Below are 72,089 nucleotides of genomic sequence, written 5' to 3' on the forward strand. Positions count from 1 at the left end.
ATTCCCTACTATGAGTAACGATCGCTATCAGGTGTACATGATAACAACCGGGACCGACGGCTTAACGTGCTCTCCAAAGCACGGTGGGGAGACCCACAAGGACTACATAAACACCCAGACCATGGCAAACACCTGTATGGCCAATACAAATGTATGTCATGTGCGGGGATCGAACCCGCAACCGCCAGCGCAACCGGCACTATCCATAGCTGTGACCGTTGCACCAACGCGGTCGTCTTTGTGTTTAAGGTCGAGGTACTTCCTAGTCGGACTGCTTCAGTTTTCGAGTACGATATTCCCCCCTGCGCCCTACCTCAGTTATTATAATTTCAATAACGCCATTCATGAATTTTGAATTAATAATATATCTATATTTATATCTTCATAGTAAATTTAAAATTTTAAACCCACTTATACGTTATTTAGAGAAATATACAATCATTTATTAAACATATTATCTATACATATAATAAAATGGTAGGAAAGTCAAAACTGTACATTGATTATTTTTTTAAAAAAATACTTGGGGTGTGACCTACAATCGATACCGAAGCCAAAAATAAGGTTTTTAGAATTTTAGTCTGTTTGTCTGTTATATGTATGTCCGGGATAAAATCAAAAAGTACCGCATGGATTTACTTCAAATTTGGCACGAATATTATTAAGAAGTCGGGTCAACATATAGGCTACATATTATCATGCTATCACCTACCGGGAACGAGCAGTGAACCTATATTTCTTCAACGCATTCTATAACAATGTGTAATCCAACGACGTATATTTGAATGTTGTTGTCATTATGATAATAACCATGCTATATAGGCTAGCTTCACACTATAAAAACGCAATATAAGTAACTAAGCCGATAAACATAATTAAATGAATAGAAGTAGACAAGACAATTTTAAAGCAGCGCCATCTATGAGATTTTTCTGTAGATATGAAATGTAAAGAAGAAACGGGTAAATGAATGTTATTTTAAAAGGTATAATCGTAGGTATTTTTGGTGCTGTATAGCGTTCACGCAAACGAGTTCGCGGGCAAGAGCTAGTCTGAATTAGTATTTTTGAATTATTATTTATTGAATATTTTTGAAAATGTTTTGCTATTTTCAATTATTTTGAAATAACTAAATGCAAACTTAAATATTTTGTAAAAATTGCTTCTGCCTTTTAAAAATTGTATCAGAAATACAAAAGATCACTGATAAAATAACAAAAAAAAAGCAAAAAATCTATAGTAAGGTCCAATTTCTATACCGAAAGAATTGTTCGAGAAACGTCTAAAGATACAATTTAAGAGTTCTTAAGAAAATCGTCTGTAGAGAAATTCTTTTTAAATAAAGAAAAGAACTAAAGGTTATTTTTTTGACAAGCAATCTTTGATATAACACACTCATTTTTGAAGCGAACTTATACGATACTACGAATTCGAACGTTTTTTTAATTTGTACGATTTTATTTTTGTGTTACCTACACATTAGGAAATTCTAATCATTTTTTAATGTCATATTAAAAATCGACCGTTCCAGTGGGGATCAAACCTACATCTCCGACTGACCGTGTCGGTGCTCTAGCCAATTAAGCTATGGAACGATGTACTCGCCAGATCGAAATTTTTGGTATGATGATTTTATATTCGGTCTAAGCGACCGTGACTCCGTCTATAATGAGTTCTTTACAAGTTTTTTTTTTCCTTCAGTGGTATGGTAGGTAACTTATTTAAGTTTTAATAACTAAAACTACATTGCACTATTGTACACGTATCATAACTATATTGCTAATTGTCACCACTACGTATATTACAGCTGCTGTGTGAATTTTCAGACTTCCAGGTACAACGTTTTTTTTCTAGATTATAACGTTATCGTTATTAACTGGCTTAATCTTTTTCACAATACGGCATCGTATGAATTTAGTTTAATAATTTATAAAAAAATCTTGTTTTTACCAAAGCATGATTTTTACATTCTACAGAGCTAATAAAAAATTAAAAAAGCTAATAAAATTTTTAAAAAAAAATGAGTTAGAATAAATGCCTTAACGATATACGAAATAATGTTATTTCGTATATCGTTAAGGCATTTATTCTTATGAATAAATATTTTTTGATTTTCCGAAAATTCCTCTGATTTTGTAAACATTTTGGAACGGACCCAATTTTTTTTAATCAATAATAATTCCTAATTATCAATACAAATGAATAAAATTGGATTATCCGTTTGTAATATTAAAATAACAGCTTTTACTAAGTGTATATACACTTATACACAGTAGATATACCAAAATTTACATTTTTTTACAATTTTTGTCTGTCTGTCTGTTTGTTTGTTCCAGCTAATATCTGGACCGATTTTGACGGGATTTTCACTGGCGGATAGCTGGTGGAATAAGAAGTAACTTAGGTTACTTTCCTTTTAGAAATCTGTCTATATTATAACACTACAAACTGAATAATATTTTTTTTTGTTACATTCCACGTGGACGAAGTCGCGGGCACAGCTAGTAATAATACAAATGTGAGGTCAGGTTTGTTTGTTACGCTTTAACGCGAAAACGATTTAACGGATCCTTATGAAATTTTGTACACATAATTTTGAAGGTATAGGAAGTAACATAGGATACTTTTTATTTAAAAAAATTCAATGCGAGCATAGGCGTGGGTTAAAGCTAGCGGTTATATATTTATTTTGACGGATATGCAATATCCTCTTTTTGTGTTTAAGAAAACACGTAACTTTTATGTGACGTGTTACCCGATTATGTTTTATATAATTTAACGTCGTTTTTAAATTGTTTTTTAATATGAGCACTTTTACTGCGCTTCAAACTAAAAACAAAACTGCTTCTAAAAGCTAACTTCACAAACGTTTGCCTGCGGTAATGTTGTCCATAGTGTGAGGGATCTTCGTGGCGAGTAGGTCAACGTAACTATACGTCACTTTGACCACTGGACTGTAAATTTATCTAATTTTATAATTGATAGCCATCGTTATTTGAGGTCTGACAGCAATTAAGTAAATCCTCCTACCCCTTAAAATAAAAGGCAGTGCACGATTAATCCGTTTCCACGTTTAACTAAATATCAGATTTGTCATTTAACTCTAAATTTATACTTTAAGCGCCCTATGAATAATTCGTATAACTTTAGTTGAATTTCAAGCTGCCATTTAACGATAAACTTACCATTGAATAGTATAAAACACAGTCGCTTCCCCCTGCCTGTATGCTTAGATCTTTAAAACTGCGCAACGGATTTTGATGCAGTTTTCTTTAGTAAATAGAGTGATTCCAGAGGAAGGTTTATATGTATAATACATGCATAATATAGTGGAGGAATACTGATAGTTTTAGAGGTTTCTAATGTGATGTTGTAATTAAACATTTTTTTTACGCTTACATTGCAAATATTTATTTTATATTTTAGATTTAGTATCAGCATTGCACCCATGCGAAGCCGGGGTGGGTCGCTAGTTTTATATAAAATGGCTGCTATAATTATCATATCTTGTTTTTCTTTTTCCACCGCCACACGCGCCACTTCGCAATTTCGCGCTAAAAATAGCGTAAACTCATGTATGTTGCCCATAGTCACAACGCAGGGCAACTCACGCTGGTGACCGTTTTTTTTTTTTTTGGTTGGTACTTTAAGTGAGTAACAGTAATAACACGTAATTTCTTTGCTCGAATAACTCCTTTAAAGATAAAATGTTACATTGTCCTCACCTCTTAAGTGATTTTAAGGACTTTCCGCCTTCTTTCGACCCAATACACGTCCTGTCCGTATATTTGAAGGACGAAGATTTAGTCAGAGAAAAATAATCAAATACTAATATAAAGAATTTTTTTTATTTCGCTAAAAATAATTGTTTGTTCGTAAATGAAAAAAAAATCGACTCCAATTTACCTCGTTAAGGACTACAATGTAGGCAAAAAATAGATAGGTCCAAAAATTTTTGACCGATCAACATCAAATTTAAATTTATATATACTACACGACAAGCATCAGCTTTTGATTAAAAAAAGACATAAATGACATTAAAATCGGTTCACCCAGTAAAATGAAAAGATATGAGGTAGCACACACGAAAAAAATACTGTCGAATTGAAAATCTCCTCCTTTTTTGAAGTCGGTTAAAATAACGCTTAGCCGAAGGATTGATGAAAATAGAACAAATTTATGAAAAAAGAATCGGAGAAAAATGTTAGTTTAAACTCTATTTACTTTTTATTCTCTGTTAGACATTGATAAATTGAATGTTACGTTAACTAAGTAATGTTTCAGACTGCTCTGGAGGTGATAGTTCGCTCTTAAAGAGAATATTATATGGGCCAGGATTCTTACTGAATCGTCAGCTAAAATCAATATGAACTTTACTGAAAACTACTTTTAATTGATTTGACTTGCAAGTACAGTCAGAATTTGTGAAAGCAATATGTTCTCAAAAGTGTTAAAACTATTCCTATACTATATAGTTAATTTTATTTTTATTATATTATTATTGAAAACGAGTTCGTGTGCTTGAAAGTAAATTTTGAAGAATTATTAGAACATACTTGATATCCCAATATAAGTTATAATTAATCGTATAATTATTATCAATCAATCTCACGAATAATAAAATTGAAATTGTAAGAAACGTAATGAGATGCCTACTTAAAAATCTCGAGAATATCCTTAAACATATAAAAATGGGCCCAAGATTTTTTAAATTTTAGAAGACAATTCTCAAGAGATAATCATAAGAGATTACCTTATGGTGTTCTTCTTCGATAATAGTTATTCAATTTTTTTGCTGTTTTAAATTTTTTGTACGTGTGTAAAGAAGTGGCAACACAAATATTAATTCTGGAAAGAATTCGTCCAAAATAAATATAAGTAGAAAGATATATTCAAATAATTCAATTATATTCATATTTACCTGCAGGTAATCGCATAAATATAACAAAGCTACAACTAGGCTTTTTAAATATATTTAATCTGAAATAGTTTTGGAGAAGTTAATTGAATTTTTGCTCCTCCCGAGCTTTATTTATACAATTTGAAAACTTTCTGCGATTCTCACCTACAGTGCAGACTGAACTTTCTGACTGCACCCAGTAAAGTGACGAACTCGACGTTCTAAAGTGTTTTCCATTTTGTTTAGCTCGTTTTCTGTTTGTTTCGCAAACGAGCGCTTTTGTGTCATGTGTCGATTGTGTTTGTGTGTGTGGAATTAACTCGTTTTTAAATTTGAATGCTTTAGTTAAAGTTAGTTTTATCACTGTTAGATGCTAGTTTTCATTATCTAAGGCGATAGTTTGACATGAGTTCAGTAATTTGTCTAGAGAGGTCAACGTTTTGTGTTTCTAAATTATTCGCTAGCGATTATTTTGCTAAATGTCATTTGTACCCTAATAGTCTCTGAATATTCTACTGTTTGGAAAAAAGCATTCTTCTTATGATAAAGAAAAGGTTCACGAATTAAATTGCCTCATTCTTTCTTATTGGTATTGTTTAATTGACAAACGTGAGATGAATTCTTAAACAAAACCTCGAAAACACAAGCAACAGCCATTGTTATTAATTAATATATGACTTTGCGGTTACGAGTCTTAATACGCTTCAGCCTGTAATATCCCACTACTGGGCATAGGCCTCTTTCCCCATGTAGGAGAAGGATCAGAGCTTAATCCACCACGCTGCTCTAATGCGGGTTGGCGGATATATTCCCTACTATGAGTAACGATCGCTATCAGGTGTACATGATAACAACCGGGACCGACGGCTTAACGTGCTCTCCGAGGCACGGTGGGGAGACCCACAAGGACTGCACAAATACCCAGACCACGGCAAACACCTGTATGGCCAATACAAATGTTTGTCATGTGCGGGGATCGAACCCGCAACCGCCAGCGCAACAGGCACAATCCATAGCTGTGACCGTTGCGCCAACGCGGCGTCACGAGTTAGTTAGTTACGTCGCGCGTTACGAGTCTTATAATACAATATTTTTAGCCTTCTTCATGTCATTATATACCACTACCGTAGGTTGGAAGAGATCTCTTCTAGAGATAAGTGCGCCAAAAATTATAATACTCTACTTTTATTATATACTAGCTGTGCCCGCGACTTCATCCGCATGAAATTTAACAAAAAAGTTTTTGTTGTTTGTTTTTTTTGTGGGTGTTAAATTTTCAGTCTAACTGAATAATAAATAAAATAATAAGTGAAACGTCAAGATAACAATTCAATTATTACTATCCTCTAAGGGCATAGGAGATAAGTAAAATAAATCCTCGTGAATTTTATACATCCAAAGTCTAATCTTCTGGGACTCGGTCACCTTGATTTAGGTGCTTAGGAAAATTTAATATATTTTTTTGGAAGAAGTCCCCTAAGGTTAAGACGTAATAAATTACCTGCAAAACTTTAAAATTTTCCTGGGTAAAATTATCTGGCATTTTTTACTGTTCAAAATCATATGGGTAAATTCATGTCAATATATTCTTCAATAGATTCGTCGTTATCGTTGTATCGGAAAATTATCTATCTATGATAATAATATTTTTTGCAAATAAAGATTATGATTTCTAATTTTTGTGGTGTAAAAGTATCCGCTATATATGTATATAAAAATAATTACAAAAGTAACGTAAGTAATAAGTATTTACATTTTTACATTTTATCGAACAACCGCTCTGGTGTAGTGGGACAAGTAGTCGCTCAAAACACCGATTCCCGTTCGGGATTGACATTTGTATTTGTACAAATTTTTCTTCCATGTTTGGAGGTCTGTCCTTGTGGGTCTTCACACCATGCCCTCGGAGAGCACGTTAAGCCGTCAGTTTTGGTTGTTATCATTAATACCTGATAGCGATCGTCACTCATAGTAGGGAACACATCCGCCAACCCGCAGTGGAGCAGCATGGTGAATTGAGCTCCAACACTTTTCCTACATGGAGATAGATGCCTATGGAATATTTTATCTATTGATCATATTAGTAATCCTAAACAATAATGTCCGATAAAATTCTAAACAATAAAGAAATCAAGTAAGCTATTCTTATCAGACTTATTTGTCTGAACAAGATTTTGAACATTATTAGGGACATCTTCGAAAGTGGCTTTATCATTCATTCAAATGTCAATAATTCTTGCGAAAAGAAAAGATAAAATGCGGTTATATCTTACAAATACTTCCCAAATCGATCTGCGAGGCCGGAACCGACTGGACAAGACAAATAACCTATCCAAACCATTAATCCTTCTAATCTTGACAGAAAACCTCCGGACCGCATGTGGGCGATGGAAACGTTTATCAAAACATACCAAATAGATCTCGAAATGTTGAGGTAGAAAATAATTCTGTCATACTTTGAAAAGAATTACTTTATCTGCGTTACGTTGGTAACCTTTTATTAGTTTCAAATTGTATATTATTTTCTTTGACGTTGAGAATTTGCTATGCAATGAAAGATAAATCAAAATAATGTGAATCATTTTTCTAAGGTTTTCTTTTTTGGTATCCAGTATTTTAGTCATAATCTGAAGGGCTACTGTTTTTTAAATTATTAGATTTTCAGATGAATTATACTATTTTAAAAAGTAACCTCTTTCAATAAAATTAATTTACTATTCGAGGAAAGCGATAAAATTATACTGGCTTTGAGATGCAATAGACAGTGATAAATCGTAATTTTATATATCTGTGCCCGCGACTGCGTCCGTGTGGGATTAAATAAGTTATTTTGGTATATGTATCGTGTATACATCCATATGCATTTACTAAAAAACAGTTATTTTAATATTACAAACAGACACTTTAATTTTATTTATTTGTATACATTTTATGATTGCAGCTAGTTAAAGAAATTGTGCTGTGTGGCTACGGCACTAAAGAATTTAGCCACCCCCTCTCTTCCCGTGGGTGTCGTAAGAGGCGACTAAGGGATAACAAGGTTCCACAACCATCTTGGAACTTAAGAAGCCGACCGATGGTGGGATAACCATTCAACTGCTGGCTTTGAAATACACAGGCCGAAGACGGGCAGCAGCGTCTTTGGTGCGACAAAGGCAGTACTGCGGTCACCAACCCGCCTGCCCAGCGTGGTGACTATGGGCAAAACACATGAGTTCACGTTATTTTTGACGTAAACTTGTGGAGGCCTATGTCCAGCAGTGGACTGTATAGGCTGTAATGATGAAAGAAATTGAATGAAAACTTTCTTTTAAAATAGAAACATCTTTTTATAATTCTATTAACCCAAATATAAAGTATTTAATCAAACTTGTGCAGTTGATGAATAGAGAACCATTTGTATCATTGTAAGCTCTTAAAGTTAAAATCATCTTCTTATTACAAATATTTTCTTTGACACAAAATTTTCAATTGTTACAGGCATACAGCCGACGTAAGCACAAAGGCGAAATGAGATGAGTATGCGCGTGTCGTGGGCCAGGTGGTATTGGATAGTTATCTTCACGACGTGTACCGCGAGGACCGCCAGTGACTGGCTCGATTGCGCTCACATCGCGACCTGTCGTTGCAAGTGGTCCTCCGGGAAGAAAACCGCCACGTGTGCCTCCGGTGACCTACGCCGCCCGCCATCTCTATCATCAGACATTCAAGTATTGGACCTCCACGATAACCCCTTAAGAAACCTCCCCCAAGAAGTGTTTCTCAACATTGGCCTTCTCAATTTACAACGGCTTAATTTACGAGCCACTAAACTTAGATCTATTCACGCAAATGCTTTTTTAGAATTAAGAATTTTAATTGAAGTCGATTTGGCAGACAACGATTTGGCTATACTACCGAGGGATATATTCCGGGGCAACGAAAGATTGCGACTTGTAGTGCTCAGTAATAATCCATTGACAACATTAGTCGCAGATCAGTTTCCATCATTACCACATTTGCGGATGCTTTTGTTAGACGGCTGTCGACTGAGGACAATACACACAAACGCGTTGCGAAATTTAAAATCACTAGAGACGATAGACTTACGAAGAAATCAACTCACATTCCTACGTTTGATTACTTTTTCTCTGCCAGCCTTAAAGACTATGTCACTGTCCGGTAATCCGTGGCGATGCGATTGTCGTTTGCGTGAATTTAAGGATTGGTTTTTAGAGAGTAAATTAGGTACTGAAGAATTAGTTTGCGTAGAACCTTCGACTCAGTCAGGAAACAAATGGCGTAATCTACCTAGCGAGAGTATGGTCTGTCCCCCCGAAGTAAAATCCAATACATTGGTTGTGAGAGCAGAAGTTGGTTTAGCTGCTACATTTGGTTGTTGGGTCCATGGAATCCCAAAACCTTCAGTAACGTGGCTCCTAGATGGTGTTGAAATACATAACAGTTCAATTGATTGTGAAATGGAAGAAACCGATACTATTATAGAAGAAGATACATTAGATGACAAAGTTCCAGGCAGTGTCAGATGGGTGAATATAACGTTATTAAATGTAACTTCGAATGCAGCTGGTGAGTGGACATGCGTTGCTAAAAGCATAGCAGGGGAGTCTAGAGCTGTTATAAGTCTGGTTTTGCCTAGATCTCAAACAGCCACTGCACGGACAGCTCCAGGAATACCCCAATTAATAGGTGTCGTTTTCGGAGCTTTGGGTGCATTAGCGTGCCTCGGATTTGTTGCCGCTGTCGCATGTTGGCAGTTAAGAAGAAGAACAGTACCAGCTAGTCGAAGTTTTACTGACCAAGAGAAACGTTTAATAGATGCTTCTGTAGTGGTGAGTTGCGATCGTTCGATTGCAGATATGGCATCACCGTGTGATTTTGAATTAACAGAGAGATCCTTGTCTGTTGATGACCAACCAAGAGGGTGTGGCTTTGATCCAGTTCACATAACAATAGAAGGTACACCAGGTGCGTTTCCACCTCCACCTGCTGAATTTGCTGTACCGGTTCCTTATGGGAATATTTTTATATCTGTCCAAGTATCAGGTAGAGGAGAACCGGGAAAATATCCAGATTTACTAAGCGGTGGCGCAACATTACCTCGTAGAAATAGAACATGTTGTAATGCACCAGCGTATGATAACATGGGGCCTCGAGTTACAGCAACTGGTAGCTCCACGTGGTCACTTCCAGGAGCAAGCACAGATAATAAGGAAATATCAGAGACTCCAGTCCTCACTCTACCGCCGCCACCACCGGAGTTCGTCTCACTTTAGCCAAGGCCAATGGTACTAGACGCCTCAAATTTGAGGTGACCTGGTACCTAAAACTTTTTGAGTCAATTAGACTATTTCTCAATTTTATTGTATTTATAATACGATAATTTTAACGTGATTAATTAAAAATATTGTAAATAGTGTGTGCGAACGATGTGTGACATCTTGTGAGATTTAAAAAAAAAACCTAAGGTTGTTTGTTATCAATATTGATGAAACTGTAAGATAAAAATTTTATGTGGATCGATTGTTCGTATGTAATGTTGATATGTGGAAAGCGTTTAGTCCTTGTATTTATTTAATAGATGTTCTTTTTATGACTTCGTGTAAGTGTCTTCCCAACTTTTGTAAATATTGTTTAATCATATTTACAAACTTCCCAAATATAAGACTGACCTCTTTGTCTTATTTTCATCTCTATTTGTAACTTACTACTGTATAAAGCGATATGCTTTAAATAGGCCAATGATAGCTTCGAGACATTTTATTTAAACGCAAATAATGTAAAAATAAATAAATCAATATTATAATATTTAGTTTCATTATATCCTTAAGATGTTTCTTTAGGGAATCTCAGAGTGTAAATGGAGCACTGTGTCCAATAGAGCTGACACTTAGTGTCGTGTGATGAAAACAAGACGAGATACGAGAGTTCTACACAAAGCAACAATGCAGATAGGAAATGTCTTCACACTAGACATTTCATGTCATTTAATAAAGCAATTTTTAAAATACAGTCCCAAGCAAAAGGGTAAGTATGAATGAGAGCTGTCAACTTTTATTTAAAAATAGCTGGGCTCGCGACTTCGTTCGCGTGGAATTTAACAAAAAAAGTAATATTTCAGTTCGTTTACAGTTCGTTATATAATAAAAAAAATCTAAAATAAAAGTAGTCTAAGTACATCAGCTATCTGCCAGCAAAACTCACGTCAAAATCTGTCCAGCCATTTCAGATTAACCGGTACAAGCAGACAGGCAGACAGACAGACCGATTAAAATTGTAAAAAATGTTATTTTGGTATATGTACCGTGTATCCATATGCATTTAGTTAAAAAACGGCTCCAATTTTATTTATTTGTATACCATAGATGATGTTTTTTAAATCTCTAAAAAAGCAAACCTGAAATTTTTTATACTTCATTGGTTAAAGGTGTAAAAAATTAGTTTGAAACGTAAATTGCTTATTGTAAAAAAATTGAAATAAAATTTGAAAATAAAATAAATAAAAATTAAATTAACGTAAGTAAAACTGCAAGGCATAGCTTGTAGCATAATATATGGAATATCATCAAAATTTCCACCCGAAGATAGCGGTTAACAATTTAGTGTTATAATAAATGGAATATACCCAAATGCTATGTAGTGTATTTATTATTTCCCTAAAAAAATAAAAATTTATTAGTAACAAAACACTGATTTGCACAAAGTACTATTCTTAAAATTAGGTGTTAAATTTAATGAAAAACACGAACGAACCTTCACACTATGAAATAAGAAAGAAGTACTTATGTAGAAAGGTTATATCACCCGTTTTAAAGTAACTTTTTAAATCGAAGCGTAATTTGGAAGTAATTCTGTTAACTGCCAGAACAATTTGATCGGAATTTCCATGTAATTTTAAGCCGGATATACTCAAATTTTAGCCAGAGGAATTTAACGTCGATTTATTTCAGCGATTTATCCAATATTAGCTTACACTTAATCATCTTTGATGAAAGTTTTAGTCGTGTATAAATATAATATTCATTTACTTTTGAAATGTAAGGCCTTTTTTGTAAAACAATATTTACTTTAAAATAGTGTAAATTTCGAAATTCTCACATGTTCACTCACTTAAAAAATATTTGTATCTCTACATTCGGCTATTCCTCAAAGCACATGCATTAGCCAACCTTAGGAAACCTTTTAAAGGCCGGCAACGCGCCTGCTTACTTCTGATCTAGCGGGTGTCTGTGGATTTTGTTTTCACTTACCATCAGGTGAGCCAACTGTTCGTTTGCCTCCTCTTCCATAAAAAGGAGCAAACGCCCATGTAAGTAATTTTTAATATATACATTCAAAAACTCGTACGTAACATTTAAACAATATTCAGATTTAATATCATTTTAGGATATCTATATACATACAAATAAATAAAATTGAAGTATCTGTTTGTAATATTAAAATAACCGCTTTTTACTACATGCATATAGATGTATATACGGTAGATATACCACAATAACATTTTTTACAATTTTTGTCTTTCTGTCTGTTTGTTCTGGCTAATTTCTAAAACGGCTGGACCGATTTTGACGGGACTTTCACTGGCGGATAGCTGATGTAGTAAGGAGTAACTAAGGCTACTTTTATTTTAGAAATTTATTTATTTTATAGCTCTGAAAACTGAACAAAAACTTTTTTTTATTCCACGCAGACGAAGTCGCGGGCACAGCTAGTAATATATAAAATACTAACATCAGAGCATTTTATCAATGTTATTCCTCACCTAACACTGTATTACTAATGATCTGATTAGCAATATACTGGCTTAAAATCAAAATGTATCCAAGTGTATACAGTGAATGAATATAACGTGCTAATTTTTCAATATTTATGCTTTGTTATTTTGACTTGCAGGATATAGATGTCACCTTGATATCTTAAGGATTTTTAATTGTATAATTTGTTCAGGAATACGACAAAAGGCAACTATTATTTTTAATTTTCTGACACTCAACTATGTTGCAGATACCATGTTAATGCGACGACCCTCGTTATTAATTTCGTGATAATCGCAAAAAGAAAGAGTTAATAATTAATTGCCTTGAAAACTTTTGCACGCATGAGATCGCTTACACTATTTTAAATAATTGACTTATAAAAATTACAAAATGACCAGAATTATTCATTATGAATTAGAATATTTTAAACACTTTCGAACTCCATTGCAATGTAATGCCAATTTATCTAAAAGGTATAAAAAACTGTTAACGTTACACAGCGACAGACAGAGGACATATACCTCTTGATGATTGAAACGTTTGATGCTAATCCACTGCACAGACACTAAGGCAGACAAGCAGATCTAAGACTTCCTTCCAATATGTACAAATTTCCTTGTAATGATTCGAATTCTACCGGCGAACACCAGATGAAATATAAAGGCAAACAACATTTAAATAATAATACTCTCATGTAGTTTTCGTAAGGTCGGCAACGCGCTTGGCGTTGGCAGGCGTGGTAATCGATTACCATTTATTTTTTGACATCTATATATATATATATATATATATATATATATATATATATAAAGAATGTTCGTCTCCGTGTCCTTTATAGAATCGTAAACTATGCATTTGATCATGTCATGATCTTCAGAAAAGTGTTGTGCATGAGCCCATAAAAGTTTCTGAGTTGGTACGACAAAAAAAAGCACGCAGGGTACAGCTTGTAGTTGTATAAAAAAAAGATCCTGGAAAATTTAACGGCAACTAGATCAACAAACTAACCCACTACCCTGTTGTATTTGTTTACCTAACCTATCCACTTGGCAGTCTTAATTATAATGATAGAAAAAAATCCATGCGAGTAAAATTGCGAGGATTTTTAGTATAAGATTATTATGAGCCGTAAAAACCGATTTTTATATCGTCTTCAATGAAGGACTTCACCCTGAATGAGATCTGACCTAATTTCTTTTTTATGACTTTCCTGACTATTATAGTTAAGTTTTTGAGTTGCTGTAAAAATAAACCTTGGACTACTTGTATAAAAATACTTCCATTAAAATAAAATAAGACTGCAAAAGTGGTATAAGAAAAAATATTGAAAGTAATAAAAATGTCGGTGACACGTCGTCGTAATATCATAATGACACTACTGAGACGCTATTATTACGTGACTGGATTAGTAGAATACGAAAACTGACATTATCGAATTAGAGATAGCGACCTTGAATAAAATCGAATGGCGTACTTAATTCGTTGATTTATTTTGTTTCTTTATATCACAAATACAGCATATATGAAAAATTAAAGATCAAACAATATGTCATTATGCTTATCAGAGATTTTGTTTTTATAAACAATTCTGAAAAAAAAATTCTTGTAATTATCAATTCAGTCTTAAAAAAATGGTCAGATAATTAAAACATTTATTTTTCATGGAAAAATAATAAAATCCTACGCCATGAAACCAAATAAGCTCCTTTAACAATAAATGCGATGATTTTCTAGAAAATTCGAGAATACTGAAGCGTGTTTTGTTATTAATTTATTTTCCGGGAAATAAGTTAAGGACTGGATCCTTTTAAGTTTAATTCTACAGATATTACGAAGCTAAAGAGTATGAAAAATCTGATTCCAGGAATTGGAAATTTATTACTACTACTTAATATTTTAAAAGAAGGGTAAAAAAAAAATAGGATTGATATGCTGTAGTAGCGGTATGGATTAAGCTCTGACTCTCTTTTAACTAATTTAAAGGCAAGGGTTTAGGCTCTGCGGTTGTTACGGCTACTGATAAAGTGCTCACGTGGTCTGTCTTTACACAAGCTAGGTGTTTGTCTAGATACGCATGTTTACGGTTTTCTGATAAAGGCCTTCATTCTTGTCATATGACGTGTCATCCTCCAGCCGTTTCTCAAGTGAGTGTCTACGATTTAATACCGGGAAGACTGAACCACAGTGTTAAAGATTTAGAAATAATAAATCTTATTATTTTATTCGCTATTAAGTGCGATGTTTTCGTTTATTATTTATTCATTATTGACAAAAGAGGTAAAAATAGTACATTTACGATAAAATGCTTATACTTTATATTATATTTTTTTTAAGGTCTGGTATCCGCAATTCACCATTTAGACTTAGATTCAACTTATCAGCTTTTGTACAAACTGCTTAAAATAGAAGACGAAGTAGAATTCGTAACAACACAAATTAATTATTATCCAACTATATATCTGCATGCTGTGACTTATGCTGCATGGTGTGAGCTTGTGACGTTTACAAATGAATCATTACTTTTTTTTTATATTAAAAACCTGCAAAAAGGAAGGAGTAAAAAAATCCAATACATTCATTCAGAACATCGCTCGTGTTATAACAGCTGTGCGCTTTATGACTTTTTAACTAACGCCATTAAATTGTTTACTATTCAGATGCTGTTTTTATAAGACTTTATTGATTCCATAATAAAACTCTTCCGATACCCATTGGTTTTAATTATTCTGCCACAGATGCTTATTAACACTGCGGGAGGCGTGCCCCATATTGTAACACGGACTGTTACTGCCGGGTAAATAATACCACATTGGATTTATTGTAAAAAAATGTGAATTCTTATAGGTATTTGATATAACGATTTTTTTTAATTAATTAATGTGTGTATAAATATTTATTTGCTAATTAATATATTATTTCATTTCATTTAATGAAATGTCAACGAAACATTAAGTACATTTTGCATATCTCTACTAATATTATAAAGGGGTAAAGTTTTTGACTTTGTTTGTATGTAGGGGGTAATCTTCGCAAACACTGATCCGATCATAAAAATTCTTTCACTAACAGAAAACTGCACTATTCAGGAGTGATATAGGCTATGTTTTATTGTTATTGAATCAAAAAATTTGTGAAAAATAATAGTATATGTAAATCAAGTCGGAGAAATGCGAGCGAGATGAAACTTTACTATATATTTGCATCACAAATATAATAATTAACGCCTAACGAAGTGTGTACAGGTCGGCTAGTGTCTTGTAAAGAAACATAAATTTGACTCTAAATATATGAAAATATCGAAAAAACGAGTTTAATATCAAAATGACATAACATATTCTTACTTATAATAATTTTCATAACATTATAATGCTGTAGCATTTTTTTGAAAAATAAAATTTTAGAAAAACAACATAAAACAAAAATCAGTTAAATATGACATGTTGATATTATTTTACACGACCTTACTTATTGAGTACATTCTTCAAAAATGGGAATGGTATGTTATCTAAATATTATATGTTTATCGCGCTAATAGCAACTAATGTTAGTTCATCGATCCTTTTTTCAAGGACATAATGCATATCTTAATGGAGACATTTGTGAACGTGGATGCAGGCTTCTTTCTTGCTGTGAGCGACTTTAACTAATTACTAATATCATCATTATCATCATTACAGCCTATACAGTCCACTGCTGGACATAGGCCTCCACAAGTTTACGCCAAAAATAATGTGAACTTATGTGTTTTGCCCATAGTCACCACGCTGGGCAGACGGGTTGGTGACCGCAGTACTGGCTTTGTCGCACCGAAGACGCTGCTGCCCGTCTTCGGCCTGTGTATTTCAAAGCCAGCAGTTGGATGGTTATCCCGCCATCGGTCGGCTTCTTAAGTTCCAAGGTGGTTGTGGAACCTTGTTATCCCTTAGCCGCCTCTTACGACACCCACGAGAAGAGAGGGGGTGGCTAAATTCTTTAGTGCCGTAGCCACACAGCATTTACCACACAGCATTACTAATATATGAAAATATATTTAATTCTATATTCAAACATGCCATCTATCATCTAGAAATAAAAATACAGCGCCATCTACCGGATATCTGTGCTACTTAAATGCCAAACCGCCATCTATAAAGATTTTATAGAACTAACCGATAAATACACACTAAAGTCGTATGATAAACATTTGAATTGCAATAACAGAGCCTATTGAGCAAGCTTTCAGCTTACGGAATACCCCCGAGCTTGTGTGACTGGATATCAGATTTCCTGAGTGGACGATCATTTCGGGTGGTCTTAGATGGCTCCTCGTCTGAGTTGATGGCGGTTAATGCCGGTGTCCCTCAGGGATCAGTTCTCTCTGCAACCCTCTTCTTGATTCACATAAATGACCTCCTCAGGCCCGGTATCTTTGGATACGCGGATGACAGCACTGTTACGGAGAGATACGTGTCCGGTCCCCGAGCTGGTGGGGCTGAAACTCATGAGCATAGAGAGGCCCTGGTTGAACGCATGAATTTGGCTTTGAAAGAGGTATCCGATTGGGGTGACGCCAACCTAGTCAAATTTAATGCTTCCAAAACACAAGCGTGTCTTTTCACTGCTAAACGGAGTCCATTCCCATTAGCCCCAACTTTCCGGGGTGTATCTGTTCCGATCACCGATAGTATTGATCTTCTAGGCATAAATATTTCGTCTAATATGAACTTCGGACAATGCATAGAATCAGAGGCAAAAATTGCTGGTAAGAAACTTGGTATCCTCAATAAAGTCAGGCAGTACTTCACACCGGAACAGCTTCTTACTCTCTACCAAGCACAAGTTCGATCGTGTATGGAGTACTGCAGCCACTTATGGGATGGCTCTGCCAAGTACCAGCTCGCTGCTTTGGATTCTGTGGATCGACGCGCCAGAAGACTCATCGGTGACAAATCGCTGGTTCGCTCTAGACTTCAAAGTCTCGAACATCGGCGCAAGGTTGCCTGTTTGTCGGTATTTTACAGGTTATATTTCGGAGAGTGTGCTCTAGAACTATACAATTTGGTTCCACCATCACCTTTCTACCACCGAACCGCAAGGCATCGCATGAATCTGCACCGCTATGTGGTTGAAATCCCACGATCTCGCACTAAACGATTTGCTTCCTCGTTCCTAATTCGCACCGCTAAAATTTGGAATGCCCTTCCGGCTTCCGTTTTTCCAAAGAACTATAACTTAGGTATCTTTAAATCAAGAGTGAATAGGCATCTTCTAGGCAAGCGCGCACCACCTTAGGCTGCATCTTCACTTGACTTCAGGTGAGATCGCAGTCAAGCGCTAGTCTATATATTTAAAAAAAAAAAAAAAAAAAAATAACAAATATTGAGATCAATAATTGAGATAAAAATAACCCTTCAAACTTTGGACCAAATTACAGATGTTTACAAAATTTGATAAAAATTTGTTCAGTAGTTTCGGAGTTTATCGCTAACATACATCGTGAAACGAAATTTTTGTATATAGGTATACCGGTATACCGGACCGACTTTAATGAAACAGTGTTAAGATAGTTGGAGATCTTGAACAAATACATATACTGTGTATCCCGACACTCCCTTGTGTGAATCAACGTGGTGCTAGTCTTTTGTAAAACGCTGTTTTCATTTTCTTGGCTGTCAATTTATTTTAGTCAAAATTCTTATTAATTACCTTAGTCCTGCTCATCTCATTATATTAGGGTTAGCTATTTTTACCGAGCTTTTCCAATTCCAATTAATTTATTTTAGGTCCTATAACTAAGCACACATCAATTTATTTCAGAACAACAATATATCTGAGCTGCGTCCAGTTTTGCTGCGTTGTCAGAAATACCGCAATCTCGCTGACTAATCAGTTCACCATGGACATCCTAAGTCCGAAAAAAATATTTAAAACTATTTCGAAATCCCGTTCAAGAACTTTGTCGTCCAATCATGACTCACTAAAAATTTCATGTGTGCTCGTCCTAAACACACACACAAAAAGCCCTCATTATACATATAAAGTAAAGAGCCACTGACAAGTTTCGTTGTACCAACATCGCTTCACCCACTTTAGGTATCTCAAAAGGGTAAGCGTACCATAACATAATTTTGCTCTTAAATACGATGTTATTCAATTTTCAACCTTCTACATTTTACTATAAGAATTGAATTAGATTACAGACGATGCATAAATGAATTTAGCAGCATATTGTGTCACTGTTATGTAATGGATTGTGCTTGAATAAGTTAATTTATTAATACAATAGATACGTAGTGTTAATGATTTCATAAATTATTAAATAAGAGATGATTTATTAAGTGATTATACTTGTACTATTAATTATTACTATCGTTACATATAAATATTCCTTGTGAAAATATGATCGGAGAATTTGATACGACGATGGATTTATTAATAGGACAGAACCAGAGCTATTATTTAGACGTGTATTAAATTAATAAATTTTATCCTTAGACCGTACATTTTATGATACAAATAACATGTTATCATGCGCCCTTCTTCCTCTGAAAGAATAAATACTAACCTAAAACTCTGCTTCACTGCCAGGGTATCTCTTCAGTATTTCTTCTGAGTTTTCTTCTGAAATATGCTGATTTTCCCGTGACATTTTTCTTCAAAGTCACGTACAAAATAAAAAAAATAAAGGTTAAATTACAGACATCCTATAGCATACTAATTTTATTAATTTTGAACGACGTTTACTGAAAGGAACATCCATACTAATATTATGTGTATGTAAGTTTGTTTGTTACGCTTTTACGCGAAAACTACTTAACCGATAATCATGAATCTTTATATACATATTCTTTGCAGTATTAGAAGTAACATGGGGTACTTATTATTAAAAAAAAATCTATGCGAGCTAAGCCGCGGGTAAAAGCTAGTTAGTTATAATAATCGCTGAACTGACTCAAAAGGATCTGAATATCCCACTACTGGGTGCAATATTCATCTTCTCTATCTCTGTAGAGGAAAATTTAAAATAAATTGAAGTTTAAAAATTATTTTGAAAATTGCTGTGCGCTCGACTTCGTCTGCGTGGAATTAAAAAAATTTTGTTCAGTTCGCAGAGTTACAGAATAAAAAAAATTCTAAAATAAAAGTAGCTTAAGTTACTTAAAAATAAGTCGTTATCACATCAGCTGTGAAAGTCCCGTCAAAATCGGTCCAGCCGTTTTAGACATTAGTCGGATCAAACAGATAGACAAACAGACAGACAAAAATTGTAGAAAAATGTAATTTTGGTATATGTATCGTGTATATCCATATACATTTAGAAAAAACTCCAATTTTATTTATTTGTATAGATTTACAAATTTCTGATACTTTAATGACTCACAACGAAATAATGACGATACATTTACAATTAAATTCAACATAAAAATATCAAAAAGTTCTACAAATTCTTGACTCCAAACAAAATAATAACAATATAAAATACATTCATGAATAATTAAAGCATCATCGTATGACATTCTTAACACACACAAGTTCATATAAAATGATGCACAAACAAATATAGAATAAGTGTGCTTAAAATCACTTACAATCTGCGAGGCACCTATTATAAGTTACACGATAGGCGTGATTCTCCGTCAAGCATGTCAAGAGTCACTCCATCCTCGTTGACATCGTCTTGCATTTTGTTTGAAAATAGAACATCGCATACTGAGCATTAAATGTGTCATTTAAATACACAGACTGTGCGATTATCTTGAGAGTAGTTCCTGTTTTATATCTTTTAGAATATTTTAGATTTGTCGACGAAATTTTACTTTGATTTAGTTGTGATGGGTTTTATGAAAAATTTTATAAATTATATTATCTTTAAATTTTGTATTTTTTATTTTATTTTTACATTTAATTTTGCAATGTGGTCTCGGTATTTTTTTAATAGGACTGTTGGGTAATCTAGGGTACATTATTATGATATTATTTAATTTTTTTATTTAGAGATTTTATGCACACGTGATATTTCTTTCTGTGTATGTTTGTAAATTATATGTTAATTAAATTTAAAAATAATTCATTAAATCTCATAAATGCAGCAGAGCTCAAAAATCATTTCAAAATCCTGGATGTTACAGGCTCACAATCGCGTCACGTGTGATGAAGTTACCTATACATACCTATATATATTTAAATAACATGGGTACCCAAAGCTACAGGGATACCCTGTGTTGCAGGCGCCCATAGGCCAAGAAGACAAAAGTTTACCAAGAGCATTCGTTGCACAGGTGTGTTAATGAATATATAATTTTCTTTTATTAAAATTAGTTAAAAATAATAAATTCTGTATTATTACTTCCGTCACTTGACTATTAAAATTAATATAATTAACAGGCACCAAATTTATTTAACAAGCATTAATCCAGCCGCAAAATATCATTCAATATTTTAATAACAAGAATAATTAAGTGTTGTCTAAAATAAACTTCAAAAAAATTTATATAGCTATAAAAAATTATTAAATTTATTTTCTCTGTCAGATGAATAATTTTATTGCTTAATTTTATTGAACTTAATTTTTGTTGTACGTTTAATATACAATAATCAAATAATAACGATGGTTGATGAAGCGCATCTGTTGCCGGATATAATCGGGTCGCTACATTATAAAAAATTTAACTCAAACAGTTGGAAAAATATAGTACATACAGTTACATTAATATTCTTTAATAATTATATTGTATAGTGAAAGAGTTGGCGGTCGAAGAACTTATTTGAATCAATGAATCACATTCAAAATTTACTTCGACATTATATCATAGAAAGAGAACAAAATCAAAATCGAAATCAATAACAACATTATTAAATTAGGCTTTAAAAGAATGTTCGAATCGGAATTTTACAAATTACATTTTTAATTATCGTTAAAAATAGACAGAGAAGAATAGAGAAGAAACCGCGCAGTAAATCTTTAAAAAAAAACTTTGTTTTAAAATTAAATTGGTAATATGTATGAAAAATTAAATTGGTACTTGTATGAAATACAGCGTCACTAAGTCATTCATTTTTATTTCACTAAGTCATTCATCACTATTCATTTATTTTTAATACAAACCTTAAATTTATTTTCTGACAATTGCAAAATGAACAACCTCTATAAGTGTAAGCGTTATTGTATAAGCGTATAATTATACTTCACTTAAATTCAAAATATTTTATCTAACCCGTAATTTTTTCATTAAAAATACAAACATTTTCATATTTATTTCATAAATTTAAATATCAAAGATATAAGGAAATAACATCCTATTTATATTTATTTCAAAGATAGCGATCTGTGTAAAGGCTAACAAAAGATAGATAAAAAAGATTATTTCCTATCCTACATAGAATATCGAATACCGCGGCTTAGTACTCCCATTATATTAAACGATATTTCAACATCACGAACATGAAATTGATCAGTGGCTTTTAAAGTATTATAATATTTTAAATGGCATTTTAAAATATAAAATATTACGGAAATATCTCTGATAATAAATCAAACAATATTCTCCTGTTTTAAAACAGTAGAAGGTAGAAGGAGAGAGAACGGTAAGAAGTATTATAGGAGTTAAACTGAGTGACAGGATAAGAAATAGTGAGATAAGAAAACGTTGTGGTCTGGTTTGGCCATGTCGAGAGAATGAGTGAAGAACGATTGACGAAAAAAGTGTTTAAGGCGAGTGTGAACCTGAAGACCTAGGCGGACGTTTCGAAACCAAATAAGGGACTTCTTGAAAAAAGGCCAGGTCAAGAGTACCCTAAACCGAAGAGCATGTATGAAGGAAATGATAAAAGTGGACGAAGCCAAACACGTATGTAAGGATGGTTGCAAATGGAAAGAAGTGGTCTCTGCCTACCCTACTCTGAAAGAGGCGTGATTATATGTATGTAAGTATGTATAAAACATTCAGTTTTGAAATGTTATATTTTATGGAAAGCATGTAAATAAAATATATATGAGACTAAATAACTAATAAAGAAATAACGAAATTAATATGAAAATGACAATGTTGGAAAAAGCCAGAAGTAATTAAAATAATTGTGTTTGCTCGCAAACGAAAAAAAAACCGACTTCAATTACATCGATGAGTAATACAACGTAGATCGTCGAAAAAATAGTCAAGTAACTACGCGTTATCAAAGATTAATCAAAAATTAGTTATAAGATCTCGATAAAATTTAAATGTGACCACATGATAAACATCAGCTTTTGATTAAATTAAAAATTATCAAAATCGGGACACCCAGTAAAAAGTTATTGCGGATTTTCGAGAGTTTCCCTCGATTTCTCTAGGATTCCATCATCAGATCCTGGTTTCCTTATCATGGTACCAAACTAGAGATATCCCCTTTCCAAAAAAAGAAGAATTATCAAAATCGGTACATCCAGTAAAAAGTTATGCGGTATAATACAACGTAGGTCGACGAAAAAAGCGTCAAGTAAAAACGCATTATTAGATATAACTCGAAAAGTAGTTGTTAGATCTCAAATAAATTTAAATGGGACCAATTGACACACACCACCTTTCGATTAAAAGAAAATTTGTCGAAATCGCTCCACCCAGTCAAAAGTTCTGAAGTAACATACACAAAAATAATTGTGTTTGCTCGCAAACGAAAAAAAACCGACTTCAATTACATCGACAAGTAATACAAAGTAGATCGACGAAAAAATAGTCAAGTAACTACGCGTTATCAAAGATTACTCAAAAAGTAGTTATCAGATCTCAATAAAATTTATATGTGACCACATGATAAGCATCAGCTTTCGATTAAATTAAAAATTATCAAAATCGGTACACCCAGTAAAAAGTTATTGCGGATTTTCGAGAGTTTCCCTTGATTTATCTGGGATCCCATCATCAGATCCTGGTTTCCTTATCATGGTACCAAACTAGGGATATCTCCTTTCCAACAAAAAAAGAATTATCAAAATCGGTACATCCAGTAGAAAGTTATGCGGTATAATACAACGTAGGTCGACGAAAAAAGCATCAAGTAAAAACGCATTATTAGATATAACTCGAAAAGTAGTTGTTAGATCTCAAATAAATTTAAATGGGACCAATTGGCACACACAACCTTTCGATTAAAACAAAATTTGTCGAAATCGGTCTACCCGGTCAAAAGTTCTGATGTAACATACATAAAAAAAAAAAAAAAAAAATACAGTCGAATTGAGAAGCTCCTCCTTTTTTGGATGTCGGTTAAAAAATACAGTCGAATTGAGAACCTCCTCCTTTTTTGGAAGTCGGTTAAAAATAGGTATGTTAATTTGACTGATTTCGTTACAACATTAAGTAACTACTTTTTTCAGTTGAATAATTTCGATTGATAATGTATCCAGTCAGCATATTACTCCAGAAATTGAATGAATAGAATATAGTGAATGTTTTTTATATTTTTAATAATTCTCAAACTTACCGGAAATGGAACATTAGTTTTTTTTCGAATATTTTATATCTTTCATTCACATTTCTGTTGTCAATCACAAACCATTGCTGTATTGTTACCTATTGTTACACATTATTTATTTTCTGTTATAAGGAAAACTTTTAATTTGATCGTGTTGACGGCACTTGTTGCCATTCGCCGTCAATTCTCATTTCGACATCTTTTCTTCTGTTTGGTTTGTTTATCGTATTAAGTGGTGAGTTTCTCTTACAAATGAGTAATGAACAAAAAATTCTATTATTATTAATTCTATTTATAAATAAAAGGTGTTCAGTACATGAACATAAATTGTAAAATTATTGTAGAATTATAGTGAAAAATAGTGCATCATAGATAATAAAATTAGTTAATTAAATAAGTCTCAAAAAAGGTGTAATAATGGCAATAATTTATCTTTAATATTAAAGTTTTGTGTATGGCAATTTTCCTTTCTCTCTTCTCTCTTGGACGGCCATTGCGTTAACATATAAAAAATTGTGTGCATTAATTTAGAGTCAAAATAATAAAATAAAGTTATTGAGAAAATTAAAGTATGTTTCATTAACATACTTTAGTGGTCCTTCGATTGTTAATTGAATAAAATCAGTGATTCGTCGTAATATTACCCGGCGTGCTTGCTATGAAAGCACATAGTGTCGGTGGCGGATACCTATGGTGAAAACACAAGTTCGTGGAGCATTCATCCTATGCATGGTGCCCAAGAAGTTGCTGGAGGCCTACGTAAGTTCCCAAATCTATATTTGTGGACGAATTTCATACTTTCTTCGTTGGAGTTTTTTCAATTGGTGTGAAGTTGGTTGGGAGTGTGACGTCACGATCAACGCATAAATAGAGCAGCCATTTGCATTTCGTTCGCCGCATCAAAGAACAGCGAGACGCTAACTTCAGCACGAAACGTCAGTCAAGTGTGACAATAGTGTTCTGTGGTGACAATCATCTGTCACTTGCACTTGACACCTCCCGGCTGTCATCCTATAGCTTCGGACAATACATTGTCGTGTTTTAAATCTTTTATAAGTTTATTTCGCAATTGGAATATTTTTCACGTAAACATTGTAAAATGGAGACGGAAATTAAACGTCTTAGGATAAAAAGGCGACAACTTAAAGCAATAATTACAAGGATCGAGTCTTTTATAAAAGACCCGGTTGCGCTAGCTGCTGCAAGCAAGGACATGTTGCAGGCAAGAAAGGAGAAGCTTGTAAGTACATTGAAACAATACGAAGAAGTATCCTTAGATATATTGTCAATTGATGAGAAAGACGGTGAAAACATATCAGATGTTGAGGAAAAGTATTTTCAAATTTTGTCAAAATTAAATGAAACCCTAGGTTTATTAAGAAACGGTGAGAGTTTAGCTAGTGTTAGCATTTCTAATTCTAAATTACCAAATATTGATATATGTAGTTTTGATGGAAAAGACTTTACAAAATTTAAATCTTTCATGGACTTATTTTTGGCAGTAATAGATAAAAATCAATCTCTTTCCAATGTTCAAAAATTATTTTATTTAAGAAAATATGTTACTGATGATGCTCTTTCTTTAATTATTAACTTACCGATTGAAAATGAATCATATCCAATTGCCTTAGAATTGTTAAACAAGCGTTATGACAACAGACCACGTTTAGTGTCTAATCATATAAACATTTTGCTAGATTTACCTCAAATGCAAAGAGGAACTGCAGCTATAATTCGGTCATTCGTATCTGATATAAGACAACAATTGTATGCACTTAAAAATTTAAATATGCCCACCGATAGTTGGGATATGTTGTTAATATCAATATTAAGTCGCAAATTAGATTCATACACCAATAGGGCTTATCATCTGGATAAGGTGGACTTTGATCAAATGCCTACTATTGATGGATTTCTGACTTTTTTGGAAAAGCGTGCTATGGCGCTTGAGGATAGCCCCACATTAAAGGGTGCACCTTGCTATGAAGGTCCTCGTTTTAAACAGAGTCCTAAGGCAATAAACACCGTTATCAAAAAAGCTTGTTTATTTTGTAACAGTATGGATCATCCTATATTTTTATGTCCTAAATTTAAAATGAGTACCATAAATGAGCGACTCAATTTTGTCAATTTAAATAAACTTTGTAAAATATGTCTACGTGAGCACAGCGACAAATGTAAGTTTAATTTTAAATGTAAAACTTGTAAACATGCACACAATTCACTCTTACATGAAGAGAAAAAAGATATTGTAACTTTGCACTCTAACAGACTGTTATTCAATAATGTAACTTCTGTTTTGTTACCTACTATACAGGTAAAGATATTTGATAAGTATGGACAAGAATTTTATGTAAAGGCCCTACTAGATAGTGGCAGTCAAGCTTCAATTATAAAAAGGTCTCTTGTTGAACAGTTATACTTAAGTCCTATTTCTCAAACATGTAATATCATAGGTGTAGGCAACAATAATAATCAGGTCAGTCAAATTGTAAATGTCACATTGAGCTCACTAATTGAAAATACTCAATTTCAGGTAAAATGTCATGTAGTGGATTCCATAACCACAAAATTGCCTCAAAATTATTTTGATTTAAGTAGCTTGGAGATACCCAAGAGTGTTACGTTAGCTGATGTCAATTTTAATGTCCCTTCTGAAATTTCTTTATTACTCGGCGCAGATTTGTACTTTAAGACCTTATTACATGGTCACATTTATTTAAATAATGGATTGGTGTTACAGAATACTCTATTCGGGTACATAGTGGGTGGCTCAATGGCATGTAATAATATAAAAAATGATACTACTTTAGTTATTAACCATGCGGTAGAAAATGAAGATAAGTTGAGTGACATAATGGAAAAGTTTTGGTTGTCTGAAAAAGTTCCTGAGGTGACTAATAAAGTAAATTGTGAATTTCAGAAAGCTGAACGTATCTTCAAAGATACTATGAGTTTAAAAAATTGCAGATTTTATGTAGATTTACCGCTAAAGACTTCGTTAAATATGTTGCATATTGGAGATACATTTACAGCTGCACTTCAGAGATTTTATTCATTAGAAAAGATGTTTCAAGCTCATCCTAGATATTTTAACCAATATAAATGTTTTATTGACGAGTACATATCTTTGGGACATGCTAAAATAGTAGATATAAATGATTATGATGTTTATAGTGACCCTGTTTATTTTCTAGCTCATCATGCAGTGCACAATGAGCATAGCAAGACAACCAAATTGCGGGTTGTGTTCAATGGGAGTCTGAAATCACAATGTAAAATATCACTTAATAATGTCATGTTAAATGGACCAATAGTTCAAAGTGAGTTATTTGATATACTAGTATTATTTAGAACTTATCGCTATACATTGATGTGTGATATTGAAAAAATGTTTAGGCAAATTTTCATTAATTCTATTCACACGCCTCTGCAAAATATTTTGTGGCGAGATAATCCACAGAAACCTATAATTTGTTTACAGTTGCAAACAGTTACCTATGGTTTGAAATCATCTACATACTTAGCTACAAGGTGTTTGTTGGAGCTTGCTTATATCTATAAAGACAGGTTTCCACTAGCTGCAGATGCTATAATTAGAAATACTTATGTAGATGATATAATATGTGGCGCTGACAACATAGATCAGCTTCGGAATCTGAAACAAGAGCTTATACAATTATTAAGCCTTGGCAGTTTTACACTACATAAATGGTGTTCAAATAATACACAAATTTTAGAAGATATACCATCAAATAGGAGGTATTTTGAGCATATTAATATTAATAAAGACAACATGATTAAAACTTTAGGATTAAAATATAATATACTTACCGATTCCTTCGTATTTTCATGTCCAGCGCAAGATTTAAAGTTACTTAAAACTAAAAGGGAAATTTTAAGTTTTATAGGTAAAATATATGATCCTTTGGGACTTATTGGCCCTATAATAGTTACAGCTAAATTGTTTATGCAAAGTTTATGGAGTTTAAAAATAAATTGGGATGAGGCTATACCCTCAAGCCTGCTAGATAAGTGGTATAAATTTGGTGAAAGTTTAGAGAAGATGAATCCCATCAATACTCAGCGTGGTATTGTTTTTGGTGATACTAATAATGTAGAGCTGCTCGGTTACTGTGATGCTTCATTTGATGCAATAGCATGCTGTCTCTATTTAAGAGTTTTTCATAGAGATGGTAGAGTTAGTGTAGCCTTACTGTGTTCTAAGTCTCGAGTAGCACCTTTAAAGAAAACACTCACAATTCCAAATTTAGAACTAAATAGTGCTCTTCTTCTCTCTCAATTAACACACAAAGTAAATAATACACTTAAGGCGCGTTTTCCTTTAAGAACGATTTTGCATTCAGATTCACAGATAGTTTTAGCTTGGTTAGGTAACAAGAACATAAAGAAAAATACTTATGTTTCAAGAAGAGTAAGAGAAATTACAGATTTAACTAAAGATTTTACCTGGACCTATGTCAAAGGTAAAGACAACCCTGCAGATTTGTTGTCGCGGGGAACTGCTCCACATAAATTGGAGGAGAGCTACATGTGGTTTCATGGACCACAGTACTTGTCTGATAAATACTATGAACATATTATGTATGATTATAAATCTTGTGTAGTGACGGATAGTATGCCGTGTGATACCCTTATAAATAGTGATAAATCAGTTAAAAAATTTTGTAATGTAGGACAGTTCGATTTAAGTGAGGATATATTCTATAGATATTCAAATTTTTATAAGTTAAGAAGAATTATTGCACTTATTTTAAGATTTAAAAACAACACACAGAATCCTAAAAATAAATTATGTGGTGCAATAACACCTAAAGAATTATGCACTTCTCAAGTTATGATTTTTCGACATATACAGGAAATACATTTTCATAATGAAATAAAATCACTTACATTAAATAAACCTGTAAAATCAAACTTAAGTAGCTTACACATTTTTCTTGATCATCAACAATTAATAAGAGTAGGAGGACGTTTAGATAATACACCAAACATTTCATATGATAAAAAGCATCCAATAGTTTTACCCAAGTCAGACCATGTTACACATACTCTTATAAATTCTGAACATTTAAGACTATTACATGCTGGAGCTAAGTTAGTTCTCAGTTCATTATCGCAGGCATATTGGATAGTAGGTGGTATTCGCGAAGTCAAAAAGGTACTCCATAGGTGTATTGGATGCTTCCAAATCAAGGCCGCAACTGCTAAACAGCTTATGGGTTCATTACCTGCAGAGAGAACTACTCCCGCTCGACCTTTTGAGGTAACCGGTGTTGACTTTTGTGGTCCATTTGAAATGAAAATAGCTAGAATTCGTAAACCATTAATTACAAAAGCATATATTGCCTTATTTGTTTGCTTTTCTACTAAAGCAATACACTTAGAATTAATCAGTGACCTTACCACTGAAACCTTTTTAGCATGTCTTCGAAGATTTATATCTAGACGAGGTGTACCTAATAGAATTTATTGTGATAATGCAAAGACATTTAAGGGTGCTTCCAATTATTTAACTGAACTGTATAATCTTTTAGCGTCTAAACATAATATGGACTCTGTACATCATTTTTGCTCTGATAAATTAATTAATTTTAAGTTCATACCTAGTTATGCCCCAGAGTTTGGTGGTTTATGGGAAGCTGGGGTAAAAAGCGTAAAGTATCATTTAAAAAGGGTTGTGGGTTTTGCCTGTTTAACCTTTGAAGAGCTTTATACTATTATTACTCAAATAGAAGCCATATTAAACTCTAGGCCCTTGCTCCCTATGAGTAGCGATATATCTGACTTAACATATTTGACTCCGGGACATTTCCTAATTGGGGCTCCTCTCACTAGTATACCAGAACCGAACCTTTCAGATATTAATATAAATAGACTTAAGTTTTGGCAAATTTGTACTAAAATTAAACAAGAATTTTGGAAATTGTGGAGCAATGACTATTTAACTCAACTACAAAATAGACCCAAGTGGAAATATAATTATGATAATTTAAAAGAGGGTGACTTGGTCATTGTGAAGCAGGTTAATGTGCCATCATTATATTGGCCCATGGGGCGCATTGTTAAAACATTTCCTGGCTCTGACCATAAGGTTAGAGTGGCTGAAGTAAAGATGGCAAATGGTAGAACCTATGTTCGCTCTTATCAAAAATTATGTCCGCTTCCTTTAGTTAACTAGTAGATTATTATAGGCCAAAGTTTCTTATATCTTTAGAATGGTATAATATTGTTAAAATAATTTAGTTTTAATTTAAAGTTGCATTAGGTTTAAGATGTAAGACTATGTTTAATTTCTCATACATACACATTTTACACAATTTATATTCTCATACTAGTATAGTTTTGTTTTTTGTCAAGCTTGCCCCGCCAACTATGTTCAGTACATGAACATAAATTGTAAAATTATTGTAGAATTATAGTGAAAAATAGTGCATCATAGATAATAAAATTAGTTAATTAAATAAGTCTCAAAAAAGGTGTAATAATGGCAATAATTTATCTTTAATATTAAAGTTTTGTGTATGGCAATTTTCCTTTCTCTCTTCTCTCTTGGACGGCCATTGCGTTAACATATAAAAAATTGTGTGCATTAATTTAGAGTCAAAATAATAAAATAAAGTTATTGAGAAAATTAAAGTATGTTTCATTAACAAAAGGTTTCCAAATACGAAAATAAAAACATCTGTAATGTGATCTGATTTTGTAGGATATGGTCATTCAAATGATCATTGGTACAGCGATACTTTATAACTTTTTTTATTATTATTAAATATATAGACTAGCGCTTGACTGCGATCTCACCTGATGGTAAGTGAAGATGCAGCCTAAAATAGTGCGTGCTTGCCTAGAAGATGCCTATTCACTCTTGATTTGAATAAAAACGAAAGGATATCTATAAATAAATAAATGAATAATTATCTTAAATGTCTGTTAGTTGAAATTTATTATTTCTCAACTGAGAAATTCGGAAATTTATTTCTCCAGCAAATATTTACTAAGAATATTTCAAATTTTTTTCTTATCGATAAGGTTAAGAAGGATCAGAAACATTAATAAATAACAGTATACAGTAGCTATAAATTAAATCACATATGCTACATTCTAAGCTATTTACTTAACATAAGTCAAACAGAAACAATAATATGTATATAAGCTGCGATTATAGACATCTTTAACAGAGGTAGGGTACAGCAAGATATTTCCTGCTCAAAATATAGTGCAGCCCGACTGTGGTAGTACTTCGACCTTACAGAAGATCACAGCTAAATAATACTGTTTTAAAGCAGTGTTGTGTCCCTGTTGGTGAGTAAGGTGACCAGAGCTCCTGAGGGGAATTGGGAATGGGCTCGGCAACGCGCTTGCGATGCTTCTGATGTTGAAGGCGTCTATAGGCTATGGTAATTGCTTACCATCAGGTGAGTATATAAAACTATTTCGCATTGTATATGTTAAAAAAATTCAAAATGTTAATACTAGACTAGTCTAAGTAAATGCTACTCTAAGCAAAAATAAAACTAACCATACAAATTTCATCTTCTATAAACAGTCTTCACTGTGATATACAAGCTTACTAATTTCAAGTAATTTCAAGTAATTTTCTCAAATAGCATAACATTTTTTACAACAAAATTGCACGTTGTTAGTGCATCAGCGTGTTTCCGTTCGTAATACTCTTAAACGTATTTAGAGAAAATCTCGACGGTAAATACTATGGCATAGACTTTGTAATAGTTCTACATTCCAGACGTATCAGGGTTTTAGCACAATGGTCTTGGCACGGGTAGATCTTGCGGTATTTTCAAGGAATTCTATACGAACTAAGACGGTACTGATGTGTGAGTTTATGTGGAAACATTAAATTTATGTGTGACTGTGTTTTGTTATGCTGTTTATAGAAATGCTTTGTGTAGTGCAGTATTTTTTTCGTCAGAGACCTTAAATCTAAGTGCAAATTAAATTATTAAATTACTCAACCGTTTAGAGATGGTTTAGTTGTGTTTTCTGGATTTGTTTCTTGTTGTTTTTTTTACGTCTTTTGTTCTTTTTACTAGGTAGACCGATATCGATTATTCTTCTTATAATCGAAATTTGAAACATCTCATGTGGTCCTATTCAAATTTAATCGAGGTCGGACAAGAAACTTTTTAATTATTTCCAATAATGTGTATTTACTTGACAATTTTTTTTTGTCTGCCTACGTTGTATTACTTGTCGATATATTTAAGGTCTGTTTATTTTTCTGCTGGCTATTTATGGTTATTTTACTGCTGGCTTGGAAATAAACAGGCCGATGACGGGCAGCAGCGTCTTCGGTGCGACAAGGCCAGCCCTGCGGTCACCAACTATGACTATGACAAAGCACACCAATTGAGCTCACGCCATTTTTGGTGCAAACTTGTGGAGGCTTATGTCCAGCAGTGGACTACGATAGGTTGATCTATCTGTGTATCTGTTTGTGTTGTTTGTGTATGTGTGTGTGTGTGTGTGTTTATTTTTCATTTGCAATTAAATGATTGAAACAAAATAAGTGAAAAAGTACATAAATATGTAAATGACAAAGATAAATCATATTTAAATTAAATGAAACCATATAACAAATCACTATACAAATAATTGGACGTAAGACAAACATATTTACCAATTTCGTTTGGAGAGCAACCATAGCCTTTAAGAAGCACTAACACTATCCTTACCTTATATTTCTTATTTAAGCACTTTTTATCATCAAAATCAGATGAGTTCAAATAAAAGGACTTAATGCCTAGCAACTTATCTCATTCAACCGTTTGGCTAAATATAAAAATATAGGGTCAAAATTTGTCAATTTGCTCCGATCCATAGATGTAAACTGTGAACTTTTTGGTTTTTAAAGTGACACATATTCTATCGCCCCAAAAAAAATCGCTGTCATTCTGCCTCGTGACGAAACAAAATTCAAAGACAAGTATTTTATCGTTGAAATGTTAAGACTAATGAAAAAATTTGAATGCCCAGTGAATAATATAAAATACATTTACCTTTCTATTCGCTTCATATTTGGACTTAGGAAATATGACCACATTTCTGAGTTTCGCAAAAAGCTCGGGTGGCTCCCAATTCGACTTCGCCGGAATACTCACATCCTTTCACTTCTCTACTGCGTACTGTTTAATCCAAAGACGCCTTCCTATTTAAAAGAGCGCTTTGAGCTACTATCAAACTGTCACGATCGGTCTCTTCGATCGGATAATAATCTTATTCTTAAAATTCCTTCTCATACTTCTTCTTTTTATACTAACTCTTTTTCGGTACAAGCTGTTCGGTTGTGGAATGCTTTACCCGTAAATATAAGGCGGGCACAATCACTAGACACTTTTAAAAGTTACTTAAAGAAACACTATTTAAACTTATGAGTCACATTATAAGTTTATAAATTTAATTTACTACAAATATTACTGACAATGACTTTAGCCGGTCCTTCCTCTCTTCTGTCGTATGTATATTCGTATTTTCATATTCTTTATATATTATGTTTATATATATTTGATATATATATATATATATATGTGTATGTATGTGTGTATGTGTATGTATGTATATGTATATATATATGTATGTGTGTATGTATATGTGTATATATGTGTATGTATATTTACGTATTATATGTATATATTATGTATGTACACCTCCATGCCGTCTAATTCTTTAGTCATGTCCTTTTCATGCTAGAGGTTGTCTGGAAGAGATCGCTCTTTTAGCGATAAGACCGCCTTTTGTACATGTCTATATTTTCTTTTACGGTGTAAAATTTTTCTCTGATAGTGTACAATAAAGAGTATTTGTATTGTATTGTATTGTATACATAAAAGTGATTCAGCTGCTCAGTCGAAATAATCTGTGGTCTTGTTTTGCAGATCCCTGCACTGCGTGTTGTCGAGTAATAATAAATGAAAAATAGCATTATAAAACAACCTTTTATTGCTGCTGCGGTTTTTGTGTTACTTTAAAAGTGCGGCAATTCGTAGAATCGAAAAGATTAATTTAAAAAAAAAAAAGTAGAAATCCGCCACGGTTTCATACACTTTTATTTTTTAATTTCATCCTGCACTGTGATTGCAATTTCGTTTGGAAACTAGTATTTTTGAGAATTCGTAAAAGTTATCCATGAAATCCTATTTTTTCGACGATCACTGTCTGTCTGTCTCTTTGTGCGAAAGCTGTCATTGAAATTAGTTTGATTGAAAGTAGTTTATTTATGCTTGTAAACTGTTTATAATTTCTTTTTGATAATTTCAGATCAAGAGTAAATCTAGCATATGATTAAATTTTAAGATTTAATTTTCAAGTGCTGACTTATACGTTTGGTCCATCTAAGAGTATCCATCGATAGTTTGGAACCCTCAAAAAAATATATAGAAACAAGGGTAAAAAGGAATTTAATTGTAATAATGTAGTTTTTATTAGTTTATTTCCAAAAAAAGTTTTAAGTACACATTTATGTCATATCTTTTAAGAGTTATAATCTTTCAAAATATTAATCCTTTAAAACGACATTTCAATGTCATCTTTTCTATAAAAAAATAATTTTTCATGACAAATTCAAATGTTTCCTTGTATAACGATTTTCAGGTCTTAGAAGTAGGTAATCTTTACTAAGCTTTTACTTGATTATACACCTGAGACTTAAAAAGTCTTTCTCAAAATCAAAGCAAAAGGTACACCTTGATCAGAATATTTTTGCCCTTTCATATTTAACTTATACTTATTTATATATTTAATATATTTTTTTTTTACTCACAATAATAAAATATAATATATTCTTTATTGTACACTAGAAAAAAAAAACTAAATTAACCACAAAACTAGACCGGCTGTCACTACTACCGTTTGGTACCTTTACCAATTAATTTCAAATATCAGATATTACCAATGTACCGAAAACTCAATTTCAGTAATAACCTCAGAACTAAAGCGAACGTCAGGCAAAAACTTCGAAAGTCATTTCAACACTATTTGCGATAAATGAGGAAAATTTAAAATCGACGTTCGAACTATGGACTGTTCTGGAATTTTAAGTGACATCTGGTAATGCCATTAATATAGACGTGGAACTCGAAACGTTAGCCGATATGTACCGTAATGGTTTGAACGGATTTATAGGAGAGTTTGGCCGACTGTTTTTTAATCTGGTCTCTCCGTACTGACAAAGGTAGCAAATCTATTTTTTTTAATATGCTTTTTAGGAACATGTAATTGTTGGCTATAACATATCACTCAAGGACTAATGAGACTTAAGAGTGCTTATGCTATAATTGTATTTGCTTGCAAGTAAAAAAATTGACTATAATTACATCGACCAGTAAAACAACAACGTCAACGAAAAAAATACTCAAGTAAGTAAAAATTATGAGAGATTACTCAAAAATCATTATCGAGATCTCAATCAAATGTAACTACAACCAGCTTTCAATTAAAAAAAGAATGATAGAAATCGGTCTACTCAGTAAAAAGTTATGAGGTAACACATATAGAAAATACAATCGAATTGAGAACATCCTCCATTTTTGTAGTCGCTTAAAAATGTATTAAACGTTTACGTATTTTGGTCTGTTTTAAAACATGCAATCATTCAAAATAGGTAGGCACAAGAAATTTTTCTCAATCCTGGCTTTTCGGATCCTGAAATCATCTCGCAAGCATTCAATGCATGAAATCACACAATCTTAAGTTAAATAAATATAAAAAACACACTTAATAGAATATTACAAACCTAATACAATCTTAGAAAATTTTTGATACCACAAACTTTGTATAAATATTCGAAAGCATTTGTTTGAGGAGAGAAGTATTTTTGAAAATATGTAAGCTTATATCTAGTCAAGAGAAAATTGAAATGAAGGAATTATACACATTGCTTCAGTGATTGCTGAATATTATTGGTAATAGAAATGGTATGTGTGCCATACCTTTTTTAATTATTTCTAGTGTATTCGGAAAATGTGATATATTGTTTTGGTTTTGTATTTACTACGGTTCAGTTTCCATTACTGTTATATACTATAAGTTATAATCTTCAAATTATTGCGTTCTGTGACCACATTCAGGTTTACAAGCTGCCCAGACAGACTTCGTTCTATCAAAAGTTTATAGTATTTTTTTATAGTAGTAAGAGAAAGAAGTAGAAAGTTTATAGTATTTTTTCGTAGTAGTCTTCAAACGCAGTGTGGGACGTCCTCCGGCTCGTTGGACTGACGATCTACGTAAGATTGCCGGTGTAAGCTGGATGAGAATTGCGGAAAACCGGGATGTCTTTCGTGAACTTGGGGAGGTCTATGCCCAACAGTGAACTGCAATAGGCTGAACTGATTGAGTATTAAAACCTTCCATGGACCTTATGAAACATACAAAAAATATATATTTCCAAATCGGTTGAGTCATTCTTGAGCATGATATACATATGCGCTTAGTAACATTCATTTTTATTTATATAAATTACAGCACTGTGGCGCTGTAATCGTCAAAACAATGTGTCATATTTAAGATGCTATAAAAATATTCGTAATCTATCTATATATCTATATCTATACATATATAAAAGCGAAAGGTCACTCACCACGAAATCTCCGAAACTATAACACCTACAAACTTGAAATTTAGCAGGTAGGTACTTTAAAGGACGTAGACATCCGCTAAGAACGGATTTTACGAAACTCGACCTCTAAGGGGGTGAAACGGGGGTTAGAAGTTTGTATGAAAGTCCTATGTTTTTGAAGTAAGAGACTTGAAATTTAAAATTTATGCTCTATAGATAGTGAGAAGGTGTTCAAATAATGTATCTTTAGAAATCAACTCCCTTTTGGGGTTAAAACGGGGTATGGTAGGTTGACTCACTCATCACGAAATCTCCGAAACTATAAAAGCACAAACTTGGAATTTGGCAAGTAAGTTCCTTATAGGGCGTAAACATCCGCTGAGAACGGATTTTACGAAACTCGACCCATAAGGGGATAAAACGGGGGTTGGAAGTTTGTATGAAAGTCCTATGTTATTAAGGTAAGAGATTTGAAATTTAAAATGTATGCTCTATAGATGGCGAGGAAGTGTCCAAATCATACATCGTAATCTATATATATAAAAGAGAAAGGTCACTGACTCACTCATCATGAGAACTCAAAAACCACTGGATGGTCCATCCATCCAGGATGGACAAAGATGAAATTTAGCAGGGAGGTAGATTATAGTTAGTAAACGTCCGCTAAGAACGGATTTTTTGATATTCCACTGCTAAGGGCGTTTGATTGGGGTTGATAGTTTGTATGAAACATATACAGCAGCTATAAGTTCGCCTGCTAGGTTGTTTATACTGCAGCCTGAAAATAAAACTAAAAATGTGGTGTATAGAGAGGTTTTATAATAATTGTGTTTGCTCGCAAACGAAAAAAAACCGACTTCAATTACATCGTAGTAATACAACGTAGATCGACGAAAAAATAGTCAAGTCTCGAGAAAATTTATATGTGACCACATGATAAAAATCAGCTTTGGATTTAATTAAAACTTATCAAAACTGGTACACCCAGTAAAAAGTTATTGCGGATTTTCGAGAGTTTCCCTCGATTCCTCTAGGATTCCATCATCAGATCCTGGTTTCCTTATCATAGTACCAAACTAGGGATATCTACTTTCCAACGTAAAAAGAGTTATCAAAATCGGTGCATCCAGTAAAAAGTCATGTGGTATAATATAACATAGGTCGACGAAAAAAGCGTCAAGTAAAAACCATTATTAGATATAACTCGAAAAGTAGTTGTTAGATCTAAAATAAATTTAAATGGCACCATTTGACACAGACAACCTTTCGATTTAAAAAAAAAATTGTCGGAATCTCCACCCGGTCAAAAGTTCTGATGTAACATATATATAAAAAAAAAAATACAGTCGAATTCCTCCTTTTTTTTGTCGTACTCTTTACCGGACACCCGTTTCCGTAACAACACAGATATTTTGTCTAAACGAAAGTCCAGTAATAAAATAAAAAATAAAAAATAAATAAAACAACTACAGCAGGTTAGCTGGAAGAGACTTCTTCTAGAGTTATCTCTACCGGCTCTTCTACATATAAATTATACAATGTGTATAACGCCTGACTGACCGCAGTAGTCAGTGGTCGTCATCCGGGCTACATCTGACGTCCGTTAGCAATAGTTTTCATTCATTAGTTTTGTTTCATAGCATATTGGAAAATTACTAAAAGCGGAAACATCGACATTTTTTTTATTGTCCGCTTAACTCAAATACGCCAATACGCCAATACGCCAACACGCCAGCACGCCAACATGCCAACACGTCAAAATGCCAACAGGCCAATGCGCCAACACGTCAACACGCCAATACGCCAATGTGCCAACACGCCAACACGCCAATGTGCCAATACGCCAACATGCCAACAGTCCAACAGGCCAACACGCCAACAGTCCAACACGCCAACATGCCAACACGCCAAAATGCCAACACGCCAATACGCCAAGACGCCAACAGTCCAACACGCCAACACGCCAATGCGCCAACACGCCAACATGCCAACACGCCAACACGCCAATACGCCAATGCGCCAACACGCCAACACGCCAATGTGCCAATACGCCAATACGCCAACACACCAATACGCCAACACGCCAACACGCCAACTCGCCAACACGCCAACACGCCAATGTGCCAATACGCCAACACGCCAACACGCCAACACGCCAATACGCCAATACGCCAATGCGCCAACACGCCAACACGCCAACACGCCAATGCACCAACACGTCAACACGCCAATGTGCCAACACGCCAACACGCCAATGCGCCAACACGCCAACACGCCAATGTGTCAATACGCCAAGACCCCAACAGTCCAACACGCCAACATACCAACACGCCAACACGCCAACACGCCAATACGCCAATGCGCCAACACGCCAACACGCGAATGTGCCAATACGCCAACATGCCAACAGTCCAACACGCCAACAGTCCAACACGCCAACATGCCAACACGTCAACACGCCAATGTGCCAACACGCCAACACGCCAATATGCCAATACGCCAAGACCCCAACAGTCCAACACGCCAACATGCCAACACGCCAACACGCCAACACGCCAACACGCCAATACGCCAATGCGCCAACACGCCAACACGCCAACAGTCCAACACGCCAACACGCCAACAGTCCAACACGCCAACATGCCAACACGCCAACATGCCAACACGCCAATACGCCAACACGCCAACACGCCAACAGTCCAACACGCCAACACGCCAACAGTCCAACACGCCAACATGCCAACACGCCAGTACGCCAATGCGCCAATACGCCAACACGCCAATGCGCCAATACGCCAACATGCCAATGTGCCAATACTCCAACACGCCAACACGCCAACACGCCAATACGCCAACACGCCAATACGCCAACACGCCAACACGCCAATGCGCCAACACGCCAATACGCCAATGTGCCAATACGCCAAGACCCCAACAGTCCAACCCGCCAACACGCCAACACGCCAATACGCCAATGCGCCAACACGCCAACACGCCAATGTGCCAATACGCCAACACGCCAACAGTCCAACACGCTAACACGCCAACAGTTCAACACGCCAACATGCCAACACGCCAACATTCCAACACGCCAACACGCCAAAACGCCAATATGCCAATGCGCCAATACGCCAACATGCCAATACGCCAACACGCAAACAAGCCAACACGCCAATGCGCCAACACGCCAACACGCCAATGTGCCAATACGCCAACACGCCAACACGCCAACACGCCAATACGCCAATACGCCAACATGCCAATACGCCAACACGCCAATACGCCAACACGCCAATACGCCAACACGCCAATACGCCAACACACCAACACGTCAACACGCCAATGCGCCAACACGCCAACATGCCAACACGCCAACACGCCAATACGCCAATACGCCAATGCGCCAACACGCCAACACGCCAACACGCCAATGTACCAATACGCCAAGACCCCAACAGTCCAACACGCCAACACGACAGGACGCCAACACGCCAATACGCCAACACGCCAATACGCCAATACGCCAATACGCCAACACGCCAACACGCAAATACGCCAACACGCCAATACGCCAATGCGCCAACACGACAGGACGCCAACAAAAATAACAAACCTGTTTAATAACGAACCGTTATTATTTTATGATATTATATCTGTCCACGTCCGCAAGAAGCCACTAAAGGACATCGTGGCAGGATAGGAAATTGACTTACCCTTTTTGCGCTTGATAAAGGTCCAAAAAAGTTTAGAGTTTGAAGACAAAGTTGTTTCCAGGCTATTCAAATACAATTTATAGTTTAGATTATGAAGCTTCGCGCAACGCTCCCTGAGCAACTTAAAAGTAATTAAATCACGACGGTTGCCATTTTTACGACATTTAAATTTTTCATTGATGACTTTTATCAGTGCTGCAGAAAACCATAGCGGATATTTACTAGACCGTGTTTTGGATTTGGGCACATGTTTAGCAATGATAATTCTCAGAACAGCAATCATAACTCGACATTTCTTCTCCCAAGAAGAATTCAGGGCACTTGTAATTTTGTCACAGTCAGCTTTGTAGAAGCGGAACCTAGCCCCAATACAAGATTCGAGCTAATTTTAACCCGAAAGTTAATTTTAACGGAAAACTCAATAGGAGGGTGTAATGGTTCAATCCCGGAAAGAGGGTCCTTGCTTTCGATCAATTGGGAGATAACCAGAGAGCTAATTACAATATAAACGGTAATATAAACGGCGCAAATGTATAGATAGTTTGACCATTGGTATTTAGCAGTTCAAGTGCGACTCACAGTGCGATATACAATTTATGTGGAGTAATTGTGAGATTTTTCCCAAATAGGAAGGCAAACATCTTAACCTAAGTGTATTAATATATTATATGATATGATATTTGAGAGTCGATTCATTGACGAAAGCAATCTATATAATTGTGTTTGCTCGCAAACGAAAAAAAAACCGACTTCAATTACATCGACGAGTAATACAACGTAGATCGACGTAAAAATAGTCAAGTAACTACGCGTTATTAAAGATTACTCAAAAGTAGTTATCAGATCTCAATAAAATTTATATGTGACCACATGACAAATGACATGACAAACATCAGCTTTCGATTAAATTAAAAATTATTAAAATCGGTACACCCAGTAAAAAGTTATTGCGGATTTTCAAGAGTTTCCCTCGATTTCTCTGGGATCCCATCCTCAGATCCTGGTTTCCTTATCATGGTACCAGTAAAAAGTTATTGCGGATTTTCAAGAGTTACCCTCGATTTCTCTGGGATCCCATCATCAGATCCTGGTTTCCTTATCATGGTACCTAAACTAGGGATATCTCCTTTCCAACAAAAAAAGAATTATCAAAATCGGTACATCCAGTAGAAAGTTATGCGGTATAATACAACGTAGGTCGACGAAAAAAGCGTCAAGTAAAAACGCATTATTAAATATAACTCGAAAAGTAATTATTAGATCTCAAATAAATTTAAATGGGACCAATTGGCACACACCACCTTTCGATTAAAAAAAAATTGTCGAATTCGGTCCACACAGTTAAAAGTTCTGATGTAACATACATTAAAAAAAAATACAGTCGAATTGAGAACCTCCTCCTTTGTTGGAAGTCAATAAAATGAAATTAAGTTAATAAAATGAAAATATTCCAAAATCGAAAAAATGTATCTCTTTTCGTAGCATAACAGATGAGATAATAATTATAAAAAAAATGATCCCAACTGTTATGATAAAAATAAGACATGATAAATATTTATAATATTTTTTATACAACTAGGTCGCCAAACAAAAGTACGGCTCACCTGATGGTAAGCGATTACCAGAAGCATTGCGAGCGTGTTGCCGACCGTACCCCGAATCTCCCTCAGGAGCTCTGGTCACCTTACTCACCACAGAAACACAACAATCATTTATTTATACTAACCTATATAACCATTTATCCATTCCGTACTCTCAGTTATTTTATGATATTGAAAAATTAAAACGAAAAAGGTCCAATGAAAATAAAAAAAAATTACATTTAAGTTGTTACATAGCGAGCAATGAACACTTTGTGACTGTCACAAACAAAAAAAACTGTATAATTATTATTTTATTTATTTATTGACAATTGACTTATCTCATATATAAAATTCTCGTGTCGCGGTGTTTGTAGTTAAACTCCTCCGAAACGGCTTGACCGATTCTCATGAAATTTTGTGTGCATATTGGGTAGGTCTGAGAATCGAACAACATCTATTTTTCATACCACTAAGTTAAAAGGAGGGGGATTAAGGGAGTTAATAAAATATATGGCAAAACAACGTTTGCGGGGTCAGTTAGTATAAGTATATTTTTATATTAAGTCATTTTCCATTAATTATGAATGGGTTCAAATTAAACAAATAACTCCTAAATTTCTTCAACTTTTAATAGAAACTTAAAGTGCTTCAGCTTTTAAAATGCAATTCTGGGGCGTATTTGAAAACGCAGATCGTAATTTCATTGCCCAGTTGACAAGGATCTTCATTGGGTTTTATCTGTAACAGAACATGAAATTGAAACGTTTAAACAAAATAACAAATCAAAATCAGCGGCGCATGAAATTTATGATGATCAATTTGTCATTGATTTAGGTAAATTGGATTGACCTTCAAAACAATAAATTATATGTAGTATCTTTATAATATAAAAATTAAGTAACTTATACTATGAGCTTAAAGCATTCCAGGTCCTGGTCGTTATCATAGTAGCGAATATTTCCGCCAACGTGCAGTGGAGCAGCGAGATGAATTAAACTTCGATTATTCTCCTTTATGGAGAAAAAGGCCTATGCCCAGCAGTGGGATATTACAGACTGTATTGTTATCGTTAAATTTGTACTTACTACAACTCGTTTTAATTCTACGTCCACGCACGTACATGTTTGGATACATTTCAACAAGCACCACATATTGCAATATCGCTAAATCTACAAACGAAATACACCCTCGAGTAACATTAACGCATCACGTAATAATATACCCTTAATAATCTAACCAAGATTAACTTAATCTAGTGTGAGTTTAGGACTAAATATGATAATAGGATAGTGGGTTTGGTAAACAAGATACATTGGTTAAACAAATTAGTGTTACACGAGATGGAACAACTTGTTTATAGAAACAACATCAGACCAATTTATGCTGTCAGCAATTATACTGCTTTTCTCAGGACTGAAATTTTTTCTATAGTTGGCTTAGGTCCTTAAGACTAAGATTATTAGATCTTGCCCATCTATTGAGGGCTCCGATCCGATCTGATCGAGTTTAAAACTCTTGTCCTTCTACTAGGTGGAGAAAAAAGCCAACGCACAGTAGTGAGATGTAACGGGCTGAATAAATCAATATAAATTGTCTATTCAGATAGCATATGCTGTGTTGTTACGTCAGTAAAGAATATAGCCACTCCCTCTCTTCCCGTGGGCGTCGTAAGAGGCGACTAAGGGCTAACACAGTTCCACTACCACCTTGTAACTTAAAAAGCCGAACGATGGCGGGATAATCATCCAACTGCTGGCTTTGAAATATACAAGCCGAAGACGGGCGTCTTCGGGATGACAAAGCCAGCACTGCGGTCACCAACCCAACTGCTCAGCGTGGTGACTATGGGCAACACACATGAGTTCACTCCATTTTTGGGGCGAACTTGTTGAGGCCTATGTCCAGCAGTGGACTGCGATAGGCTGAAGTAATGTAAATAAACTGTTTATAAACATATATACATATACATATTTAATATAACATATACATATTTAAAAAAATATATAATAATACACGCTTCACACTCAATGGCCCCTAGTATGACTACCTGCTGTTTCGAATATGAAGTTAATTTTTTTGGAGGAGTTGCTAGCTAGTTTCAATAGCTTTTATATCAGTCTAGACGAACTGCATGTAATCAACTATCGCTTGTTAAAATTATAACTAAACGTTAAAAACAAAAATGTTAAAAATGGCAAAAAAGTTGGAAAATATTAGCTAATGGCTTGGTCCTTTGTGTAGTGAAAAATCTTATTTACAAAAGGAACATTAAATAGATAAATAAGCAACTCCGTCTATTTACGTTTTAGCAAAAATACTAAGCCTTATAATTGAAAAGGGATTAATTTAAATTAATAAAAGACCTCAATTACTAGGAAGAACGAAAAAAGTAATCAAGGGTTGTCGATGACATCTTTTTCGCTAAGTACAGAAAATTACGGAGTGGCAAAAAATCAGTTAGTTTTTGGTAGTAACCCTGCGTAGGCTTTCAAAAAGTAATCTTTATTATTAAAACGTTTAGATATCCATCATAAGCTATCCCAAAAAGTAAAACTTAACCCTTAATTGTAAGTAATTTTGTTTCAAACGTTCTTTACGATAAGGAACTTAAAATACTGGCTATATTTACATTTTCTAAAAGTTATTACTAATTACTAAGAATATCTCGAATCTTCTCTTTCTAGGAATATCTTTATGTTTGTATTTAATATAACCTGGATTTTTTTTCTTCCAACTCTAAAATCTTGTATCTTCTATCTTTGCTTTAAAAGAGAGCAATTTTAAAGACAATCGACCACAAGTCACAACGCTTTGCCAATGCAAGTTGAGGAACATATTGAAATAAATTGTACTCTAATAACTTACCTCCTTTTCACAGTTCTCAGAAACATTTTTCATGTGCTCCAATTTCTTCATGTTGTGCAACACTAGAGGACTAACGGTCACCATAAAACCGGTTTTCGAATATTTTCCATTCTTCGCGACTCCTACCTGTTAAATAAATTAATAAAAGGTCTAAAATTTAACAAGTAAGAATTTCTCCACGTCTCACATTCAACGGATTCCAGCAGAAATTCTTCCTCTGTCAGGGGTTCAGAACACACACAATACACACAACGCTGATACCACGACAAACATCTGCATTGCCATTACAAAGTTTTTCATAAAGATTTAATTGTCTTAATTGTCATTATAATTCATAAGACGCTTAAGGCAATCAGAGATGTTTGTAAAAATTCATTTGTCACGGTAAACAGTACACATTCTATGTATTTGTGTAAATATTAAGTTATTTAATTTAATAAATTAAATTATTTGTTAAATGATTCATTCGTGTTGGCTTTCAACACAAATGACTTGGCCAAAAAAATAAAGAAATAAAAAAAATATGACGACAATTACAAATTAAATGATTTTTAAACGAATTCAAAAAAGGAGGCGGTTCTTAATTCAACTGTGCATTTTTATGTTACCTCATAGCTTTTTATGTGTCTTTTTGAGTCTATGTGTAATCAGTGTACCGATTTTGATGATTTTTTTTAATATGATGGAGAGCTACTGATTAGTTTTTAAATTATCACTTATTATTATTTGATTCTCTTCCTCCTACATGGGGAAAGAGGCATATGCCCAGTAGAGGGATATTACAGGCTGAAGCGTATTATTTAATTATTTTCTCGATGTTGTATTATTTGTCGATTTAAATTTAATTCGGTTTTTTTTTTAGTTAGTGAGCAAACACAATTATAATGATTACCTATTTATTTATTACAAGAATGAGATCATAGAAAATTATTTTATCTCATTATAAAAAAAATAAAAAAAAAAAATAGTTTTCATTAAACATATAAAAATAAACATACTTTTTCTAGAAGACAGGTGATGACGCAGGCAGACTTATGGGGGAATGGAGGGTCATCACGAAGATATTCCAGGTCAGCTTCCGTAGCGTTGATTGATACCATGCAGGAACGCGCCGTAGCTTTCAAAGTTTTATGTACTACTGCCGCTATGGCAGTATCTGTTAAAGAAGGTATTATTAACATTTTTTGATTTGACTAGCCCATAGACGCAACAAGGTACATTATCAAAGTTGTATGTATGTAATGTTTAGATGGAGGCGAATGAAAGTTAAGAGGGAGATTTAAATTAGTGAAATTAAAAGCGAAAGAGTTTACTTTCGTAATTTTTACTTCATTCGTGTGGTCTAAAACAGGCTAGTTTTTTTTTATTTTTATTGATTGGTGTTTTGGCTACCTTAGCTTATTTTTTTTATTTTTTGTGAAAACATATAATTTTTTACTTTCGTTAAGTGGGTGCGATCTTATGGCGAAATAAATATTTTCATTTAATTTCACGTAATTGTGAAGTGAGCAGCATCATTAGCCTTAGTCACATCTGTTGCAGACGATTTAAAAAAGTGTCCTCTCCACAGACAGATACTCTCGCCTGGGACACTCTTCAGGAAACACGCAGAGTTGCCTAAGCTCTGCGACACCCTCTCAACCTCACTGGCTAGGCCCACAGGAACGACGAGTCGATACGTGTGAAGCCAGTTCAGCTGCAGGAGTCTTTCGCATTTTATTGCAGCAATAAGTCAAGCAATAACTGTACCTATATTATTCTGCCTTTTTTATTTTATACTCAATTAGTAACGATAAAATAAATAATAAAATAGTAAATATCTGTATTGGTCGCAAAATAAAATATTGTTAAACATAAAAATATACTGAAATTTTTACGTAAATCTTTCCCTGTCATGTGAAAATATACAATCCAAAACAACTTAAAACAATACACATAATTATGAAATATCCGTATATACCTTGATCGTTCTCCGCCATCACATAATAAATTAAAATGAAATAAAGAAAAAATTTAAACATTTTCGACGTCGTACGTTTTAAAATATCACCAAATTAATGACGATGTAATAGCGAGGCAGCTTCCCGTCCGTATAGATAAAATCTCTACGGAAATATCATTCATTTCACGTATAGATGAACACACAGAAATTTGTAATAGCATTATGAGGGTATTATAACAAGGCAAGGTCGCGTAAATGATAGGATTTGCTCAATTAGCAAATTTATATGAAAAAGTAAATTAGTCATTGCAATCTTATATAAAACATGAATTAAAATATTTTTTAGAATTAATATTGATGTGATGATGATTTAGCCTATAGCATTTCATTCCTATTGATAGCCATAGCCTTATTTCTCCACATAAGAGAACGATCGTCCAGATAGAAATAGGATCGGAGGTTAATCCATCGCGATGCTGATACAGAAGAGTGAAGGCTGGTACAGACACAAGTGTTAAAATTTTGAAGAGGAATGGAGATTGAAATTGGACACTAAGCGCGGTAACCCTAACACCAAAACCCACCTAACACTTCATTATAATGAAGTGAAAAGTATCCTTGCATGTAGACAATGTGGTCGAATCTTTGAACAAGATTGACTATTGCAGTCACTTTAGGAAACTCTAAAAAGCATATAATAATCTTAAATAAGATAATTGTGTTTGCTAGCAAACGAAAAAAACAGACATCAATTACATCGAAAAGTAATAATACAACGTAAGTAGACGTAGAAAATTAAGAAACGCGCTAGTTGCCAAGACGATTTTCGAAGTTTAACCTCGATTTCTCTGGGATGCTATCATCAAATCCTGGTCTCCTTATCATGGGTACCACCTTTTGGATATCTTATTTCCAATAAAAAAAGAAGGATCAAAATCGGTTCACAAACATTGAAAAATATTGTATATATACAGTCGAATTGAGAATCCAGTAGCATTAGCATTAGAAACAGTAGCATTTTCTGTGGTAGAAATCAAAACACATAAATCAATGCACAATTTTTTTAATGAATTAAATAAGTTTATTGGTAATGTATTACACTAATTACGTTTACCACAGCCGATGGATCCAAAAAAACGTGTGGCACTCGGGGACTGCCGCGATAAAGCTATTGCATAGCATTTTGTATCAACTTATGCAATTATAATTATTTATTTATTTTATTTATGCAGTATTTCTTTTTCTTTGATATTAATTCAAGTTACACTTTTTGAGCGTGGTGACCGATAAGAAAACAATATTTTTTTCTTTTATTAAATAAATAAAAAGTTAATATTGTTTAAAATATTTTTATTATTTTACAATACATGTGGGTTTTATTATCTTACAGTAGCTGCTGGTTATTCAGGAATATTTATCATTGAAACTATAGGTTTATGATAACTGAAATAAGAAACATAACTTTGCGACTTAACGCACGCACACAACGCCGCACAGTGGGACAGAACCGTGCGTACCGTCTCAAAAATAGCTTTTCGTAATGTTCTATATTGAATATTTTGTTAATGCATATGTCTAACTGAATGTTCAATGCATATTATATAGCAGTTGAAATACACTATTTCTCATTTTTTGTATTAGAATAAGGCTTGCAAGTTGACGCTCAAAATTATGTCAATTATGTAGAACACAATTCCACCAGTTTACATGGTCATATTTGCATCACTTTACCAGAAAATTTGTAAGTGTGATATATGGTTAGAAGGGTGATGAAGTACTCTATTTAAAAATAATTTAAGTGAACCATTATGTGAAACCTGGGGAGGTAAAGAATTTTTATTTCAGGACCTAATATTCTATCCTTATTAGAAACTTTGCATAGACTTTTGACAGTTAGCGGTGTCTGCCCATGTTGTAATTTTGATAGCATCGTATAGAGCAGCTAATCTAAAAGTCAGGGCAAAATAAATTGAGTGCCCGAATCTGCCCCCCTTGAAATGAAACGAAAAATGGCTAATGGTGAGAAAATACAAAATATTCCAAAAATTATTTTAGTTCTGATTAATGAGATTTTTGGATATTTAGATCACTTTTGACCTTTTTTTCTTAAACAATATTATCTATTTACTCAATCTTTAGGTAAAGTGGGAGTTTTGGGTAATGTATTAGTATGTAGTATATTTTTTTTATCGTGCGGTCAGATGTGGTTAATGTTTTGTTATCACTGTGTGAATTACATGTTTCTCATATAGTTTATGTATTTCTCTATCGCGGTGAAGGAAAAGGGATCAAGTGGTATCTAGTTATAGTTGTTAGTGTACATTATCAGTACCTACCTACTACTAACCACCTTCATAGATAGTGGTTAGGAACTTGACAATGACACTAGATAGTAATATTTTTTCACACGAAATTTCAGTATAAAAGTTATTGATTTACGTTGTCATTTACCAGTACTTTAGTGTGCTTTAACATAATATAGTCTTCACCAACCTCGGTAAAAAAAAAGTAGTTAAAAATAAAAACAAAATGAGTGAATTTGTTGTGCCTCGACGAGTATTATGCGAATTTTTTATTAGCCATGGAACAAAATCAGAAGATATTCAAAAATGCTTAGAACAACACCACCATTTGTCGTCTGAAAAAAGTAAATTAATTGTGAAACGTATTCTAAAAACGCTTATAACAGCGTTTAACGATCGGTGGACCAAATCTAACCGAACTAAATAACGTTTCTTTAGTAATAATATATCGTGGTTAGACGGGGAATTTAAGGTACAATGCGAAGGAGCACCGATGGATATTACACCTACAACATCTGAAGAACGTGGACGTCCACCAAAGTCTTATGAAGATCTATCAGAGGAATCGAAAAAAAGAAAGAATATGGAACAACTGTACGTAACAAAATATATGTGGTATAATATGCCTTCTTCAGTACGTAAAATCTTAATACATGGGGAAAGTATAATAAGACATTTTGCTGTTCTGCCCATTGGTCATTTATCTGAGGGTGCCCAAGAATCGCGTAATAAAGATTACAAAAAATTCAGATTGCATCATGCTAGAAAATGCTCTAGGTCCGCAACAAACGAAGACGTATTTCATGGTCTTCTATTTACGTCAGATCCTTATATATCAAGTATCAGAAAACCATCAGTCACTATATCCAAGAAATCGTTAGAGGAAGCTAAGAACCTCTTAGCTATTTAAATCAAAATAATTTCGTACATTATTTGTAAAATATATTTTTGGAGTGGGTTATTATATATTTGTCATTTATTTAAATGTAAGATTCATATGTAATATAAAATAACATAAAATAGGTTTATTAATATCATAAAACTGTAAAATTATAATTCAATAAGTTAACCAAACCATGGTTTAATATTAAAATAATACATTTTTATTTTGTTTTATTTTATTTTATATTATTTATTAAATATTTGACAATGATACATTCATTATTGGATTGTATGTACTCTGGAGACACTACATACCAAATTTCAGCGATTTACTTCAATCAACAAAAAAGTTACAGATTTTTGAGACGGTACGCACGGTTCTGTCCCACTGTGCGCCGTGTCGAAGACTGCCGAACTGAAACGACGTTAGACGATGCACGGCCTTCAAGCCACACCTCCGTGCCCGTCGGAGTGGGGAGCGTGAGGTTTTTTTCGTTACGGAATTTCTGGATTCGGTCCCTGCGCTCAAGGCCCGCGATAGAAGCTATGCAATAGCTTAAAAAACCAATTACTTTTATAAAAATTTATTCATATAGTGAAATTTAAAATAAAACTTATTCTAGGTAACAATAGTGCTTGATCCTAGAGCCTCTATATAATTAAATTGTCATTTGTTAACAATGTAAAAAGTAAAATATGAGAATGCTGATGATGGTCTTGATTGACGTCATATATTGCAGCGGCGACTCGTGACGACGCGCGGTGTCAGCGATTCCCTTGTAGGCATTGTACGTAACACACTTAACAGGACACGGATAACATTTTTATGCTCGATACAAATACAAATGTATGCCATGTGCAGCCGCGACCGCCAGCGCAACGGCCGTAAACCAGGGCTGTGACCGCGGCGCTAACGCGTGGTCAAAATGATAAAGATGAAAATTGTCCGATTTGGTCAATTTAATTGATTATGATTTGAAAAGAAAAATTGAGTTACTCTAGAGACATTAAGTTATATGTTTATACGATTGTGTTATCCGTGAACAAAGACACGGGCAAAGCTTAAAATATACATTTGTTTTCGCAAAACTTCCTTGCTGTAAATTCTAGAACATATTTCCTCGAAGTGGTTCCCATGAGTTGCAACAAATGCGTCTTTGGGGTAGTTTTGAACTAAAATTAAAATAAAGCACGCGAAAGGAGATCTTTTAGGATTTTAAATGGATGTATGTACGTTTCTGAATTTATTTTTCAGGTGAATAATTTCGAAAAATTATTTTTAAATTTTTTATCTACTTGGGAAGTAGGTTTTTTTGAAGGTGGATTTATACGTTATGACCTTAATTTAGGCTAAGATTGGTTTAAAAAATTAAAGTAATTACTATATTTTTGAGCTATTTATTCTTCTTATTAATGTTCTGGTAGTATTTTTTTTTTTTTTGTTAATAGTATTGATTAACTAAACATTAGAAACTAATAAGTCGACGCTATGTACAATAATTTTTCATAGATAACTATATTTTTTTATTTTTTTATTTAAGACGCCGCGTTGACGCAACGGTTACAGCCATGGATTGTACCTGTTGCGCTGGCGGTTGCGGGTTCGATCCCCGCTCATGACAAACGTTTGTATTGGCCATACAGGTGTTTGCCGTGGTCTGGGTGTTTGTGCAGTCCTTGTGGGTCTCCCCACCGTGCCTAGGAGAGCACGTTGAGCCGTCGGTCCCGGTTGTTATCATGTACACCTGATAGCGATCGTTACTCGATCGTTAGTCGGAAATGAGTATTTATGAGAGATCGCATATTTCGAATTTAAGAAACAAATATAAACTACATATTGATAATGTAAGAACTAATTATGGTAAAAAAACAATTCTGTTTGAAGGAGTACAGCTGTTTAATAAACTACCAGATGTAATAAAACTATGTGATAATATGAACATATTTAAAACCAAACTAAAAAATCATATTATATCCTCACTATAGTAAATAAGAAAGCCTTCCAACGGCCCAGATGTTAAAACTGTTCTCTTGCAAATGTATAAAAATGTCATTGTATCTCATTTTAAGTGAATGTTAAATTCTTATGAGAAATAAAGTTCTTTAAACCTAAACCTACTCATAGTAGGGAATATATCCGCCAACCCGCATTGGAGCAGCGTGGTGGATTAAGCTCTGATCCTTCTCCTACGCGGGGAAAGAGGCCTATGCCCAGTAGTGGGATATTGCGGGCTGAAGCGTATATTTTTTTATTAATTTTCGCATACAACATTTAATTGTTGTTGTTCTTACTTTGAGACTAATTTTATATTTTTGTTTCCTTTAGTGAAAATCAGTTGGTATTTACTATATTGTTTTAATCGTGATCATATATTTAAAAGGCAAAAAATTACAAAGAAAGTTAATACCTACAAAGTTGGCATTTAATAAAAAGTAATCTAAGAAAAAAAAACGAGTGTGCTTTAGACACGACTGAAGTAAGACTTCTCTAGCTCTACCTAACTTATATCTCCCTCTCAACACATGTTCTCCCATTTACTCCCCAGGTGAAGCGCGTCATAGAATTATAGAGATTATAAAGATAACTATTAAGATAAAGTTTTGAAAGGCTGCTATTACCCTCGGGTACTTTAATCGTAAAAGAACTATAATGTTTATAATAATTATTACTTTATATATTGAAAAGCTTTAAATTACCCTCCATTACTTTTATATCAGAAGAAGCACATTTATGATAATTATTACTTTATATATTCCTTATTCATATTCTTAATGTATATAATCCTTATTCTTAATGTATATTTAAGAATAAGGTAAATAAGACAAACGTAATTGTAACCATTAAATTATATTATCATTGTCATATCATTATTATTACACTGTCACAAAATCACAAAATAGTTGTAATGTGGAAATTGTGAATTGTGAAAATGTGAAACTGAATTCCAATATAACATCATAAAGAATTGAGCAATATATATATGAAGAAATATATAACATATGTTATAAGGGGAACATATGTTTTAAGGGGAATGTAATAAAATACCTCATAGTACATAACTCAATCCTGGTCGGCTGCTCGTCAGAGAAAAAGATGATTCGCCCACCGACATGCGATATTTATAACCTAGTATAGGCCGTGATGTCAAATCATCATCTACATTTTACTTTTTTAAAGAATATGAATCATGTGAAGTGTTGCCACTACAAAAACTAAGCATAATTAAATTAAACAAAATTATAAAAATAATATTATGTAAAGTAAATATATGGTAAAATTAATAATTAATTCTTACGTGCGTAAGGAAGTTTTACTTAAATACGTGTTACATTAGGTATGCAACTTTCCTATTAAACTGCAAGTCATATACAACAATTTTAAGAAAAAATAAGCTTACAATAGATTTACAAAGTTATAAAATTACCATATTAAAAAAAAAGTTATTTAATTTTAAAATCTTTTTGACAAATAGCAATAAAACAACAAATGAAATTTATTTAACTAAGTTTGTATAACATCTTTGAGTATTTAATTTAGACGCGTTGTAACATATTGTAGCGTTTTAACTGAATTTCAGCGTAATAATTCTAAACACAAACTTAATTACACGAATTTTTGTTGATAATATAAAATATTTCATTCTAATATAAACTCTATCGCGTACACACAAAGATTAAAATGCTATAACATAATTTCGTTACATTGATAATATTTTAGATGCCAAATACTTATTTATAATGATAGAGCTCATTACTGAGATTTAATAACGACATTTATAACAACACGAACTAATTTCATTATTATAACATATTATTTTCACTAAGTCTAATTACCGGTGGGTGGATGACACGGGCAGATATAAATGTAATTAAAATTTGTATTAATTTTATTTAATAACTAGCTGTGCCCGCGACTTCGTCTGCATCAAACTTAAAAAAATATAAATTTAGTTCGAAGAATTAAAAAATAAATAAGTTTCTAAAATATAACTGCCAGTGAAACTCCATTCAAAATCGGTCCAACTGTTTCAGAGATTAGCCGGAACAAACAGACAGACATAATAATTGTAAAAAATGGTATTTATATGTACCGTGTATACATCCATATGTATTTAGTAAAAAGAGGTAATTTTAATATTACAAACAGACACTCCAATTTTATTTATTTTTATATAGATGTAATAAAAGATGATATGAAGATCCTGAATCTGCACATATAATAAAATAATAGGAAAGTCAAAACTGTACATTGAATATTTTTTTAAAAGAATACTTGGGATGTGATCTACAATCGATACCGAAGCCAAAAATATAGATTTTAGAATTTTTGTCTGTATGTGTGTCCGGGATAAACTCAAAAAGTACTGCATGGATGTACTTCAAATTTGGCACGAATATTATTAAAGAGTCGGGTCAACATATAGTCTACATATTATCACGCTATCACCTACGGGGAACGAGTGGTGAATCTTTATTTCTTCAGCGCATTCTGTAACAACGTGTAATCTAACGACGCATATTTGAATGTTGTTGTTATTATGTTAATAATCATGTCATAAGCTAGCTTCACACTATAAATAAAGACATTCTGTAGTAAATTTAGTATCGTACCCGTGCGAAGTCGGGGCGGGTCGCTAGTATAAAATATAATAGATACTTCTAGTACGATTAATGCAACTACGGATACATAGATGTTATATTGACGACGCATTGGCCATGTCGATTTTTGTCGTGGAGCTTATGTATTGTGTATTTCATCCCACACACGGAAGAAAATCCTACTGGTCGTGAAGTATTTATAAGCGTTTATATGCCGTAACTGAAGTGGAGCAGAGTTGTGGATTAAGCTCCGAACCTTCTCCGACATGAAGAAAGAGGTCTATGTCCAGCAGTGGGATGTTGAAGGGTGAATCGTAATCGTGATATGCCATAGTTATCGATACAATACCAATTAGATACAATATTTTACAATAAAAGATAAATATTTTATATTTTATTTTATGGCTACGGCACTAAAGAATTTAGCCACCCCCTCTCTTCCCGTGGGTGTCGTAAGAGGCGACTAAGGGATAACAAGGTTCCACAACCACCTTGGAACTTAAGAAGCCGACCGATGGCGGGATAACCATCCAACTGCTGGCTTTGAAATACACAGGCCGAAGACGGGCAGCAGCGTCTTCGGTGCGACAAAGCCAGTAACTACGGTCACCAACCCGCCTGCCCAGCGTTGTGACTATGGGTAAAACACATGAGTTCACGTTATTTTTGGCGTCAACTTGTGGAGGCCTATGTCCAGCAGTGGACTGTATAGGCTGTAATGATGATGATGACATCTATATATATATATATATATATATATATATGTAAAAATGAATGTTTGTCTGTGTGTCGTTTATAGAATCTTAACTATGCATTTGATCATTTGATTGTTGAAAGTGTTATGAATGAGCTCACAAAGGTTTCCGAGTTGGTACGACCAAAAAAAAGCACAGCAACGCGCGCAGGGTACAGCTAGTATTTAATAAAATTTCGACTGGCGCTACTAACGATCGAGTATTCGATTCTAGCTGAAAGCGGCGATTTATAATTATACAAGAAATAGTACATTTTTTTTTACAATTTTTGACCAAACTACAGTATTTTGAGTCTAAATTACTTCATAACAACATCGATTTGATAGTTCTTCCAATCATGAAAGGTAACGTTGATTATTAAAACAAACAAAAAAATTTACTTACGGAGCTTAAAAGCGCTATAAACGTCATAAATCTACAATTGGATACGAAACGAAAATTCTGTTAAGAAAATCCATTCACGAAAATTTATCAATAAAAATAATCCAAAGAAAATAACAACCACTCACCCAATAACCTATGGTTTACAGGTTCGATTCCTACTAGGTATGGATATTTATGTTTGTACAAATATTTCTTTGCAGTTTGGATGTCTATCCTTGTGGGTCTCCCCGGTTCCTATCATATACTGATATCGATCATTACTCATAAAAGCTAATATATCCACCAACTCTCTGTGCTCCAGTGTGGTAGATTGAGCTTCGTTCCTATTCTACATGGGGAACCGTGGAAGAATAACCATGATTAATTTCACTCAAGGCTAGAATAATAAATAAATCACCTTAAATGTTAGCATAATAAAGCAATAAATTTCAATTCAACATTTAGTTAAATTAATTATGTACGTGTTAACATAATTACTGGAACTAGATACACATGACAGCAAACGAATTGATGTGAAATTTAATAACTTCATAATATACATATATTAATTTGTTGTTATTAATAATAAAAATTATCATAATCTGGTATTGAAAGATGTGATAAATTTAAATAGGTACCACGTATCACTATCGTTTATTTATTTATTTATTTATTCTTAATGTACACCGAAATACATACACATATAAAATATAAAATACAAGATGTACAAAGGCGATAACCTTTGGACACAGGACACGATACAGTAACAGCGGTTAGAAGTGTGGACAAAGGAGGAAAAAAGACTACATAAAGTTAAATAAATTGGGTCAAACAGTTGGGTGAACAGTGTGGGGGTTGGGGTTGGGTTGTTTCGTTATTATAAACTCTTCATTATCACTATCGCCTATTGCGCTATTAAACTGTGGTGACAGTATGGCGAATTTGAAAATAACAGCATTAAATTTATAACCTTTAAAAATAATAATAATATACTTTATTGCACATTTAAATAAAGAACAAAATTTATATTACAAGCAATTATAGTAACAAATTGTACAACCAGGCGATCTTATTGCTAAAAAGCAATCTCTTCCAGACAACCTGAAAATGAGAGGGATATTGCCTTTCAGATGGGCAGGTGGTATATAAATATAAATAAGTAAAAATATATATATATATAACAATTATATATACATATACACATATGTACGAAATAAAAAATAATATAAACATTTACATACACATAAATATATAAATACAGTAACCGTATAATGTATGCTTCATGGCAAATTGAATGATCTGTTATAAGTTGAATGTAGTGAGTTAAAAATAATTTATATACTAAGGTAATATGCTTTCAAATACTTTTTAAATAGAAACAAATTTTGAGCTTGTCTTATGGCCACGTGAGTCGTTCCATAGCAAAACAGCTTGTACAGCAAAAAGTATTTATAAAAGTTTGTAAAATAATGACGTAATTAGTAAGGTTTATGTTCTATATTGTAACAGTCTATATAGATCCCGATGTTGGGGGAAGACGCTCTCTTCACATAGTAGAAGGATTAGAGCTTAAGTCCTGCTTGCTCAATTGCTGCTTGGAGGAGAATTCCCATACCAAGAATATAACGACCATCGTCTGTGGTATTTAAGACCACCTACTCGTAGGGTCAACCATTTTAATTGCTCATCAAAGTACATCGAGAACACGTCCGAGGAAAAACACCCAAAACAGTCATACCAGTTACACATTATAAGTTAACCGGTGACCGTCCACGTTAACGACAATTTTGCATCAATACAAGTAGGTCGTGATATCGTTGTGAATAATAAAAACATTACAAGGACAAACACCCAAAACACTCAACCAGACGCAAATATTTGTATAAGTAGAAATGTTTGCTTCGAATGATAATTTAACCCATAACCGTCCACGTTAATGACACTTTTGCACCAGTACACTAGATTGTGATGCTACTCGCAGCGTAATGAAAATATTACAACAGAGTGTACCGAATGTTGCACACGTGATGTATTTACGTTTCTTGTTAAATAAATTCAGCGCAACATTCGCATTTAAAGCATTAAATTCAACGTGCAACGGCCGCTAACAAATTGAACATTTAGTGTATCCGACTGAATCATATGTCAAAGTCTATATGGAGTTTACGAAAATTTCGTATTTGTAAAATAATATGTAATATTTATACGAAGTAGAACGCTGGAGTGTGCGTATAAAATTGAAACCAAGACCAAAAATTACTTTATTCATAAAGGCTTCAAAAGCACTTACGATTCGTCATTTTACAAATTGTATACATTCTTATGATATTTTTAATTTTATAAATGAAATGAAATAAATGTAGATTCTGCTTCGAACAATTGACACGGAACTCATTTTTTAAGATATTAAAAACTATCAAAATATTACTCAACAATTTCGAATTGATTACATTTTTTTTTCATTAACAACAACTAAATTAATACATCTTTGTCTTTGACTGAATTATAAGTCATTTAGAAAAATATTCATAGCAACTTTACGTTAGACTCGTATGCGTCTGATACTTCGTGTCATTGGGGTCATTGGGACCACCTCACCTTACAGAAGATCACAGCCAAATACTATTGTTCTCAAGCAGTGGTAAGCTCCTAGGCTCCTAGGCTCCTAGGCTCCTATAGGGTAAGGTGGTCAGAGCTCCTGGGGAGGGATAGGGTCAGCAAACTTTAAACCGACCCTGCTGTATATGTTTCATACAAACTTCCAACCCCGTTTTATCCCTTTAGGGATCGAGTTTAGTAAAATTTGTTCTTAGCGGATGTTTATGCCCTATAAGGAATCTACCTGCCAAATTTCTAGTTTATAGGTGTTATAGTTTCGAAGATTTCGTGATGAGTGAGTCAACCTACAATCCCCCGTTTTAACCCCAAAAGGGAGTTGATTTCCAAAGATACATTATTTGGACACCTTCTCATCATCTATAAGGCATACATTTTAAATTTCAAGCATCTTACTTCAAAAATATAGGACTTCGATACAAAATTCCAACCCCCTTTTTTTCCCTTGGGGTCGAGTATCATAAAATCCGTTCTTAGCGTACTTAGCGTTGTCTACACCCTATATGGAACCTACCAGCCAAATTTCAAATTTTTAGGTTTTATAGTTTCGGAGATTTCGTGATGTAATGAAACAATATATCAAAACTAGACTTCAACAATATCGTTAAATAAAGTTCATCAACAGCGGTTATGCTTTTGAGACAAGTTCACAAAGTTTCAAACGCAAACGACATTCAGTTTACAATTCATAACTTTGTTGTTAACATAATGCAACATTATAAATATGATATTGTTGCGTTTAAAATATAATATGTATTATTTTAAACGCAACAACAATTAAAAATAAATAAAATTATAATTAATTAATTAATAATTTAATGTACACACGGTACATATACCAAAATAATATGTTTTAAAAATTTTGTCTATCTGTCTGTCTGTCTGTGCGTTCTACCGATTTTGACGGGACTTTCACTGGCAGATAGCCGATGTAATAAGGAATAACTAAGGCTATTTTAATTTACAAATTTATTTATTTTGTAACTATGCGAACTGAACAATCATTATTTTTAAATTCCACGCGGACGAAATCGCGGGCACATCTGCTAGTATTAATATGTATTTACACGTTTCGATGGGATTTAATTCGTCAGACAAATCATTATCAGAAACATGTGCCATTTCTAGGCTGTTAACAAAATATACGCCAACGGTTTGGGGAAAGTACCCGTTCGTTATTCAGAGCCACGGCTTCGTTATCAAGGCTACGAGTTGCCAAAGTGAACCGCCGAAATTCATGAGAAGATTGCACTTTAAGAAGAAGAAGATACGAAATATCCGTCAAATAGTGTCATTTATGTTTAGGTGCAAACTGATTTTATGCTTAAATTGCTCGTTCTATTTCAGTCATTTTTTTTTTTTAATTTAGCGTAAACGCTGTTTTTAACGTAGTCAGTTCTAGGGACATCTGGTTTTCACACGGTATGTATATTAATTGTGCTATATGATTGTTGTGTTAACCTATACTAATATTACAAAGAGAAAAGATTTGATTGTTTGTTTGTTTGCATTGAATAGGCTCCTAAACTACTGAATCGATTTGAAAAATTCTTTCATTGTTTGGAAGCTACATTGTCCGCGGGTGACATAGGCTATATTATATTTTAAAAAAAATTAAAGGTATAGTTCGCGTCATGTAAAAAGAATGCTGGCCTTGAAGCTGCGCAGAAGCGATTTATCGGTCTATTTGGTGGTATAGGGTAGCGGAACGGGAGTGTTTATCACGTGTCGCATGCTTGCCGGTGTGCTATTGGTTGGACAATTGTGTCCAACCAATAGCACACCGGCAAGCATGCGACACGTGATATGTCGACACAAAATACTATCGCGCACAAAAGTTTTAAATTACGAAATAGTTTTACATAGAAAAGTGAGAAAAATTATTTATAACATATAATTCGCGTCATGTAAAAAGAACACTGGTTGTCAAAATGCGCAAAGGCGATTTACAGTGTTGCCAACTATTTGGTAAACAAACCACTTCAATAGTAATTCACGTTTTTTCCGCATTTATCACTCACTTTCACAACACATTAGCATACGGACACTTGTAAAACTCCATTTACTATTTATTTCACTAAAAAGCAAATATCAATTTATCATTTTAAACACATAAAAACTATTAAGATACTAATATCGAGAGTTCAGATAATTAATATTTGTGAATACGACATTTCAATAACTAAAAAATTTGTTATTGCTTTTGTTTCAAAAAAAAAAAATATAATTTTGTAAAGTGATAATTATTATACTTATTTAGTCCGAATTATTCACACTGGTATTTCTAGTATTTTTTAATGTTCCTACCAATAACTATTATACGAAGCAGCGAGTGAAAGCCTAATTAAAAAATAAAACAGTAGTACTTTTGTGCGCGAGTATACCCATGCGCAAACGCACCCCCTCCAGTTACTTTCAGCGTTATTTTTACATGACGCGAACTATACTTACTAAAACTACAATAATGTAACCAAATGTGTAAAAAAAATTAGATAAAATATTCTTTACAAAAATAATAACAAATAATTGTGTTTGCTCGCAAACGAAAAAAAAACCGACTTCAATTACATCGACGAGTAATACAACGTAGATCGACGACAAAATAGTCAAGTAACTACGCGTCATCAAAGATTACTCAAAAAGTAGTTATCAGATCTCAATAAAATTTATATGTGACCACATGACAAACATCAGCTTTCGATTAAATTAAAAATTATTAAAATCGGTACACCCAGTAAAAAGTTATAGCGGATTTTCAAGAGTTTCCCTCGATTTCTCTGGGATCCCATCATCAGATCCTGGTTTCCTTATCATGGTATCAAACTACAGATATCCTCTTTCCAACAAAAAAAGAATTATCAAAATCGGTACATCCAGTAGAAAGTTATTGCGGATTTTCGAGAGTTTCCCTCGATTTCTCTGGGATCCCATCATCAGATCCTAGTTTCGTTATCATGGTACCAAACTAGGGATATCCTCTTTCCAACAAAAAAAGAATTATCAAAATCGGTACATCCAGTAGAAAGTTATGCGGTATAATACAACGTAGGTCGACGAAAAAAGCGTCAAGTAAAAACGCATTATTAGATATAACTCGAAAAGTAGTTGTTAGATCTCAAATAAATTTAAATGGGACCAATTGGCACACAAAACCTTTCGATTAAAACAAAATTTGTCGAAATCGGTCCACACGGGCAAAAGTTCTGATGTAACATACATAAAAAAAAAAAAAAAAATACAGTCGAATTGAGAACCTCCTCCTTTTTTGGAAGTCGGTTAAAAAATCATTATTAATATGAAAATAAAAGTTCATTAAAATAATAATATTCAAACTTTATTTAGTAACCCGCACATTTTTTTTGGGTTTTTATGTGTGTGTATTTATAATTCTAATTTTGAAATTTTTGTTAAATACCCGTGCGAAGCCTGGTTGGGCTGCTTACAGTATTACAATAAAACACAACTTATATGCAATAAAGTGAACAACACACCATCATCTTTCACGAATTTTAATTATGGAGTTGATTGTCTGTAGGCGCGCCCCTCATATGAAATTCCGCCCCTCATATGAAATTCAAGAATTAAAGTAATGTGTACATTCTTCAAATGTTGACACGAGATTTTCAATTACGAGTCACACATTTTAAACGAGATTTGATAAATCAACAACGGGCAGTTATTCTTGTACCCTTTTAACCGACTTCAAAAAAGGAGGAGGTTACTCAATTCGACCGTATATATACATATTTTTTTTTGGATTTTCGGGGATAACTTCGTCATTTATGAACCGATTTTGATAGTTCTTTGTTGTTGGAAATAAGATATCCCAGGTGTGGTACCATGATAAGAAAACCAGGTTTTGATGATGGAATCCCAGAGAAATCGAGGGAAACCCTCGAAAATCGTAGGGACGACTAATGCGTTTGTTAATTTTGTTCGTCTACTTACGTTGTATTACTTGTAATTAAAGTCGGTTTTTTTCGTTTGCGAGCAAACACAATTATCTGTTTTAAGCTTCCTTACTCGTCATTATTAGTCTTTTTTTTATATGACGGTGCCAATTTTAAAAAGATGGTGCCAAATAAGCATGCGGTCAGCCTGTAAGCAAATACAGTTGTCTAAGGACGTATTTGGAATTATGATAATTATAAACGTGTTGCCAACCCTATTCCCTATATTCGGAGCTCTAGCTACCATATTCATCAAAGAAATAAAACTAATTAAGAGAACTTAGCTGTGTTGAGGTACTTCCCCAATCAGGTGTTTCTAAATTTTGAGCAAATATTTATTGATTAACCTACGCGACCACCTCTTGTAAGTGTCTATCACAGAAAGTACATCATTATTTTTTACGCGACTTTGACGATATCATCTATGTTACATTGAGACTTGTGAAAACCATTATAATTCTAAATAACAATAAGAAATCAATTATTTTGTAATGGTCAATTATTTGGTAACAATATAATAATGTCCTAGTAAAAATGTATAACAAAATTTATACAGCGTCTGACGTAGAACTGGGAAAAACAGAGTCTAGATTTGGAACAACACAATCCGAATATCACGTAAAGGATACTAAATCAAAACGACTTACGATTATATTACCGCGTCTACTTGAACCCAGCTTGTTAGCGAAATTTATTGCAATCTCAAGTTTCTTTCGAAGGTAATAATAGCCATATATCATCGTGACTGTCTATCTATACTAGTATTATAAAGAGGTAAAGTTTATAACTTTGTTTGTATGTAGGCGGTAATCTTCGCAAATACTGATCCGATCATGAAAATTTTTTCACTAACAGAAAGCTACACTATTCAGGAGTGACATAGGCTATATTTTATTGTAATTGAACAAAAAATTCAGTAAAAAAAAAAAGATTAAAATATAATATCAAAATGGTAAATAAACTAGCGCCATCTATCGCTATTAGAAAACAATTTATTAGTCTTTCGGCGTTATTAATTTAGTCTTATTTTAGTCTATCAACGACGTTTTCTCGATTTTTGATAGATGGCGGTGGAGCAACATATTATTTATTGAAGTGCTATAAAATTTGTTCTTTAAAGTATGTTATTTGGTTAATATAATAATAATTAACGCCCAGCGAAGTGGGCGCGGGTCGGCTAGTATCTAATAAAACTTCAAAGAAATATAAGTGACTATCAAATTAGTTCTTGTAAAAAATAATTGTTTGTTACAATAAACATTATTATGGATACCAAAAAAACTTCTCGTCAGATCTAGTTTTAATTTAATTTAATTTCCATTGCCTCGTTTTGACGATTTTCGAAAGTTGAGGGTTGTATGTATTTTTTAACGCCAAATCAGAATAAATAAAAAATAAATAATATATCTTAGCAGGGTCACTACAAACTGCGCCAACGGGCTTGTCAACCTATATCTAATATATAAAATTCTCGTGTCGCGGTGTTTGTAGTTACTCCTCCGAAACGGCTTGACCGATTCTCATGAAATTTTGTGTGCACATCGGGTAGGTCTGAGAATCGAACAACATCTATGTTTCATCCCCCTAAATGTTAGTCTAATAGTAGTCCACCCCTATGTTTTTTTAATTTGAAGATAAAATATTTTTTTTTAATGATACCACATTAAAAAATACATACAACCCTAAATTTTAAACCCTCTACGATCAACCCCTATTTTTAATACCGTTTAGCGGCAAGACAACGTTTGCCGAGTCAGCTTGTAATTATGTATACCACAACGTCGACAAACAAGAGGACGACAGACAGAAGACAGAAGTAGTGCAAGCAGGTTGCTGAGCCCTCCCCTGATCCTCCCATTAGCTCTGACTGCCTTACTCACCCCAGCAACGCAACTTCACTTGTAAGCAATATTATTTAGCTGTGATCTTCCGTAAGGTTGAGCTACATCCCAAGAAGGTCTCCAGCGAAATTTCAGCACAATATGTCCTGCTGTGTTTATCCTAAATAATACTCAATACTCGCTCGCTTTAACTTGTAATATACCACTGCTGGGCATAATAGATTTTTTTTTTTTAATTTATTGCTTACGTTACTTTACTACAGCTTGGCGGTTACAATTCAATATTGTCATGGAAATAAAAACATTATATACACAAGAATCTTCTTTAGTTCAATTTAAAACTTAGCTTGTTTCCTTTAACAAGTTTTATTAAAAGCTAACAAACTATTTATTCAACAAGCAATCATAGCGCCGAAGGAAATGTCTTCCGCAACGTTTTATCTTTAAAAAAATATATTTACTGTAAATATTGTTCGTCTCTCAATCATCATTATCTGAGCTATGGGTTCTGTACATAACGATCGATCACTTTATTTACTTAATCTCATAATTGATTTATTATTTGTTAAATAATAGCTTGAAATGTTCGTGTAATATTGAAAACTTTTTGGCCGTATTGTGTTAATTTAAAATTCATATCGATATTGTTTAGTCACAAAGGTTATTTATATAACAAAATATAGTGACAATTTTTTGTTATTGTTCTTACAAATGATTGTTATATGTTTTGAAATATCACGTCACATAACTGACGTAAAGTGCTGTGTGGCTACGGCACTAAAGAATTTAGCCACCCTCTCTCTTCCCGTGGGTGTCGTAAGAGGCGACTAAGGGATAACAAGGTTCCACAACCACCTTGGAACTTAAGAAGCCGACCGATGGCGGGATAACCACCCAACTGCTGGCTTTGAAATACACAGGCCGAAGACGGGCAGCAGCGTCTTCGGTGCGACAAAGCCCGTACTGCGGTCACCAACCCGCCTGCCCAGCGTGGTGACTATGGGCAAAACACATGAGTTCACGTTATTTTTGGCGTAAAATTGTGGAGGCCTATGTCCAGCAGTGGACTGTATAGGCTGTAATGATAACTGACGTAAATAAATTCCGAATGGGGTTTCCAATTTTATGTTTTCAGACACGTTTGGATATGAAACTACAGTAATAGATATAATTTGAGACCAAGATATACATATATAATTATCATTTGCCAAATTTGATAATAATAATGCCTTGAAATACAAAATATAATAAATCAACAATTTAGTACTTTTTTTATCATATTGCATCGAACATTTTGCACCCAAAATAAATCAACAATTTAGTTTTTTTTTATCGTCGAATATTTTGCGACCTTGTTGAATGTAAGCGAAGTGAGACGGTGCGAAGCGACACGGTGCGAAGTGAGACTGTGCGAATACCTCATAGTGATACAACTTGATATGTCACCGTAGAACAGCTTATAGGCGTCAGTATTTGATATTTCCGTGTCGTCTCGTCACGTAGTGCTGCCGCGTTTGTCGCTCACGTACGACACGGGGTCAGATTCAGGAAATCAACAGGAGATGAATGTAACCATTATGAATTTTTCCTCACGTGTCACGAGAAATTTACACGTGTTTATTAATTCACAGTAGAATAGATAAAAGGATAGTAGATTCACTTACGAAGTCTTCACGTTACATTTTAATGATGTTACATGATTTGACAATTATATAGTCAATGATTTAATCCTGTTATTATTATTTTTAGACCAATCTCTCCTCAAAATAAAATCTTATATAAAAAATTCTCGTGTCACGATGTTAGTTACAATACTCCTCCGAAACGGCTGCATAGGTTTGAGAATCGGCCAACATCTATTTTTCATACTCCTTAGTTATTAGCGGGGGAGGGATTAAGGAGGTTAATATCATATATGTCAAAACATCGTTTGCGGGGTCAGCTAGTAAATTTATAAATATTGTTAATGGTCTATAATAAACAAATAACTATAAATTTTACTAAACCGAAATAAATATTAACAACAAATGGAATTGAAAAAAGAAAATAGAAAAGATATTAATAAGCAAATAATGTAATCATACATAAACATCGTGAAAAAGGTCATTACACATTATAATAGGTCCGGTGCCTTAAAGCTTGATGTTGTAATATTAAAGCCGTCCCGAACTTATATTATCTGGCGAACGGCCAACACTATTTGTAGCTCCGTTTTAAACAATTCAATTATTTGTACACTTATTTGGGAAAACCTTATAAATAAATACGATTTTTGTACACTCTGCTAATGTTTGTAAGTTTATATAGCGCTGTTGCCTTCAAATATCTCTTATATGTAAAATTCTCGTGTCACATTGTTATTTACAATACTCCTCCGAAATGGCTGGACCGATTTTTATATTATTGTTATTATGGTAAATCTATTTTTCATACGCCTAAGTTAAAATCGAGGGGGGGGGGTATTAAGGGCGTTAATGACATATGTAGCAAAACGACGTTTGCGGAGTCCGCTAGTATATATATAGACACTTTGCCTATATTGACTGGTCCGTTAGAGCACAAATGATCTTAATTGTTTTTCACTTCTTTTATAATTTAAACAATAGTTTTCCTAAGTGGACGTATTACAGAAATAAATTAATACCATAACAGTTTTTGGCGATAAAATCAAAATAACTCCGTTCAAGTATGCTTTAAAAGCACCTTTGAATCTTCATTTTAAAAATTAATTTCTTAATTATCGTCAAAAGTGAATTTACCACTGATTTGGAATGTAGATTCTGCAGAGAAGAACCGGCAAGAAACTGTGAAATAACTTTTTTAAATGTTTTTTTTTTTTTTAATATATAATTTATAATTTATAGTTTTATCAGACAATAAGTAATATCTTGCGAAAAATACAGCGTCATTAAATCCATACATCTTTATCATTTGTGTAATTTTGCGCCGAATAATATGCATTATTATGTATAATAATTAAAATAAAATAAAGCATGTAACATGTTTCGAAACATTTACATATTATTTAATGTCTATTTTTAATTAAATATATACCTTTTAAAAATGTCACTACACAAAATATTTTCATAAAAACCTTCACAAACATTAATATAAAATGGAAATTCCACCAAACACGTTTTCTCTCAACGTTTCATCCAACGTAAATAATGCTCGATACCTCGGAAACAGTTGTAATCTTTCGGTAAGCAAACATAGAAGGTAAATCGTCCATGACTGTTTTCTACCACCGTAATGACGTCATCATGGCACCCCGAGTAATAGAGGGTGTGGACATTATGGTTCTCGTAAGATGGACGAATCTTACACCGACCAACTTAAATTAAACGCTTAATAATAATAATAATAACAATAAATCACTTTATTGCAACTAAAGATAGTATACATAGCAAACCTTAATTCTAGATACATATAGTGCAATGGACGATCTTATCACTAAATAGCGATCTCTTCCAGATTACCCAACAGAAAAAAGCTAGCAGAGTAACCGGCTTGCGCAAGAGTAATAAAGTTTAATCAAAATACATATATAAATTAAAAAATGTTAGTATTTTCTTTAAAGTCATCCTATGAACTATAAAATAGTTATATCTAGCGGTTTTAAGCGTTTTAATTTGAGGAAGAAACTATAGGATTTTTAGATTTGAAGCAGTAGTAACAAAGATTAGCGCTTTTAAACAAGCAAACAAACAAACAAGCGAGCAAATTTTTAAGCTTCATAATATAAATATAAAGAAAGTTAAATTAAATAAATATTTAAAGAAAATTAATATAAAGAAAAAAGAGTGTAGAAAATAATTTCGAACCGTATGTTAATTACTACTACAGTATATTAAAGAAATACATAGAATTATAACTTTCTGTGCACTCAAAATCAACGAAAGGATGGCTCAGAAGTTTAAACACCAAAAGTAGAAGTACTTAGGACATCTTCATCATCATGCTTCAGCCTATCGCAGTCAACTGCTGCCTGACAATTAGGACATGCTTCAATGTTATTAAAATTGGACAAATATATCCTGGTGAGCCGGACAGTCCCCATGGAGGAGAAGTCTGGCCTTTACGCCGAGGCCAGCCGGTCGCTGGAGGGATCCTGTTGCCTGCAGATCCGGGACCCTCCAATTAAAGCGGCTGAAAGCTCCCGCAGGGGTTTGGTCGGTATTGGCACCCCCAAGTGCTGAAGCCGACATATGGTTTAGGACTGCCTACCCGGGCATCCTGGATATCACCCGTAAATGGGTTCCCCTGCGATACCAAAAAAAAAATGGACAAATATATCCTGATTCGATCGGCATATGCATGATTAAGATAATTTAAAACCATATTACATTCGATAAGTAAACATAAATATCAGTTAGTAGTAATTAATTTAAAGCTCTGTATAACAATAGCTCAGATATTTTGTATCTCCTTTACATAAATGAAACGTTCGGTGTAACGGACGGCGCGAATGAATGTTATGTTCGCATATTCAAAACATTGTCCGGGCAAAACCTTTTACAAATTGTCCTGTACTCTAACAGCCTAAAAAAGCACCATATCCTGGTATTAACCTTTTATGAAACAGAGAGATTGGGGTTCAATCCACTATGACCACCAATGGGGATGAATCCATATCGGGATGGCAGAAATAGTTATTTTGCATAAGTCCTAAAGCCATCATCCGAAACTGTAAAATGTAATCATCTAACATAACATAAGGTTTTTGAATTTATTCATATAATATAAGTGTAAGGGAAAAGCGAGAAAAATTCCAAACTTCAGGAAAACTCGGATACATGTGTCCAATCCGCTTAAATTCCAAATCCTTCTCGGAAATATGTAGATGAAAAGGCCGTAGCAAAGCAGTAGGACATATGTATATCTACTGTTACAATACAGTAAAGAAAAGATCTATAAGCTTATTTTATTTCATCGATGTTATCAGTAAGTAAAATCAGTAGTACTTTCTAATTGAGGAATTTTTCCAACATTCCACGTGTAAGATCTTCTGACTGAAAATGCATAATATGTGCCTCACTTTATACCCTCTCGTGCTTTTATAACCAAGTTACTGCATATTGAAAATGATTTTTCCGCTTCAATTTTTCTTTATCGATTCACGTTCTGTTGAAAATCTCTGGGTGAAAATTTCTTGAATTTATTTTTGGATTCAATCAAGAATATTGCCTGAAATGGTCAAAATTATTCATAGCGTTAATAGTTTAGAAACATTATCATAAAGGTACCTAGTTGTCTTGAACAAGACGATAGTTTAGAAGACGCATTAGCTATATCTTAGTTTAGGAATATTCAGACCCAAGTCGGCACTTGAGGTTTAAGTTTCTTGTCACAATAAGAAGGCACTTGAGGTTAAGTTTCTGGTCATATTTAGTTCATTCACTAAATACGGAATACATAAATATTATTACAATTGTTTACTAGTAGGACATTTACTATTGTTTGGTAATTACGATTAAAAAATTGCCAGAATATTAATCTAAGCTATTGTTAAAAATAATTTAATAGGTAAAGTATAATATTTTTTTTTTTTTTGATATCGCAGGGTAACCCATTTATGGGTGATATCCAGGATGCCCGGGTAGACATTCCTAGACCGTATGTCGGTTTCAGCACTTGGGGGTGCACTACCGACCAAAACCCCTGCGGGAGCCTTCAGCCGCTTTAATTGGAGGGTCCCGGATCTGCAGGCAACAGGAACCCTCCAGCGACAGGCTGGCCTCGGCGAAAAGACCAGACTTCTCCTCCATGGGGACTGTCCGGCTCACCTCTGAGGCCAAAGTATATTATTTGGTTCAGGATTTTGTTAACGAGAAAGATGTGTGGATTTACTGACGCTGTATTCCATGCAAGTTATTACCAATTTTATAATCTATTTATTTATTTATTTGAAAACTTTGTAACTGCGGATTTTCTTACAGATTCTTCTATGCAAAAACATTTCGTATCAGTGGAAGCTTAGTTTTTAACTATTTAATAAATTAATGAGACGTCAGTACGTCGTACAGTCAATTCATAAATTCATTTTTGATATTTATGTTTACACAGAAAGTGAATAAAAGATAATAAAAATTAATAAAATCACGACTTAGAATAACTTACATACAAAAATGTGAATTGTTATCCTATTTATTTTTCTAAAATGCTTGAAAAACCAAGTTTGGTGACTCAAGTAAGTGTCAACACTCAAACACAAAAAAAAGTATTAATTAGTCGAACCATTAAGGTGACATGTACAGAAATAGTGCATCACTATATTATTTATTATCTCGGTCACCGCTCTGTGAAATTCTACTCATAATATTTAATCTTTTACTTTCCAAATGAAGTTAACCTTTAATGTAGGTCAACTTAGAATCACTCTCTAAACACTTATTTATATTACGGTTCAGCCTATAATATCCCACTGCTGCTCCACTGCTGCTCCGAGGCACGGTGAGAAGACCCACAAGGACTGCACAAACATCCAGACCACGGCAAACATCTGTATAGCCAATGCAAATGTTTGTCATGTGCGGGGATCGAACCCGCAACCGCCAGCACAACAGGTACAATCCATGGCTGTAACCGTTGCGCCAACGCGGTGTCATTAATATAAGGGACAAAAATATTCCATTTAATATTAATAGTTGTAACAGAAACCATCGGAATTTCGACACCATTATCTACTGCTTGCGGTGAGCGATTTTATTTTAATATTAACCTTGTCTACTTAAGTTTGGTGGTCTGAAAAAGATCACTGCTTAATGATAAAACAGACTGTTACATGTAAGTCTATTCTTGCATAATCAATGTTTTTGTCTATTGTAACTACACACACATATCACCCTATCGCAGTCCATTGCTGGACATAATAGGCCTCCACAAGATCGCACCAAAAATGGCGTGAACTCATGTGTTTTACCCACATACATACAAGAGTAAATAAAATATTAACCGCACATTGGCTTTCTTGTGGAGAGGATGTTAGGTGATAGCGGAATATTAGGAGCTCTTTTACGAACCATATGTTTGCAGTTTAACGGAACAGACACACACAAAAGTAAGCATTAGATCTAGTACCGCGTCAATTCATCGTCTAGAGACCATTTTTCTATATTTTTTTCTTAGGATCTGAAATAATCTGTTTTCGTACCCATCTGTTTCATCCAATCTACAAAAACAATGATCGGAACATAGCTTACAAACCGGTAAACATATTTCCCTTCCGAATGTTCTGGATTCATGCCAGGATTTATTGATTTAGCAATGTATGTCGACGGAGCTCGAAGAAATTACTGATCTGTTAAGAATTATAAATCGTCTTATGATATGACTTATTATATATCATTTGAGAAATGAAATTAATGAATATTTTTTATAGTCGATTGTTGTTCGTAGAAAAATTTCATTTCAATTTAATTAAACTCAAACAATACAGTACACGTACTCTAAAAGATGAAACTACATATTTTTTTTTATGTGTCTATGTACTTAAAAACAAAGACCACTATTGCCACAAAATATTATAAAATGCCACAATTAAGCAAATGAATGACCAAAATTTCAGATATCAATATTAAATTGAGATGATTGTAAAATTTAAAACGCACAACTAATTTTGTAATGGTTTGTATTAATGATATTAAAAAGAGTACTTTTTACTTAAGTAAAGCACAGCAAAAACCTATCCTGCTAAAAAACTGGAGTTGCCCAATCGGGAAAGTACCTTAACCTTACAGAAGATCTCAGCTAGTATTTCATATAATAGTGCTTCTCTCAAGCAATGTCTTCCACTTATGAGTAAGGTGACCAGAGCTCCCGGAATGAGGGTTAAAGGTAGAGTTAACAACGCCTATAAGCCACGGTAATCGCTTACCATCAAGCAAGCCGTACGTTTCTTTGCCAACCTGTAATTTTATTATTTAAAGCTTCAATCGATTATTCAAAATAGAGAAGAAATCTAAAAAGCCTTTATGGCCTTAAATTAAGTTCTAC

At 33.7% G+C, this 72,089-nt stretch overlaps 3 protein-coding genes across 4 annotated transcripts; 2 read left to right on the forward strand and 1 right to left on the reverse strand.

The window, feature by feature from the left end:
• Nucleotides 1–8,415: 8,415 nt before the first annotated feature.
• LOC123662875 (leucine-rich repeat-containing protein 24-like) lies at nt 8,416–10,706 on the forward strand. The gene has a single exon (XM_045597659.1). The coding sequence runs from the start codon at nt 8,416–8,418 to the stop codon at nt 10,174–10,176; it is 1,761 nt and encodes a 586-aa protein (XP_045453615.1). The 3' UTR covers nt 10,177–10,706.
• Nucleotides 10,707–24,392: 13,686 nt separating this feature from the next.
• On the forward strand, nt 24,393–30,747 carry LOC123662649. 2 transcript variants are annotated; one of them, XM_045597458.1, is made up of 2 exons: nt 24,393–24,846; nt 27,285–30,747. In XM_045597458.1, the coding sequence occupies exons 1-2, from the start codon at nt 24,813–24,815 to the stop codon at nt 30,287–30,289; spliced, it is 3,039 nt and encodes a 1,012-aa protein (XP_045453414.1). In that variant the 5' UTR covers nt 24,393–24,812; the 3' UTR covers nt 30,290–30,747. The 2 variants fall into 2 exon arrangements, with proteins under 2 accessions (XP_045453414.1, XP_045453415.1); XM_045597459.1 differs by having other exon boundaries at nt 24,393–26,980; nt 27,285–27,423.
• An 11,842-nt stretch (nt 30,748–42,589) lies between these two features.
• LOC123662877 lies at nt 42,590–53,161 on the reverse strand. Its single transcript, XM_045597660.1, has 4 exons — nt 53,017–53,161; nt 45,842–45,999; nt 44,844–44,969; nt 42,590–42,716 (listed from the first exon to the last, which is right to left on the reverse strand). Exons 2-4 carry the CDS (start codon nt 45,941–45,943, stop codon nt 42,627–42,629), a joined length of 318 nt encoding a protein of 105 aa, XP_045453616.1. The 5' UTR covers nt 45,944–45,999; nt 53,017–53,161; the 3' UTR covers nt 42,590–42,626.
• Between the last annotated feature and the right edge of the window lie 18,928 nt (nt 53,162–72,089).

This window comes from Melitaea cinxia, chromosome 19 (genome assembly GCF_905220565.1).
Source record: "Melitaea cinxia chromosome 19, ilMelCinx1.1, whole genome shotgun sequence".
Classification (NCBI taxonomy): domain Eukaryota; kingdom Metazoa; phylum Arthropoda; class Insecta; order Lepidoptera; family Nymphalidae; genus Melitaea; species Melitaea cinxia.

Bases quoted from the DNA above. Each gene is read 5' to 3' on its own strand.
- LOC123662875 (XM_045597659.1), top strand. From the start codon at position 8,416: ATGAGTATGCGCGTGTCGTGGGCCAGGTGGTATTGGATAGTTATCTTC.
- LOC123662649 (XM_045597458.1), top strand. From the start codon at position 24,813: ATGCATGGTGCCCAAGAAGTTGCTGGAGGCCTAC. The intron at 24,847-27,284 runs GTAAGTTCCCAA...TTTATTTTCTAG, and splicing joins AGAAGTTGCTGGAGGCCTAC to CTCATCATGCAGTGCACAAT.
- LOC123662877 (XM_045597660.1), bottom strand. From the start codon at position 45,943: ATGGTATCAATCAACGCTACGGAAGCTGACCTGGAATATCTTCGTGAT. The intron at 44,970-45,841 runs GTATGTTTATTT...TTTATTTAACAG, and splicing joins TCACCTGTCTTCTAGAAAAA to GTAGGAGTCGCGAAGAATGG. The intron at 42,717-44,843 runs GTAAGTTATTAG...GTTCTGTTACAG, and splicing joins CTGAGAACTGTGAAAAGGAG to ATAAAACCCAATGAAGATCC.